The 72,089-nt window shown below is 38.3% G+C and overlaps 1 long non-coding RNA gene across 1 annotated transcript; it reads right to left on the bottom strand.

The window, feature by feature from the left end:
• Positions 1–26,078: 26,078 nt before the first annotated feature.
• LOC118933434 (uncharacterized) lies at positions 26,079–40,230 on the bottom strand. The gene is made up of 3 exons (XR_005033114.2): positions 40,149–40,230; positions 28,669–28,951; positions 26,079–27,073 (listed from the first exon to the last, which is right to left on the bottom strand). It is a non-coding gene; the product is annotated as an uncharacterized LOC118933434 (long non-coding RNA).
• Positions 40,231–72,089: the final 31,859 nt, after the last annotated feature.

The following is a 72,089-nucleotide window of genomic DNA, read 5'->3' as shown; positions in this document are numbered from 1 at the left end:
TCTTCATCTGCAAATAGTGACAGTTTGACTTCTTCTTTACTGATCTGGATTCCTTGTATTTCTTTGTTTTGTCTAATTGCCATGGCTAGGCCTCCAGTACTATGTTGAATAACAGTGGGGAGAGTGCGCATCCCTGTCTTGGTCCTGATCTCAGAGGAAAAGCTTTCAACTTCTCGCTGTTTAGTATGATGTTGGCTGTGGCTTTATCATATAGCCTTTATTATGTTGAGGTACTTGCCCTGTATACCGATTTTGTTGAGAGATTTTATCATGAATGGATGTTGAATTTTGTCGAATGCTTTTTCAGCATCTATGGAGATGATCATGTGGTCTTTGTCCTTCTTTTTGTTTTTGTTTATGTGGTGGATGATGTTGATGGATTTTCAGTTAATGATTTCTTTAACTGAAGAGATAGTAGTTCCTTGGAAGTTTCCTGAAAGGTTAAGAAAAAGTAATTCTGGAAACTGTTAAAATGTGGATACACTGATAAAAGCAAATGTCAGTTCATATAATGACATTGGAAATACAGCAGCAAAATGTAGCATATAAATGCAGACGATTTTAAAGCTTTTAATTACAGTCTAAAATGAACACATGCGTTGATTGACAATACACAGCTACATTTAAAAAATGAGAGTGAACCATATATACATTAAAAAATATAGAGTGTGACTTCTTAAATTTATTATAATATGTTGATTGCTAAAAATACCAAGCCCTATGAGAAAACATAAATGCAAAGCTGTATATGATACCAAATTTGAACATCCAGAATTACCTCGTTCTAACAGTGGATCAGAATAACTTCAGATATCTTATTATTCACTTACAAAATAAAAGGCTAGGCTGGCAGGTGGAATGCAAAAAAAAAGATAACTTAAAGAAATGAGTACCAAAACGATTGGCATATACCATACATACTATTCAATGTAAAAATACATGAGATAAGTTTTATCAGCATAGAAAAATAAAGGGAAAAAGAACAAGAAAGAGATAAATCTTGGTTAAAGATTTCTTTAGCTGACAGGATATGTGTTCCTGGAAGATTCCTCCAAAGTTAAGAAAATGGACCCTCAGTAACATTATTGATTTGGGGTCTTTATTAACTTCATGGCTCATTTAAATTTTGTTGAGCTCAGGAAAATCCCTGCCTTGAAAGATGAAATGTGAGGTGGATGGTTCCTTTGTACGTCCTGCCGCAATCCTCCCAATTTCCCTGTATTTTTTCAAATACACTTATTTATTAAAGTATAGCTCATATACAAAAAGTTATGCGAATCATAACTTTACTGCTCCATGAAATTTCACAGTGAACACACCACACCTATGCAATCACCACTCACTCAATGTGAAATGTAGAATATCACACAGCTCCCTACAAGGCCCTCTAGTTCTCCTTGCCAGTTGCCCTCACCCCTCCTCTGCTAAGGAACCACAGTCCTTGCCTCTAGCAGCATGGTCTAGCTTTGTCTGATTTTAAATGTATGGAAATGAATCATATGGTGTGGAGTCTTTTGTGCTTAGCTTCTTTCACTCAACATCATTTTTCCATGTGTTATCCATGCTCTGGAATTTGGTAATTATTCAATCATTATATTGCTGCCTTGCATTCTGTCAGATGAACGTACGTGATTTATTCATTAATTGTACTTGTTATGAACATTTGGGTAGTTTTTTACCTGAGATATCACACATTTTGTTATATGAACAATATTATACGCATTTTAGCAATAATTGTACTTATATATGTGGATTAGTGTGAGTACCTAGGGGTTGAACTGCTACGTCATAGGACATTGCCTACACTCAGCTTTATTAAATACTGCCAAAGAAAATATTTTAAGTGTTCATACCATTAAAAATTTTTGAGTGGTAAAATGTATACAACATAGTAGTCATCACTTTAACCATTCATAAGTGTAGAATTCAGTGGCTTTAAATACATTTACAATATTGTGTGACCATCCCCACTAACTAAACCCAAAAGTTTGTCATCATCCCTAACATAAACTCTGTACCTATTAAAAAATAACTCCCCATTTCTTCCTCCCTCCAGCCCTAGTAACCTCTGTTCTACTTTTTGCCTGTATGACTTTGCCTATTCTAGGTAATGTATGTAAGTAGAATACATTATACTATACGAATACAAATACAGTATTGATCCTTCTGTGTCTGGCTTATTTTAATCAGCATAACGTTTTTAAAGTCCATCCATGTTGTAGCATATAACAATATTTTGTTCCTTTTTGTGCCTGAAAAATATTCTCTTGTATGCATACATTTTTTTCACCCATTTACCTCTTTATGGACACAGGATTGTTTACACCTTTCAGCTATTGTGAATAGTGCTGCTGTGAACATGGGCATAGAAATTTCTGTTTGAGTCCCTGCTTTCAAATTTTTTGGATATATACCTGGAAGAGGAATTTCTAGGTCATACGGTGGTTCTATTTTTAACATTTTGAGGAGCTGCCTGCACGTCAGCCATGAAATGCTGTGATCAGCAGTCAGAACTCTGAACCCTGATATTTAGAGAACAAGGTCCTTATCGGTCACCCTGGCTCAAGCAAGCCACACCAGCTGTCTGCCTGTATTTTCTTCTGAAAGCTTTATTAGTTTACATTTCTTATTTAGATCTGAAATATATCTGAAACGGATTATTCTTCATTTTGTGAAGATGCAGGAATATCGTCTTTACTCCCATAGAGATATACAACTGATGCCTCACAAGTTACTGAAAAGACCAACTTTTCCCCCACCACGCTGCAATGGCATTTACATCATCAGTGACCACGTATGTGTATGTGTGTCTCTGGACTCTAGTTTATTGCATTGGTCTGTTTCTACTTGCTCCAGTAACACAGTGTTTTAATTATAACTCTCCATTAACTCTTCTTATAGTTGAGTCCTTCATCTGTGTTTTTCTTCTTCAACATTACCTTGATTCATTCTCTCCATTTACATTTCCATGTACATTGTAGAATGAACTTGCCAATTTCCAAAAACCTACTGTTTTAAGATTTTTGTTACACTATCACTATGGAGCAATTTGGGGAGTATTTATATCTTACATTATTGATACTTCCAATCCAGGAGCATGGTTTATTTAAATTTCCCTTAATTTTCTAAGTAATGTTCGGGGTCTTACATTTCTTTCATTACATTGATTCCTGGTATTTTATTTTTATGTTATTATAAATAGCATTGCCTTTACTATTTCACCTGTTTGCTCCTTTCTGCTTTTAGAAAAGTAATTAATTGTTATATGTTGGCTTTGCATCCTGTGACCTTGTTAAATTCACGTATTATTTCTAATAGTTGGCAAATTCTTTTGGATTTTCTATGTGCTTAGTAACACCATGTGTGAATAATAACATTTTTATTCTATCCTTTCCAATTCAATTTCTTTTTCTTGTCCATCTGTCCCATTCTCAATTTCAGTCAGAATGCTTTAAATAATCAGCACTACCACTTACTATGTTTTATGGAAATAGTATTTATCAGATTAAGGACATTTTTCCGATTCACTAATCTTCGAAGAATCCTTAATTTTGTCAAATTATTTTTTTCTGTATCCATTGGAATTTTCATATGACTTTACTCCCTTTTATTAATGTGTAGAATTACACTGATACGTATTCCAATATTAAATCACCATTGTTGTGCTTAATCATGCCTTAATTATCATGGACTATCCTTTATATATACTGCTGCATTCTACTTGATATTTGTGTGAGGTCTGTTTCCAGTCTTTGGTCAAGATTTTGCTAGAGAGTTAAAATAATTGAAAAGTGTACTTTTTTAACTCCCTGGAAGACTACTTAAATTTGTTTTATTATTTTCTCTTTGTTTTTGTCAATTTCTTGATTAAACATGTGTCCTCTTTAGTAGCGTTAGATAAAGAATTATTTTTCTTTTAGTGACTATTCTCAAGAATACGCTATAAGTTTTGCTTTTTAGAGTTTAAGTTTTATGATTACTTTTACTACTTCTCAGAAAAATACAAGTATATTAACATACATTAAATTCCTTTCACATCCTTAATCTTCTGTGTTATTTTAAACATGTATTTAAATTTTACATACATTTTAAGGTCCATACATTTTGATACTATCACTATTTTTTCATAAACAATATTCATTTAGAATAACCAATATATTTCCCCTTCAAGTTCTAATTATTATTTTTTGTATATCCAACTTTCCATTGGTGATCGTTTCATTCTATCTGAAGGATGCCCATTCTGCCCCATTCTGTCTCCCTCTGTCTCTCTCTCCTCTATGCTGACTAAAATTCGATGTATCTTATGCTCCGTTTCTCAGATATCTTACCCTTACTTTTTGACTTCTGTCCATTTTGCTTTCTATTTTTAATTCTGGATATTTTATCTGGTATTTATCTCATTTATTTTCCAGCTCGTTTTTCTTCTCTCCTTGTATTATCTGCTTCTAAACCAATCTATTGTGTTTTTAATTTCAGTTATTTTATTTTCATTTCTCAAATGAAAATAGTCTTCATTCTAGTTATAAATGGGTTCATTGTTCAGCACCATTCACTATACTAACACTTCTATTCTTGGTTTATGTATTACTATTATTCATCTATTAGTTAATTGACTTCATCTTTGAGAACTGTATTTATTCTTCCATTAGGGCCTTTGTGTTCTCTTCCATACGTTATTTCATGTTCGAAAGTGTAAAAAACCACCTTTATACTCAACTGATAACTTGGCTGTTTTTGATACTTTGGAGTTGTAGTTTCTTAGCTCACAGTTTTATGAACATTGCTCCATTCCCTTGTAGCATGAAATGCTGATGTGGCAAAATCTGAGCTCAAAATGATTTTCCCTCCTTGTAGGTGATTTGCTTTTTTTTGCCTGGATATATGAATAATTATTTTTTTATCTTTCCATTTAAATAACTGAACCTGGATTCATCTTTGTCATTATGTCTCTACACATTTTTGCAATATGTAGTGTGTGAGCCACAGCTTCCGCATGTCTTTTATTTCAAGAGAAATTTCCTATATTATATTGTTGAAATTTTATTAGATTGCGTTGGTAGCCAACTACCCTTTAGGGATCCAATTAAACTAATTTTGTATTCACTTTGTTCTCCACTTTTGTGATCTCCTAATTGCTGTAATTTTCTTGTTTTCTTCCTTTGCACTCACTGTAGTGTTCACAAGCCACTTTCTTCTTGAAGTTGTTCTTCTTCAAATAAACTTTTCATTCGAGAATAGTTTTAGGTTTACAGAAAACATTGTTAAGACTGTATAGAGAGTTTCCTTTATTACTAATATCTCATATTAGTGTAGCGAGTTTGTCACAATTAATGAACCAATATTAATAACTATTAATTAAAGCTAACACTTTATTTAGATTCCTTGGTTTTACCTAATCTTTCTTTTCTATTATAGGATCTTATCCAGGATGTCACATTTCATCATTATGTCTCCTCAGGCTCCTCCTGGTTGTGACAGTTTCTTAGACTTTCCTTTTTGTAATGACCTTGATAGTGTTGAGGAATATTGGTCAGATATGTTGCAGAATGTCTCTAACTTGGGATATATCTGATATTTTTCTTATGATTAGACTCAGGCTGTGGATTTTGGGGAGGATCATCACAGAGGTAAAATGATCTCATTACAATATATTAAGGGCACACACTATCAATATGATTTATCACTGCTGAGGTTAACTTTGATCACCTGGTTGAAGTAGTGCACTGCAAAGATTGTGAACCATTGTGTTTCTATGTTCATTATCCTCCAAGTTTTTTTTATATCCTCTATGATTTCTTTGTTGAACCATTCATGGCTTAGTAGCATGCTGTTTAGCCTCCACTTTTTCGTGTTTTTTTCCACTTTTTTTTTTTCTTGTAATTGATTTCTAGTTTCATACTGTTGTGGTCAGAAAAAAAATGCTTGCTAATGATTTCAATATTATTAAATGTATTAAGCTTGTTTTGTGACCTAACATGTAATCTATTCTAGAAAATGTTCTGTGTGCACTTGAAAAGAATGTATATTCTGCTGTTTTGGATGTGATGTTCTGTATATATCTATTAAGTTCATTTGGTATAACGTATCATTCAAAGCCACCTTTTCCTTATTGATTTTCTCTCTGGATGATCAATCATTGATGTAAGTGGGTTGTTAAAGTCCCCTACTATTATTGTATTACTGTCTATTTCTCTCTTCATTTCTGTTAAAATTTGCTTTATATACTTAAGTGCTCCTTTTGGGAGGGCATAGGTTATTTACAATTTTTTGCTGGATTGAGCATAATTGAGATCATTATGCAACATCTTTCTTTGTTTTTTTTTTTTTATACAGTCTTTGTTTTAAAGTCTGTTTCGTCTAATGTAAGTACTGCTACTCCAACTTCTTTTCCATTTCCATTTGCATGGTATATTTTTTCCATCCCTCAGTTTCAGTCTGTATGTGTCTTTAGGTCTAAAGTAAGTCCTGTTTTATTATTTTTTTAATCCATTCGGTCACTGTATGTCTTTTGATTGGAGCACTTTATTTAGTCTATTTACATTTAAAGTAATTATTCATAGGTATGTACTTATTGCCATTTTGTTAAATGTTTTCTAGTTCTCTGATCCTTTCTTCTCTTCCCTTGTACATGATGACTTTCTTTACTGTTATGGCTGGATTTCTTTCTCTTTATTTTTTGTGTATCTATTATAGGTTTTTGGTTTGTGGTTACCATATAGTTTATATTTGACATCCTATGCATGTAGCAGTCTATGTTATTATGATGGTTGCTTAAACTCAAATGCATTCTAACACTGTATTTTTTACACTCCTTCTCCATGTTTTATGTATATGAGGTCTTCTACACCTTTTTATTTAGTGATTCCCTTAACTAATTTTAGAAGTAATTGGTTTTACCACTTTTGTGTTTTAGCCTTGAAACTAGCTTTCAAGTGACTGATCTATTACCTTTTGCTATATGTTTGTTTTTATCAGTGAAATTTTTCTTTTCATAGTTTTCTTGCTTGTAGTTCTGGCCTTTTCTTTTCCTCTTAAAGAAGTCCCTTCAACATCTTTTATAAGGCCAGTTTAGTGATGGTGAAATTCTTTAACTTATGTTTATCTGAGAAGTTCTTTCTCTCTTCTCAATTCTGAATGATAACCTTGCCAGGTGGAATATTCTTGGTTGTAGGTTGTTTCCTTTCAGCACTTTGAATATATCATGCCACTGCCTTCTGACCTGTAGAGTTCCTTCTGAAAAATCAGTTGATAGACTTACAGGGTTTCTCTTAGAGGTAATTCACTTTTCTCTTGCTGCTTTTAAGATTCTCTTTGTCCTTGATCTTTGGCACTTTAATTATCATGTGTCTTGGTGTGGACCTCCTGCGGTTCATCTTATTTGGGGTTGTCTGTGATTCCTGGACCTGGAGGTCTCTTTCCTTCTCCAGCTTTGGGAAGTTTTCAGCTATTATTTCTTCAAACAAGTTTTCCACTCTTTTCTCTCTTCATCTTCTATGAACCCTGTAACGTGAATGTTAGTACATTTGATGTTGTCCTAGAGGCCCCTTAACCTAATCTTATTTCTTTTTATTTATTTATTTATGTTTTGCTGCTCAGCTTGAGCACTTTCCATTACTCTGTCTTCCAAAAAGCTGATCCATTCTTCTGTGTCCTCTAATCTGCTGTTGATTCCCTCTAGTGTAATTTTTTTTCATTTCATTCATTGTATCTTCATCTCTGGTTGGTTCTTTTTTAACATGGGGAGAAAACAAAGTTTAATTATGTACATATGGGAAAGCCATAGACATGGATTCCAAAGACAGTCATGGAGTATGAGGTATTTATGTCATCCTGAACCAAGGAAAAGGGGGTAAGGGTCTGAAACTTCAAAGGAAAAGAGAAGTGACTCAAAGGAATATGAAAAGAATAAATGTTTGATAATTATATATTTGCTGGGCCACACAGTAACTATGAGGGAGCACAAAGAGGAATTTTAACAAGACAGCCACATCCCCCTCCTGGTCTACCACACCTAGTGTACATTATAATACAGCTATCTAAGGTGATAGCTCTCTTCCTGGGGCATGTCCTCCATCTAAATTATTTTTATGCAGTTGTGGGGGTGGGAGGTCAAAGTTTCTCTCAGAATCTTTTGGGCTTTGACCGTTCTCAACTCTGAAATAATCTGCATGCCACAATGGCACATCTTGGGGTGGCCTTCCCTTGGCCCCTACAGTTCCCTCCTCTGAAACTGCCCTGGGACTTTCACATTAAAAATTGAGTTGATGAATGTTCTATCTCATTGAATCAGTCTAGGTCAGTACAGTTGAGCACATTCCCAAAGTTAGGCCTACAGTTCAAGTTAATCAGGTATTAAATAAGAAACATTTCTATGGAAACAAAAGAAAAACAAAGGCTAAAGGTTGGAGCAAATTACAAACCCAGTGTCTGAGTCATGGGTGCTGCCATTGAGATTTCTGGATGTCAAGCCTGAAGCATCTCCAGACAGGGAGTACAGGCAGTGGTAGTCTGACAGATTTTCCTGGTTTGTGGTTCAAATGTCTCTGGTGATCCTTGAGTGACCCATACGGCAACAGACAGGAAGATTGTCTAAATATGGACTGCTGTGGTGATTTCTCTAATGTTCATATTAAGATGTTCACCTTCAATTTGGACAGCTTCAGGAAAAAGGGCAGTTTTAATTCTCAATGATTCCATGTCACAAGGATGGGAGAAAAATTGAAACATTAGTTTGGAGAGTAGGAGCCAGACATTGGAGGAAACTAGAAGAATTCAGGATCCAGACCAGTTTACAATGAACGGTATTAGAATCTAATAATCCATAAAGGTGCACTATTGAAATAATTTTTCTCTTTAAAATCAGCCTCATATTTATTAGAGGAAACCATATTAACACTAATTTGTTTGTAAAACAAGTTTGGCTTCAAAACATGAGGCCTGATTATTTACATAATTGCAGAAAGAATAGCAATTGATCATACAGGCTCTTTTAAATGTGCTTTGCTGGTATATTTTATAAAGAATTTCAGATAGAATTTTTAAAGGTCTCTCAAGACCAGGAAAGCCAGTCAAGGACTTGCCATCAGATTTCACCTGCAATGCCTGTAGATTTGGGTGAATTCTTCTCCTTGAGGTCCCCAAGATATTCTGAGGTTCCTGTGCCTGCCAGGAAGTGATCTTCCTTACTCACCTGGTAAGGCTGCTGGGAACCTATAAGCAAGGTACCAGGCCAACTTTTCCAAGGGGCTTTATTGGCTCCATAAAGTCAACCTTAGTTCCTGAAAGCTGGGCGGCCATAATAGGTCTATGCAGATCTCTGAAATATGACATTCCAGTCAAAGCCTTGGTAAAATAACCAACATTTCCAACAATGTCCTGTGACACAAGGAGAACACATTCCTACTGAATTTATGTAAAGAAATATATTGCCAAAAATATATACAAAAATACTCTTTGAGAGTTTTCAAATTCTGGAGGGATCAGGTAGAGAGGAAAAGATAAATGTTTCAATTCTGCTTATAATTTGCCAAACTGCTATAAGTCACAATGGCATAAGAAAAAGCTTCCTTCATCAGTAGATGAATGGATAAAGAAGATGTGGTACATATACACAATGGAATATTATTCAGCCATAAGAGGAAAACAAATCCTACCATTTGCAACAACATGGATGGAGCTAGAGGGTATTATGCTCAGTGAAATAAGCCAGGCGGAGAAAGACAAGTACCAAATGATTTCACTCATATGTGGAGTATAAGAACAAAGAAATACTGAAGGAACAAAACAGCAGCAGAATCACAGAACCCAGGAATGGACTAACAGTTACCAAAGGGAAAGGGACTGGGGAGGATGGGTGGGAAGGGAGGGATAAGGGCAGGTAAAAAGAAAGGGGGCATTACAGTTAGCATTATAATGTGGTGGTGGGGCACGCGGAGGCCTGTGCAACACAGAGAAGACAAGTAGCGGTTCTACAGCATCTTACTATGTTGATGGACAGTGACTGTAATGGGGTTTGTCGGGGGGGACTTGGTGAAGGGGAGAGCCTAGTAAAAATAATGTTCTTCATGTAATTGTAGATTAATGACACCAAAATGAAAAAGAAAAAGCTTCCTTAAGTCTGGAGAAACAAAATATTTCAAATAAATCATAAAAATTGAAATAGTTGCTCCTAGGTCATTTAGGCCCATGTTATTAAATCTTGTTTTGCTAGAATCTAGTTTTTCCACTAGTTTTGGAGTAAAACAGTAACTGTCTATAAATGACAAAAGACTTAAGAATGACAATGGTTAAAGATCTGATGAGAGTTTATCATCAAGTGACAAGGAAATTTGGTTATTTCCATAGTATATAACATTTCAATAACTGTAATTAAGTGATAACATACCAGGATATAGTAGATTTCTAGGAGTTCCATATAATTTATAGAACAGATTTTAATAACATTTTTCCACACCAATGTAATCTAAGGTTTAGCATCACTGTAGCTCCAGGCTGGAGGGAGTTCCCAGCTCTGGGCAAGTTCACTGTGGATTCAGTGAGACTGAATAATAACAACAGAACGTTGTGGGTCAAAGGGGATCATACCAGGCTTCATTCTCATGGCAGTAGGATGAGCACCAGACTCCCTTCTGCCTCCATCTCTTCCCCTAGCTCAGCATCTGCTCCCCTCTCTCCTGCTCTCTTGCTCTCACCTCTAGGCTCTGCTCTCCTGATTTCTTCTGCTTTTAGCACCAGGTGGAACTCTTCTTAAAGCAATACTGACCATAACAGCTTACTGCCATTAGCATATGCCTGTGCAGTAGCTAAGTATTACCTCATCACACATACAAAATGGGTATCAGGTGAGGATCCTGGCCAAGGAGCTCCCATTTTCTCTGCACTCCACCCCTCCAGGATTCTTGCCTCACAATCTACGTGACCTCAATCTCCTGCGATGGTCTCTGTGAGAGAATGCTGGAGCATTATAACCAGATCCCATAACAGCAACAGAGCCTATAACAACATACAAATAACAACAGAAATTATAATACAGATAACAGCAAAATTATGATAATCCTCAAGCCTGAGGAGATCAATTGCCACAAAGTGGTCATTCCAGCCATATTCGAACCAGTCCTACTCAGATGAGTACATGACTTGCACTTTCTATGGGAGGCCAGCTGCAGAACTGGTAGGGAGATCCATGTACATGCAGCAAACAGCAGTTTTTGCTAGGGTGTGTGCCCAATCCACAAAGACTGGAGAGGAGATAACCTTCAGGGTGATAAGACATGTTTTAATGACACCAACATAGGCAAATCTTGTCCATTAGGTAGGATGCGTACAAGAGAGTGGTCCTGTGATCGGACCATGACAAAAAGGGAGTCCCATCCATGTCTAGTATACCAGACCTATACCCCTCTCCCTGTGGGGGTTGCTGAGGGGTCTATATGTAGTGCTAATGGAGGTGCATGCACTGGCCATAAAGATAAAACAAAACCCCCCAGTAAGATGTTCCTACCTTCTGGCCATTTAGGGTACACTACCATGATCCATGGGGGCCACTCTGCCATTATTCCTGGAATACACAGGAGGCCAGCCTCCAGGCCTTGTCCCCAAGGTGCCAGGAGGGCCAGCCATCGTTGGTCTCTGTGTCTAAATGTCCAAGACCACATCCACTGAACAGAGTCTCCAGGGTTTATTGCAGTTGGTGCTGGCAGCAAGATATTATTCTGGTGGCCAAACCTTGGCTTCAGTAATTCTTTCTTGGTTTGTACTTGCAGTTGTATAGGGGAGGCAGCAATAAGTATTAGTATGTCTATGGGGCTCAATGCCCCCTTCCAGGGCTTCTCATTCAAACACCATAGCACTGTCAATAAGTGGACTGACCATCCCTGTAGAGTATTAGTATCTGACTTCAGGCCACATTTAGCAAACCATTGAACCTCTCTATCATGCCTGCCCTGGTAGGATTATATGGTAAATGAAATTTCCAATTTATCCCTAATTGTTGCACCCATTTTGTAGTGTGTGTCATGTAAAGTGGGTGCCTTGATCACTCTTAATTATTTGCAGTTGTCCATAGGCTGCAAAGAGATGCTCCAGGCCTCTTTTGGTCACTGGTTGGTCTGTGAAATGTGGAAGGAGAACAACCAGAAGTCCAGTAGCTGTGTCCACACCAGTCATGACATTGATACCCCTCCAACACAGGCAGAGGCCCAATATAGTCTATCTGCCACCTGGCATCAGTATTGGCCCCTTAGCTATCGTCCCAGGTTGCTGTGGGAGCCAATGTAAGTCCCGCTTAGAGCACACAATGTACTCTTGTCGGACTCTGCTGACTTCCTCAAAGGTCAAAGGCAGTCCGCACTGACAGGCTGCAGCCCACATTGTCTTCTGCCCCACGTGCAACAAATATTGATTTAACCATTGGGTCACATCAGAGGCAAGCTTTCCTTCTAGCCAACACACCTAGGCCAGTATGTCTGTTTCACCATTTCCTGGGGATGCCAACAGTAAATGGCCATTCACATGATACACGATAACTGTCTTGGTCTGACCAGAGGCCCATAGATCTTGCCACAACTCTTGTCCCCAGAGGGGCCGACGACCAACCATTCAGTAGGCATGGTACCATGTTGGTAGCCACAGGGTCAAGCCCTCAGAGATGGCCCAGCTCTCAGGGCAGACAAGTATTGGTGAGGGCTCACGAGCCATACTACCTGCAACTCTGCCCATTGACTGCTCTTCCCCTCACCGTCTTCCATCCATATTGTCTCAGTCTTAGGATGGAAAGTCACAGCCCACATTCATTCCTTGGGGACTCTGTCTTCATTGGTCATATGGCATCTGCTCTCCTTTTCTGGGTTCATATCAGAATGGTAGGACTCTTCTGTATTCCTAGGAGTCATGGTGATGCAAATGCAGGTGTACTGGCTGCCAGAATTGCTTTTACTAGGAGGACTGGTTAACGTCTCTTGGTTAACACCTCCTGAATTGCATTAGTTCCTCACACCTGTCTTTTCCTCAGGCACTCATGCACCAATATCAGGTACCATGAAGTCAGTTTCTGATTCTTAAACGGTTGTCACTATAAACAGTTTGTCCTCATTTTGGCGTCATTTTATGTTATCAGCATGTTGATCTTGACATTTATTCTGCCCAAATTGGCAAACAAATCTCAGTACCAGTTCACTAGCTTCTGCTATTCTTCAGTTGTACTACTTACAGTTAAACTTGGCCATTCCAGGTCCTCTTCAGTGACTACTTCCACATGTCTAACTACTCTTTCATTGCACATATTATTTGATGTACCTCACATTTTACAATTGCTTTGAAATAGATAACACATAACAGTGCTGCTCTTTTTGGAAATGCCTTTCAGCTACTATTCAGTTGCATATTGATGTTTTGTAGTATTCTTTGTGGCTTCTTAGCAATCCCCACCTTCATCCCTGAAAAATAAATAAATAAAACAGTCTGAAGATAAAAGAGGGTAATCTGACAATATCTTTTACTTAATAACCACTCTGAATAAGCCTCAGAAGTATGCTGGGTGATCAGCCTCCTGGTTAGGTCTACATTAGCTGTCCTATGGCTGCTGTTTATCATTGGGAAACAAATTTTGTACTCTCATAACCTAAAATCTTGCTTGCTTTCTGTTCTCCCCAAATAAATCCTATTGTGAGGCCACACCCATGCTGCATGCATCATTACACAAATGTATCCAAAGTGGGGTTATTGTAAGCTTCTACCTACCTTGTGTCTCTGAAGTGGGAGGGGAAGGTCTTACGGCAAAACCAGAATCAATATTTGTGTTATGGTTAACACTTCTCCATTCCTGTTCATTCATGTCCTCAAGACATTGCCTGTAATCCTCAATCAGCTTAAAGTACCAATTCAGGTCCATGGCAAATTATAACCAAACATAGAGCTTGGGAAATATTATCAGTTCAGAGCCAAAAGATGACTGCTTCCATTGAGTCTCAGTCTATCACTACCTACAAAAATAACCTTGAGGTCAAGTGATCATGGTTACAACCTATTCATCGCTTGTGATATTAAATTCTGTATTCCATTTTAAATGTTGGATATGATGAATTCCACATGTCATCCCCAGAGCAAATTCCATCTGAAATTCCTTGTTTTGTCCCTGAGAGGATTCAATTTCTTTCCAGTGCCCCACAACGAGGAATTCTTCATGGTATAGTATACAATAGGCTTGATAAGATATTTCCTTTTTTTTCTTTCTACAGAGACAATGGCTACATCAGTCTATTGCCTTCATAGTTTATGCTTTCCACTCAGCCACCTGAATTCAGCTTGCTTCAGAATGAGAAGTGTGTTCGAGTCCCTGTCCCTTTTTCCGTAGCCTAATCACTGTTGAGATCTCAGCTAGTAGCTTTTCACCAAATTCAGTAAGTGGAGTGGAACCTTTGCTGCCTTGAGTTTTACAAACAGCCTAATTTTTCATCGCCATTGTTAAGAGCTGGTGGTGATGGAAAGAAAAGGGGGAACATCTGGAACATGGTTTTGATCACTGCCCTGTAAGGTGTGCCACTGGGGATTGCTTTACTTTCTTCCTGCCCCTGGTTGCCTGCTTGTCACCTTACAGTCCTACTTCCTGTCTCTCTATCCCATCTCTCCCTCATCTCCCCTGTGTCCTGCCTATCTCTTTGCTGCTCCACCCTCTCCCTCCTTCCTAAATCTTTCAGTCACTGCTTAGTCCCTCCTTCTCCCTTCCATCCTTTAGCCCATATTCCATGTCTGAGTATCTTTCATCGCTTTGCTCTCCCTCACATAACATTGTCTGTTTCCCACTGCCAGGACCATGTGGATCCTCATCTGTGGGAAGACCGTGAGTATGTACATTCATCCATCAATCTCTCTACTGAACTGATTCTTTCATCCTTTCCATTCAGGTTTTCAATTCATTCATTCATTCATTCATTCATTCATTGTTCACTTATTCCTCCAACAAACACACTTGAGAGTCTGTTATGTAATAGGCACAGGACTAGACCCTCAAGATATACAGCAGAGAACAAAGCAGACAATGGGTCTTGCACTCAAACAGGGAAGCAGATGTTTCAAAAAGGATCCCTCTAACGAATATATACTGTTATGTCAAATTCTGAAATGGAGGAAGTCTTCAAGGTGCTAAGAGAAAGGAAAAGAGTATGGGCAGTTTAACTTGGGGTAAACTAGTTTGTGGCCAGAAAAAGCTATCATGAAAAGGTGATATTTAGGCTGAGACCTCAGAAATAAGCTTGAGGTAGACAGGTGAACAGGAGAGAAAGAGGGGAACCACTTCGAGGGTTCTTAGGAGCAGCACTGTACAGTTGCTCAAGGAGTATAAGTATGGCTTCCATAGGGTCTAAGAGAAGGTCAGAATAGTTCAAGCAAAGGGAGGGTGGGGATACTTTAGGGTCAGAGGGTTGAGAAATTCTCATGCCAGCTCATATCACTATTCTCATCATTCTTTCAGGTCAGGACCCTCACTTATTATTCACTTATTTGATCCTATTTGCATTTTCCACTCCCACTCTGTCTCTCATGGAGACCAATAATTCTAATGTGTTTAATATGTATCATTTTCTTTTTGCAATTGAAAAATGTGACTGTCAGGCATGTGCTCTTGATTTACATAAGATTATTTTTAGATACGTTGTTATATATTTATGTTATATAGTTTTACATATCATATATCACACATAATTCCATCCTATTTCTTTTATACAGATTTATTATAGTATAATTGACATCCAGTAGACTGCACATATTTATAGTGTACAATCTGATGACTTTTGACATATAAACACATCTTTGAAACAATCATCATTGTCAAGATAATGAACATTTCTGTTACATCTGTCATGATTCCTTTTACATGTCAATTTTGCTAGAATATATTTCCCAGCTATTCAATCAAATGCTTTCTGTTTTGCTGTGCAGATATGCTGTAGCTGTTACTGACCACTGTAATCACTTGACTTTAAGGAGATCATTTTCAGTAACTGGAGTCAGCCTCATCAAATGAGTTTAGAGATTTGAGGCTGCCCCTTTCTTGACAAAAGCTTATCCTACAGATTTTGAGTTTGCTTAGCTCATGCCCACAATCATGTAAGCCAATTCCTAACAATCTCTCTCTCTTTCTCCTACCCAGGGTTCTAGAGGAAAAGATGATATTTCTGAATTGTTGCTGCTTTTTTCCAGAACTGCTACTCTAATCTGATTAGATATAAAGGTATAATGACTCTATTTCCAGTGGTAAAGAAAGCACTGGTAGTCCATGGAATTATATGGCAATAGAGGTATGCATAACTTTGCCATTTGATACTATTAATCAAATAATTATGAAAGACAAGTTTTGGGGTTACTATGTACTTGATAATTCAGAACATTTTAGTCAAACTAAGGAGAATAATGATTTTGTCTAATTGCTCCAACTGCACTGGAGAAGGTGAAATAAGAAAAAGATGAGCTCAGGGCTTTAAATTTCTAGCTCAAGTTTTACATAAATGACCCAAAAATGTCTATGTCTGCTTTGAGAGAAATTCTTATCTTCCTTACCTGCAGAGCTGAGTTTTCTGAAAACCAGGCTGGGAGTATCATCTTGCCAGTGGCTGAATTACAATGCAAATTAAATTTCTGACCTCACAGAGTGTCTTCTGTTAAAGTGATGACATTGATTGGGAAAAATGGGATCCTGGAAATTGGAAAGGGAATATATGAAAAGATTCCAGCAAAGATGGGGATATTGAATTCCTAAATTCTACTGAGTCTTCTTTGCCAACAGAAGTAGTGTTTCCACCTCTCTCAGAAGAGCTTCACTTGACTTTTCCTAAAGAAACTGTAATGGCCTCCCCTAAGACAGTGGCCTTGAAAAGACTGATGATTTTCTTAGGGCCTACCCCCACCACCCTTCTTTGTTTCTAGACCTTTAACTAGACTCAAGTCTCTGAAGGTCCAAAGGGTAAAGCACAAAGTGTGACCCATGAGGAAGTGTGCTATGCACCAAAAGAAATGAATAAAAATTTCCAATTCATTCGGGCAAAAATCAGAACAATGTGTGGGAATGTATATTAAAGGAGTGGGATAATAGTGGAAGGAACATAAAGTTGGACAACAGAAAATATACTGATAGGGATGCACTAAGGAGAGATTCTAGATTAAGTGTTTTAATTCAAGGGGTTAGAAAGAACTCTTAACAGTTTGTTTAGTTGAGCAGCTGAAATGTGGACCAAAAGGTGGGCTACACTAAATACAACTGAAATGCTAGAACTGCCTTAGTTGTCTGTAAAGGAAGATATCCAAAGGCTAAGGGAGATTAGAGCATTAGTGTCCATTTATAAAACCTGCTCACCACCCTATGAAGGCCCAGAGGACACGCCTTTCACCACAACTGTGAGAAATAAGTTTTTAAACAGAGCCTCGGCATATTTGAAGAGCTCTGTGGTTACTCTTCTCTGTAGGTCAGAAAAACAGTGGGAACTGCTACCACCAAATGGGTTCTCTAAATACCGTGAGGATCATTGGATCCCAAGGTATTAGGGATCAAGTGGCAACACTTAACCATCCAATGTAATGTGGGTGTGATTATCATAATGGAGAATGGAGCCAAAGCAGTAATAAGAATAATTTGACTCCCACAGACTTCTGGTATTGGCTAGTTGATCATGGTGTCCCTAGAAAAGAAATAGGTGGGCAATCTACTAAGTGGAAGAGTTCTAGGTCAAGTGAACAGAGGTGTAAACTGAATCACCAAAGCAGAGAGTCATGGTCCTTCAATCAATTCCCAGACTTGAGACAATTTGCAAAACCAAAATCCCTTGAATGAAGGGATGGCTGGGTCACCTTGAGGAGGGACCCTACTCTTATGCCAAAACTTACACTGCTAACCTTACTCCAGCCTTTCCCAAAAGGACTAGTATGGACTAAAATATGTTCCCCCCACCCCAAAATCATATTTTGAAGTGCTAACCCCCAATGTGATTTTGGAGATGGGACCCTTGGGAGGTAATTATGGTTAGATGAGGTCATGAGGGTGGGGCCTTCATGATGGGATTAGTGCTTTTATAAGAAGAGACAGAGTGCTTGTTCAGTCTATCCAGGTGCTCACAAAGTGATCATGTGAGCACACAGCAAGAGAGCAATTACTTACAAACCAAGAGAAGAGTCCTCCGAATGAAACCAACCTTGCCAGCACCTTTATTTTGGATTTCCTTGCCTCCAGAACTATAACAAATAAATTTCTGTTGTTTAAGCCACCCAGTCTGTAGTATTTTCTTAGGGCAGCCAGAGAAGACTAAGACAGGGACCCAAAGCCACTTACCAGAATGACTGTTCACTGGGGAAAGGGAAATAATCAGACTTTTGGGGGATTATTGGACACTGGCTCTAAACGGACACTAATTCCTGGAGACCCAAAACATCACTGTGATCCACCAGTTAGAGTAAGAACTTATGGAGATAAGGTGATCAATGGAGTTTTAGTGCAGGTTCATCTGACAGAGGGCCTCCAAATGTATCCTGTGGTTATTTCTCCAATAAATAATGGGAATATACATACTCAGCACTGGCAGAACCCCCATAGGTTCCCTAACTTATGCAGTACAGGTTATTATTTTGGGAAAGGGCAAATGGAAGGCACTAGAACTGCCTCTACTTAGAAAAATAGTAAACCAAAACCAATATCGCATTACTGGAGGGATTGAAGAGATTTGTACCAACATCAAGAACTTGAAATATGCAGGGGTGGTGATTCCTGCCATATTTGCGTTCAACTTGCCTATTTGGTCTGTGCAGAAGGCAGGTGGAACTTGGGGAATAACAATGGATTATGGTAAGCTTAACCAAGTGGTGACTTCAATTATAACTACTGTATCAAATGTGGTCTCATTGTTTGAGAAAATAAACATATCCTCTGGTACTTGATAAGAAGCCATTGATCTGGTGATACCATGCTGATTGGATCTAATGAACAAGAAGTAGAAACTACTCCAGACATTCTAATAAGACAATTCTATATCAGAGAGTGGGGAATAAATCTGAAAAAAATTAAGAAGCCTTCCACTGCAGTAAAATTTCTAGGGATCCAGTGGTGTGGGGCATGTTGAGATATTCCTTATAAGGTAAAGGATTAAATTGTTGCATCTGGCCCTCCTACAACCAAAAAAGAGACTCAATGCCTAATGAGCCTTGGATTTTTGGAAGCAACATATTATTCATTTGGGTGTGCTACTCTGGCCCACTTACTGAGTCATCTGAAAAGCTGCTGGTTTAGAGTGGGGGCCAGAACAAACAAAGGCTCTGCAACAGGTCCAGGCTGGCCTGCATACTTCTCTGCCACTTGTGCCATATGATCCAGTAGATTCAACGATGTTTAAAGCTTCAGTGGCAGATAGAGATGTTGTTTGGAGCCTTTGGCAGGCCCCTATAGATGAATTGCAGTGCAGGCCCTGAAACTTTTGGAAGAAAGCCTTACCATCCTCTGTAAAAAATTGCTTTATTTTTGGCTTACTACTGTGAATAATAACTCAGCTTTTGACTTGCTACTGGGCCTCAGTACAGATTGAACACTTAACCATGAGCCACAAAGTTACCATGTGACCTGAGCTGCCCATGATGAACTAGGTGTGGTGTGACCCACCAAACCAGAAAGTTGGGTATGTGCACCAGCACTAGGTCATCAAATGGAAGAGGTAGATACCAAGCCAGGTTCAAGTAGGGCTTAAAGGCATTAGTCAGTTACATCAGGAAGTGGGCCAAATGCCCATGGTCAATACTCTTGTAATATTACCTTCTCTCTCCATATTTGTACCTGTGGTCTCACTGGAAGTTCTCCACTATCAGCTGGGTGAAGAAGAGAAAACTGATTTACGGATGGTTCTGTGTGGTTTGCAGACATCACATGAAAGTAGACACCAGCACTACAACCTCTGTGTGAGATATCTCTAGAAGAGAGTGGTGAAAGGAACTCTTCCTAGAGAGCAGAATTTAGAGCAACGACCCTGGATGTTCATTTTGCTTAGAAAGAGAAATTATATGAGCCTACACTGGTTCATGATCTATGGCCAATGGTTTGGCTGGATGTTCAGAGACTTAGATGCAACATGATTGGAAAATTGGTGACAAGGAAGTCTAAGGAAGAAATATGTGGATAGACTTCTCTGAATGGCCAAATAACATGAAGATATTTGTGGTCCATGTTAATACTCACCAAAGGATGACCTCAGCAGATGAGGATTTTAATAATCAAATGAATAGTCATTCTATCTATTCCAGGCATTCTCCTTCTCCAGAAACTCCTGTCATTGCCCAATACACTCATAACCAAAGTAACTGTGGTGGCAGGGATGGAGGTTATACATGGTCTCCGCAACATGAACTTCAAGTCATCAAGGCTAACCTGGCTACAGCCACTGCTGAGTGCCCAACCTGCCAGTAGCAGAGGCTAGCAGTCCCAATATGGTACCATTCCTCAGGGTGATCTGCCGGCTACCTGGTGGCAGATTGATTACATTGGACCACTTCTATCATGTGAGGGGTAACACATTGTTCTTACTGGAATAGACACTTACTTTGGATATGGGTTTGCCTTCCTTACAAACAATGCTTTTGCCAAAAATACTATCCATAGATTTATAGAATGCCTTATCTGCCATCATGGTATTTCACATAACATTGTTTCTGATCAAGGAACTCACTTCACAGTAAATGGGCCCATGCTCATGGAATTCACTGGTTTTCCATGTTCCCCATCATCTTGAAAGCACTTGCCTGATAGATGGTGTAATGACCTTGTGGAGGCTGTTATAGTGCCAGCTAGATGGCGATGCCTTGCAAGATTGGGTTAATGTCCTCCAGTGTGCTGCCTATGCTCTAAATCAGCATCCAATATATGTTGTTGTTTGTCCCATAGCTGGCATTCACAGTTTCAAGAATCAAAAGATGGAAATGGGAGTGCCTATACTTACTATTTCCCCTAGTGCTCTACTAGCAAGATTTTTGCTTCCTGTCCTTGGAGACTTATGCACTGCTGATCTAGACATCTTGGTTCTGAAGGGAAGAATGCTTCCACCAGGAGACACAGGAATGATTTCATTGAAAGGAAATTGAGACTGTCACCTGGCCACTTTGGGCTCTTCATGCCTCTGAATTAACAGATAAAGAAAGTAGTTACTGTACTTGCTAAGGTGATTGATTATAATTACCAGTGGAAAAATTAGGCTGCTACTACACAGTGGAGGTGAGCAAGAGTGTCTGGAATACAGGAGATCCTTTACAGCATCTCTTAGTATTATGATGTCCTATGATCAAAGTCAATGGGAAACTACAACAACCCAGTTCAGACAGAACTGCTCATGACCCAGAACATTTAGGAATGAAGTTTTGATCAACCCATCAGGCAAATAAATATGACCAACTGACATGCTTTCAGAGGGAAAAGGGAATAGAAATGGATCATAGAAGAAAGTAATTATAAATACCAAATACAATCACATGACCAGTTATAGAAATAAAACTGTAATTGTTATGCATATTTCATTCTTAATTTGTTACAGATGTGTTTGTGCATATATATCAAATACTTTCTCTCCCCTCTTTATCATCTTATCATCTAACATAAGATGTATTAATAATAGTTAACTTTGTATCACAAAATTTAAGTTACAGAATGTCAAGAAAGTGAACATCACCCAAGGAATTTGCATTCCCTTCTGGAGGAAAGTGTTAACATCTTTTCAGTAGTACACAGGATAACTGTATCATGTTAGCTAGAAGTATGACTTTGTGACTGTCTTTATTTGGAGATTAAGTATAATTTAAGGAGATATGTATGGTTGTCAAGTTAAGAAGGTATAGACTGTGATGGTTAGTTTCATGTGGGTAGCATAATCCCTGACAGTTGGTTTCTTTTTTGTAATGCAAGTATCTAACTTAAGCTTTGATGGCATCCTCTTCAAAGATGGCCATCTCGAAAAAGCACATTGACAGCCACACGACTAGATAAAGAACCAGGCCCACCATCACTCCCATATTTCCTTTGTTTTAGAGATCTGGTTGACTCAGATAACTGACCATTCAGCCACTTGTTGTTTGTCTTTTCCTTCCTGCCCTTTAATTCCAACTCTTATGTTTTAAATTCACCATTAAAGAGTGAACTCGTGAAACTCTAGCTCCCCACCATCCCAAAGAAAACAGAACGTCAGGCCGTCAGTATCTATCTTTTCCCTGATGTCCTTGCTGTGTGCCTCCAAGTAGGCCATTTACCCTCCAGAACTTGGAATAATTAACTTTGTTGTTTTATTCAAAGTTGCCTGGTGGTTATTACTGAGGGTTCCTTGCAATCATAGTAAGAACCACAAGGACCAGTCCAACTACAACACTGACTATCCATAGGATGAGACGGGCACAAAACAATGTATCAGCTGGGCTGGGCTATCAGATCTCTATCTAATATTAGAGTTATTCAATCTAACACTAACCTAAGTGTTGTTGTGAAGGTATTTTATAAATGTAATTAACATCTGCAATCAGTTGATTCAGTATAAAGGAGCTCATTCTTGAAGATCTGGGTGAGCCTCATCCAGTCAGTTGACAGATCTTAAGACAAAAACTGATGTTTCCCTAGGGAAGAAGGAATCTGACTTATGGGCTGCAACATCTGCTCCTGCCCATGAGTTTGAGCCTGCCCTTCCTTACTGACTGTCTTGTGGATTTCAGACTTGCCTGGCCAGCCCACCCAATTGTGCAAGCCAATTCCTATCCAAAAATTTATATATATAAATTAAGTACATATATTTGCATATATATGTGTATAATTAATTATTAATATATTTATATCCTCAATAACTACCAATCATCTATCATCTACTGGTTTTGTTTTTCAAGTGGAACCCTGGTTGATACAATATCCATCACAACCAAAAGTATCCCTGTGCCCCTTTGAAATCCATCCTGCTCTCTCTGCGCCTCCATCACCAGGCAGTGATTTGCTGTCTGTGTCAAGTAAAGACTCATGCTTATTTTCCAGAATTTTATATAAATATACTCATACTCTTTGAACACTTTTTGTCTGGCTTCATTTAGGCAGCATATATTCAGATTCATTTATGTTGCCATATACACAAATAATGTATTCCTTTTTGTAATATATTTTTTATTGAAGTATAGTTGATATACAATATTGTATTGGCTTCAAGTATGCAGCATAGTGATTCAACAGTTATATACATTATTCAATGTTCACCCCAACTAGTGTAGTTACTCTCTGTTAACATAGAAAGATATTACAGAACTATTGACCATATTTTCTATGCTGTACTTTCATCACTGTGACTAAGTTATATTATGATTGAGAACTTTGCCTCTTTATCCCCTTCACCTATTTCACCACCCACCCCAATGCCTTCCCCTGTCTTAACCACCAGTCTTTTCTCAGTGTCTATGAATAATTTATTCCCTTTTTAATATTGAGTGGTATTCCATTGTATGGATACACTACAATTCAATTATCTATGCCCCTGTTAATGGACATTTGGTTTATCTCCAGGTTTTTGGCTATTGGCTAGTACAAATAAACTTGCTATGAATATCCATATACAAGTTTTTGTAGTCTCAAACTCTGAGAGTTCACCTCTGTGTGCATGCATGGGAGGAAACCATTGGAGGCTGGGCAAAGAATCACAATACAGAAACACATAAAACAATTACCTTCACCTGGGGATATTTCATATTTCCAATGTATTGGATGGAAAAATTTTGTAATAAGCAGTGCATTGAGCAGAGTACTCAAAAGGGTACCACCACGTTAGTGAGGCCAAATTCAATATAGAATAAATTCTGCTACGTCCATCCTAAGAAAAATTAAAAATAAGTTTGAAAGAATCAAACTGTTTCCAGGTAACCTAACTCCATTCCAAAACAAAGATGTATTATATTTATAAGACAAAAATACCAGCAGCCAAAAAGGTAAAATTCACCATATTTGGCAAGCAAACAGAAAACTAGCATGCATATAGAGGAGAAAAATCAAACAAAAATCAACCCCAAAATGACATAGATGATAGAGTTAATAGAGAGGGACATTAATAGAGTTATAATAGTTATATTCCAAAAAAGCAAAGGCAAGCATGAACATGTAATGAGATACACATAAGGTGTATAAAAGACCCAAATCAAACTTCTCAAGGTTAAAGTACAAGGCCTGTGATGAAAAATACACTAGATAGGATAAGCAGCCAATTAGACACTCCAAAAGACGACTCAGCAGCTTGAAAACATTGAACACATTTCTTTCCAAAATGAAATACAGTGAAAACTTAGACATAATGAATAAATTCCAAGAAAGACACAAACTACCAAAGCTTATTCAAGAAGAAATAAAGATTATCTATTTTTTTCTTAATGCTTTATTGAGATATAAGTAAAATAGTATACAATTCACTCATTTAGGGGATGCAGTTCAATGGTATTTAGCATCTTCGAAAACGTAACAATTAGATTACTATAGCCAACTTTAGAATATTTTTATCATCCCCCCCAAAACACCCCAACCCATTAGCAGTTACTCTCCATTTCCATCCAACTCTATCTGCCCTCTCAGCCCTAGGCAATCACTTACTACCTATAGATTTGCCTATTCTGGATATTTCATATAAATGGAATCATAAAATATTTTATCACACTTAGCATAACATTTTCAAGCTTAACCCATGCTATGGCCATGTATCAGTACTTCATTATTTCTTACTTCCAAATAATATTCAGTTGTATGGATATATCATATTTCACTTATCTATTCATTAGTTAACGGAATTTGAATTGTTTCCACTTTTTGGCTATTATGAGTAATGCTCATAGTGATAACTCATGCACATGTTTTTGCATGGACATATGTTTTCATTTTTCTTGAATATATATCTAGGAGTAGAAATACTGGGCCATAATGGTAACTCTGTTTAGCTTTTGAGAAACTGCTAGATTCTTTCAAAGTGACTGCACAATTCTATATTCCCACCAGCAATGTATGAGAGTTTCAATTTCTCCACACTTTTACCAACACTTGTATTATCTGCCTCTTTAGAGAATAACCTCCATAGTGGGTAAGAAGTCTTTTCTCTTCGTGGTTTGATTTGAATTTCCCTGATGGCTAATGATGTGCAGCAGATTTTCATGTACAGTAGCCTTTTGTACATCTTCTTGGAAGAAATATCTATTCAGACTCTGAGACAGGGACCATGGGTGTAGTAAGAGTAGGGTGAAGGCCTCTGGAAAAAGACCCCTACCAAAACTCCATATTAAACAATTAAGCAAAGTCAGAGTCACATTAATTCTCTAAAGTAATATATCAAACTAGGAATATAAGCATTCTTCAGTGAAACTTAGTTAAAACTAAAAACCCAGGAGTAACTTAGCCTAGAATGTTTGAACATCCCCCAGGTAAGAAAGTACCTCAACATAGCCCATGTCTTCTTCGTGTCAATTAAACGAAGCTATTGTAAAATTTACTTCAGCCTGCTAAAAAGCCCAGATGCTGCTTTTCCTCCTCCAGCCCTAATCAAGTCAATAACTCAGCTCAGCTTCAAAGCAAAACAAGTAGCCTTGACTGATATACTCCCAAACCAAGAAACTGCTATTCTGAAAAAGGATCAAAGCAGTAAATTTCTTATGTTAACTCTGAAAAATAGTCTGGAAAACTGATAAGAAACTTAGTGTCTCTTTAAAGATAAACATTTAGAGACCATCTGGTGGATCTACATCCCTAGCTCTTTGTCTCTCAACCGCTTATAAATCCCCTAGACAAGGCACCACTACGGGCTCTCTTGTCCCCTCCTGGCTCATGCCAGGAGCTCTGTCTGTCCTATCACTGTATCTCTCAATAAAAGTCTCACTGGCTCTCCTACCTTGACTGTTTGCTAAGTTCATTCTTCGCCTCTGCAAATAAGAGCCCCGGCATCAACTTTTTGTCAATTTTCTAACAGATTTGCCTTTTAATTGTTAAAAAATTTATAACACCTTTATTGAGATCCAATTCACATGCCATAAAATTGACATTTAAAATTTATAATTCAGTGAAGTTTTTTCCCAGCTTTATTGAGATAAAATTGACACATAACTATGTAAATTCAAGGTGTACAATGTGTTGATTAAATACACTTATATATTGCAAAAATATTACCACCATAGCATTAGCTGATACCTCCATCACATAATATACTATTTTTTTTTGCAGTGAGAACATTTAAGATCTCTATTCGTAACTTTCAAGTATCTAATACAGTATCATTAACTATAATCACAGTGCTGAGTATTAGATCTCCAGAATTTATTCATCTTCTAATTAGAAGTTTGTTAGCCTTTGATGGATATCATGCATTTCTACCACCCTGTAGCTCATGGCAACCACCAATCTACTCTGTGTCTAAGAGGTTGGCTTTCTAAGATTCCACATATAAGTGAGATAATATTGTTGCAGTCGGGGACCGTGAAAATGAGAAACCGAGTCAGAATGACGTTTAATGCAGAGGGCTTAGACTTCCTTGGACACTAAGCACCAAGTCAGCGCTCCCCTGCACTTTTAAGTTACAGCAAGTAAAAAGACAGGCATCGATTAATGATTATAGGATGAGTTTTTTCATCAACTTAAACAATTGCAAACTAATCACCTCTTAAAGTTTCTCTTATGTCTCGTTAAGTCATTTGGCCATGTGAGTCTAAACAATTGCAAGCTAATCACCTCTTAACAGTTTCTCTTATGTCTGTCTCATCAAGTCATCCAGCCAGGTGAGTCTCACGGTGTGTTCCTTACCTGGGTTTGCCTCAGAAAGGATCCCGAGAACTGTTTGCAGTCCTTGTAACACTGCTCAGGACTCGCACCAGATTCCAAGACGCAGCACCTATTGTTCTTCTCAGATTAGTTTCGGCTATAGATTAAATTTAAGCAGGAACTAAATTACAGCAAGGTTAACTGCTGGGGTATCTACATTTCCCCCTTTTTGTTTAGCTTGCATCTTTTGTAGCATTAGTGAGAAGATTGCTGATTGCTGCTGAGCACGTTGATGTTTTCGGGCAGCTCTTCTCCAGACTATACAAAACACAAATAACAAACATAATACAATTATTGTAAGTGTAGCAGTGAAACCACTAAATATTTTTAAGTGTTGGATTGGGTTCAAATTATTTATTCCTTCTGCAATACTTTCCAGTAAATTAGACCCACTTAATACCTGTAATTGTTCCTGGAAAGTATCAGTAATATGCTGTTGAAGGTCTAATATTTCTTGAGTCATATTGCCATGATTTAACAAATGCCTTTTAAGATTGTTCCATGGAAATTAAGTATAATTATAAGGAACAAGAGCAACACAAAACCTGGTTGTAGTCCAATCACATTTCATAGAAATTTGATGTTGCAAACTAACAATTTGATCTCCTAGCATAAGAACTGCTTGTTGCAAATCAGTCAACTGTGCATTAATTTCACTATCTATTTGTCTTAGGTGGACCACAATTTCGACGAATAAGAATGCCAATTATTAACAAAGTCCACAGTCTGAATACTTTGCTGAAGTGCAACTCCAGCGGTCACGGCAGCTGCCGTTATAGCTATGATTCCCAGAACAGCTGCAATGATTAATCCAATCATTCGTTTAGTTCTTTTCCAAAGATTGTCAATAGTACATTGGAGAAGCATCAGGCTTGGAGAATCTTGCCACTTTCAGGGTAGTTAAACTGGAAGCCAGAGACCCGTTCTAGTCTGAAGAATACAAAGACTATCTTTTGTGGAAAAAGGAACAGAGTTGTTAATACAAGTATAGCATGAACAATTTACACAGGAGATGGAATATCTGGACGAACTCCACGCTGTGTGACCAATCATAATTAAAAAGGGCAATCTGACACAGGCTGTAATGTAATGACTTTCATTTCTTGTAAAACTCAGTTGACTATTTTTTGTAAAACTATTATTCCAAACATGGCCTTTCCAAGCTGTGAGTCCCCATAGAGCAGAGGGAATTTTACATAAGTGATACTGCAGGGACCGAAAAGTAAACGTGGGGCCGGAGGAGACATTCCACCTCCATGCCAAAAAATGGTCCAATTAGAAAATGTATAAATGGTGTAATTTGTGTCATTAATATATTTATGCCATCTCAGGTCATGCCCCTGTCCTCTGGTCTGGGTGGAACCTTGAGGGCTCCAATCAATGATGCTTCCATAGGAAGTATTAAGTAAAACCCAACCTATTTCTCCTCGGCAATTCATCCAGTGCACCCATTCACTGGTTTTCATAGCTGTTGGCTGGGTGCAGATGGGCAAATCAGGGGAATGATCTGTTATGTCATTTGTATTAATTATTTTGTGGAATCCAAATGCTTGAAGAAGGAATAATTTTTGCTTTGATTCTTTATAGGTATCATTTTTAACAATGGATAGCCATGCAGCTGGTTGTATTTTCAAGCAGTGGTTTTCACGTTCAGTACAAATGGGTATCCCCTCTACTCCCACTGTATGATTCTCAATTTTCATGTCCTCTTCTCCTGGCCTTAAGGAGCCACAAGTGTCATAAGGACCAGGAGTCCAATTAGAATCATTAACATATATTGGGACCATTTCAGAGAGCCAATGAATAGGAATGTAAGCACAGTATGAATAATTAGTGGCAATGGCAGAACTTACCCTCATGGTGACCACAGCAATCATAGCCAGAAACAAATTTGAAGCGCTGCACGCCTGTCCAGTCTGTTGTACAATCTTCTCAACTTCCTGTGTCATCTTTTTTAGTTGTCCCCATGTTGGGGGATTCACTTTCCGAGTTCTTGGTAATGGAGCTCGAACTCTGCACCTTCCAATAGTCATGGTTCTCATCTCATCAATGGGAGGTTCAACATCAACTCCAGGCCTTTTATTCATTTTCTGGGTTTTATCTTTTTAGCCAAGATCCACACAGTTTCTCCTGTTTCTGTAATGACACAAGCATACGCTTGACCCCACCTCTGAACCATCCCTGATTCCCATTCTCCCATGTCATTTTTATAAAAAACAGGCTGATTTATTTCCAGGCACTTTCCTGTACCCAATGTCTGTTGGCTGCTGATGAACCTGTATCACTTAAATTTAAAAAATTCATGGTAAATAATGCCCTATGTATTCTCATACAGGGAGTTTCTATGCCACCACATCCCCCTTTTTGTTTAAGCAACATCTCTTTTAATGTACAATTATGTCTTTCAGTAATTGCCAGTCCCTGGGAGTTATCTGGAATCCCAGTAACATGCTTAATATCCCACTGGGAAAGAAACTTTTGTAATTTTGCCAAAAGATAACTAGGGGCATTATCTTTTTTAATTTTAGCTGGCAATCCCATGATATTAAAAGCTTCAAGTAAATGTTGAATCACATTATCAGCTGTTTCTCCTGATAACGCAGAAACTCATCTAAACCCAGAATATGTATCAGTTGAGCAATCAGCATAGGATTTCCCAAACTCGGGAATATGGGTGACATCCATCTGCCACAGTTCATTAGGGTGCAATTGTCTTGGGTTGACCCCTGGGGTGTAAGGTTTACTTTGGATTTGAGTACACTGAGGGCGTTGGTAAATGATATCTTGAGCCTGTTCTCTAGTGAGGTGAAATTTAACTTGTAAACCTTTTCTGTCAACATGAGTTTGTTCATGCCATGCCTTAGCAGTCAATAGGGATCCAACAAGTAATTTATCAATATGTTCATTAGCTTTGGTCATTGGTCCAGGGAGGGAGATATGTGCTTGGATATGAGTAATATAAAGATCATGATGTCTATCATACGATGATTGTTGCAAAGTACAAAATAATTGATACAATTCAGTGCCATCTTCAAATACAGTAACAGAGTAAATATGTTTTACTATATATTCAACACATTGTGAGTCAGTAACAATATTAAGGGGACTTGTAACATCTTGTAATAATATAATAATGGCATACAATTCAGGCTTTTGTACTGATTGATAAGAAATTTGGACAATTTTTGTAGTTTTTGCACTATATCCTGCTTTGCCTTCCTTATTAGCACCTGTATAATAAGTATCAGCTTTTGAGATAGGATGAGTTTTAATAATGTCAGTACAAATCCACTGAGTTTTTTAAGAAATTGAATACGTTTGCTTTTGGAAAATGATTACTGATAGTTCCTATGTAATTGGCAAAGGCTATTTACCAGTTATCATTTAATTTCCAGTTCTCAGCTATTTGGGTGTTAGTAAGAGGAACAACAATTTGAGAAGAGTCTAATGCAATTAAGGCACGCAATCGTAAGCACCCATGAATAATTAACTGACAAATTTTATCTATGTAAGTAATTTCTTTGATGCCTTATGTGGTAAAAAATATCCATTCTGAAATTTTTCCTTTTTCCCATACCAGTAGGGAATGCTCAGAAGGGAATACTAATAACTCAACATCATATTGTGTGTGTATCAATGTGATCTAAATAACTATTTCTCATATGTTCTTCTATCCATTCTAATTCTTTTTCAGCTTGAGGTGACAATTGTCTGGGATTATTTAATTCAGAATGCCCCATTAAAGTATTAAATAAATGCTTGAGTGAATAGTTTGGAATTCCTAATGAAGGGCAAAGCCAATTGATATCACCTAAGAGCTTCTGAAAATCATTTAGAATCCTGAGACTGCCTCTCCTGATTTGAACTTTTGTGGAAGGATTTTTCCTAAATAATTATATGGAGTACTGTCCTGTACCTTTTCAGAAGCAATAATAAGACTGTAAGCAGTTAATTCTGCAACAGCTTGCTCATAGAGGTTTTGTAAAGTGGGCAAATTTTTATGAGCAATTAAAATATCATTGATATAAAGAATAATTAAGGAATCAGGAAATCTCTTCCTTAATTTTTTTAAAGGTTGATTAACAAAGTACTGGCATAATGTAGGGCTATTTAACATTCCTTGAGGCAGAACTTTCCATTGATACCTAGCAGTAGGTTTATAATTATTGGGAGATGGAATAGTGAAAGCAAATTTCTCACAATCACAAGGTTGTAATGGAATGGTGAAAAAACAATCCAGCAGACAGCTGTTCTTGTATTAATTGCTCTAATGCTTGAAGCTTCTCTTTTGTTAAAGGCCACTGTTCTAGCTAACATACCCCAGTCATAATGGATTAAGCAGTATTCTTGACTTAATACTTGTAACAGCCCTTTAACATAATTAGATTGTATCCCATACATAGTCACTACTTCTTTCAAGTACTTATAACTTTAAAAGATAAAGGAGTATATTCAAACTTTTGATATCCCTGAGGATATTGATCATTGGCAGGTATTTGTTGTACAGCAACAGGAAATGCATATGCTGTGATAGGCAGTGAGAAAGCATCAATATGTCCCTCTTGCATTTAAAATGGATTGGGCCATTACTGAAACTTTAGGAATGGGAACAGTTAGCTTAGGTGGAATTTCCTGATACTGAGGCACAGGAGGGGCTGTAAGGATGAGCTCCCTGTCTCTACCACCAACAGATTTTTTTAATTTTGGAATCACTAATCAACAATTACATGAGGAACATTATGTTTACTAGACTGCCCCCATCACCAAGTCCCCCCCACATACCCCATTACAGTCACTGTCCCTCAGCGTAGTAAGATGCTATAGAATCACTACTTGTCTTCTCTGTGTTGTACAGCCCGCCCCGTGCCCCCTCCTACATTATGTCTGCTAATCATACTGCCCCTTTTTCTCCCTTGTCCCTCCCTTACCACCCATCCTCCCCAGTCCTTTTCCCTTTGGTGACTGCTAGTCCATTCGTGGGTTCAGTGAGTCTCCTGCTGTTTTGTATCTTCAGTTTTTTTCTTTGTTCTTATACTCCACATATGAGTGAAATCATTTGGCACTTGTCCTTCTCCACCTGGCTATTTCACTGACCATAATACCCTCTAGCCCCATCCATGTTGTTGCAAATGGTAGGATTTGTTTTCTTCTTAAGGCTGAATAATATACAATTGTGTATAGGTACACAACTTCTTTATCCATTCATCTATTGATGGACACTTAGGTTGCTTCCATTTCTTGGCTATTGTAAATAGTGCTGTGATAAACATAGGGGTGCATATGTCTTTTTCAAACTGGGCTGCTGCATTCTTAGGGTAAATTTCTATGAGTGGAATTCCTGGGTCAAATGGTATTTCTATTTTGAGTTTTTTGAGGAACCTTTAGTGCTTTCCACAATGGTTGAACTAATTTACATTCCCACCAGCAGTGTAGGAGGGTTCCCCTTTCTCCAAAACCTCATCAACAGTTGTTGTTGTTGTTTGTTTTTTGGATGTTGGCCATCCTAACAGGTGTGAGGTGATATCTCATTGTGGTTTCAATTTGCATTTCTCTGATGATTAGTAATGTGGAGCATCTTTCCATGTGTCTGCTGACCATCTGAATTTCTTCTTTGGAGAGGTGTTTGTCCAGATCCTGTGCCCACTTTTTAATTGGATTATTTGCTTTATATTTGTTGAGGTGCATGAGCTCTTTATATATTTTGGATGTCAAGCCTTTATCGGATCTGTCATTTATGAATATATTCTCCCATACAGTAGGATGCCTTTTTGTTGCATTGATGGTGTCCTTTGCTGTACAGAAGCTTTTCAGCTTGATATAGTCCCACTTGTTCATTTTTGCTTTTCTTTTCCTTGCCTGGGGAGATATGTTCATGAAGAAGTTGCTCATGTTTATGTCCAAGAGATTTTGCCTATGTTTTTTTCTAAGAGTTTTATGGTTTCATGACTTACATTCAGGTCTTTGATCCATTTTGAATTTAGTTTAGCATATTGGGTTAGACAATGATCCAGTTTCATTCTCTTACATGTAGCTCTCCAGTTTTGCCAACACCAGTTGTTGAAGAGGCTGTCATTTCCCCACTGTATGTCAATGGCTCTTTTATTGTATATTAATTGACCATAAATGTTTGGGTTAATATCTGGACTCTCTATTCTGTTCCACTGGTCTGTGGCTCTGTTCTTGTGCCAATACCAAATTGTCTTGATTACTGTGGCTTTGTAGTAGAGCTTGAAGTTGGGAAGCGAGATCCCCCCCTACTTTATTCTTCCTTCCCAGGATTGCTTTGGCTATTCGGGGTCTTTGGTGTTTCCATATGAATTTTAGAACTATTTGTTTCAGTTCCTTGAAGAATGCTGTTGGTAATTTGATAGGGATTGCATGGAATCTGTATATTGCTTTGGGCAGGATGGCCGTTTTGACGATATTAATTCTTACTAGGCAAGATCGTGGGATGAGTTTCCATTTGTTAGTGTCCTCTTTAACTTCTCTTAAGAGTGTCTTGTAGTTTTCAGGGTATAGGTCATTCACTTCCTTGGTTAGGATTATTCCTAGGTATTTTACTCTTTTTGACACAATTGTGAATGAAATTGTTTTCCTGATTTCTCTTTCTGCTAGTTCATTGTTAGTGTATAGGAAAGCCACAGATTTCTGTGTATTAATTTTGTATCCTGCAACTTTGCTGAATTTGGATATTAGTTCTAGTAGTTTTGGAGTGGATTCTTTAGGACTTTTTATGTACAATATCATGTCATCTGCAAATAGTGACATTCTGACATCTTCTTTACCAATCTGGATGCCCTGTATTTCTTTGTTTTGTCTAATTTCCATGGCTAGGACCTCCAGTACTATGTTGAATAACAGTGGGGAGAGTGGGCATCCCTGTATTTTTCCCAATCTTAGAGGAAAAGCTTTTAGCTTCTCACTGTTAAGTATGTTGTTGGCTGTGGGTTTATCATATATGGCCTTTATTATGTTGAGGTACTTGCCCTCTATACCCATTTCTTTGAGATTTTATCATGAGTGGATGTTGAATTTTGTCGAAGGCTTTTTCAGCATCTATGGAGATGATCATGTGGTTTTTGTCCTTCATTTTGTTGATGTGGTGGATGATGTTGATGGATTTTCGAATGTTGTACTATCCTAGCATCCCTGGGATGAATCCCACTTGATCATGGCGTATGATCCTCTTGATGTATTTTTGAATTAGGTTTGCTAATATTTTGTTGAGTATTTTTGCATGTATGTTCATCAGGGACATTGGTCTGTAGTTTTCTTTTTTGGTGGGGTCTTTGCCTGGTTTTGGTATTAGATTGATTCTGGCTTCATAGAATGAGTTTGGAAGTGTTCCCTCCCCTTCTATTTTTTTGAAAACTTTAAGGAGAATGGGTATTATGTCTTCTCTAAATGTCTGATAAAATTCATTGGTGAATCCATCTGGCCCGTGCTTTTGTTCTTGGGTAGGTTTTTGATTACCAATTCAATTTCATTGCTGGTAATTGGTCTGTGCACATTTTCTGTTTCTTCCTTGGTCAGTCTTGGAAGGTTGTATTTTTCTAGGAAGTTGTCCATTTCTTCTAGGTTTTCCAGCTTGTTGGCATATAGATTTTCATAATATTCTCTAATAATTCTTTGTGTTTCTGTGAGGTCCATCATGATTTTTCCTTTCTCATTTCTGATTCTGTTTATGTGTGTAGATTCTCTTTTTCTCTTAAAACGTCTGGCTAAGGGCTTATCTATTTTGTTGATTTTCTCAAAGAACCAGCTCTTGGTTTCATTGATTTTTTCTATTGTTTTATTCTTCTTAATCTTATTTATTTCTTCTCTGATCTTTATTATGTCCCTCATTCTGCTGACTTTGGGCCTCATTTGTTCTTCTTTTTCCAATTTCAGTAATTGTGACTTTAGACAATTCATTTGGGATTGTTCTTCCTTCTTTAAATAGGCCTGGATTGCTGTATACTTTTCTCTCAGAACTGCCTTCACTGCATCCCACAAACATTGAGGATTGGTACTGTTTTTGTCATTTGTCTCCATATATTGCTTGATCTCCATTTTAGTTTGGTCATTGATCCATTGATTATTTAGGAGCATGTTGTTAAGCCTCCATGTGTTTGTGGGGTTTTTTATTTTCTTTTCATAATTTATTGCTAGTTTCATACCTTTGTATTCTGAGAAACTGGTTGGTAAAATTTTGATGTTTCTGAATTTACTGAGGGTCTTTTTGTGGCCTAGTATATGATCTATTCTTGAAAATGTTCCATGTGTACTTGAGAAGAATGTGTATCTGTTGCTTTTGGTTGTAGAGTTCTGTAGATGTCTGTGAGGTCCATATGTTCTAGTGTGTTGTTCAGTGCCTCTGTGTCCTTACTTATTTTCTGTCTGGCGGGTCTGTCCTTTGGAGTGAGTGGTGTGTTGATGTCTCCCAAAATGAATGCATTGCATTCTATTTCCTCCTTTAATTTTGTTAGTATTTGTTTCACATATGTCGGTGCTCCTATATTGGGTGCTTATATATTTATAATGGTTATACCCTGGTGTTGAACTGACCCCTTTATCATTATGTAATGTCCTTCTTTATGTCTATTTACTTTCTTTGTTTTGAAGTCTATTTTGTCTGATACTGGTACTGCAACACCTGCTTTTTCTCCCTATTGTTTGCATGAAATATCTTTTTCTATCCCTTCTCTTTTAGTCTATGTATGTCTTTTGGTTTGAGGTGAGTCTCTCGTAAGCAGCATATAGACGGGTCTTTCTTATTTATGCATTCTATTACTCTGTGTCTTTTGGTTGGTGCATTCAGCCCATTTACAGTTAGTGTGATTATTGATAGATACATACTTATTGCCATTGCAGGCTTTGGATTCATGGTTACCAGAGGTTCAAGGGTAGCTTCTTAACTTTCTAACCATCTAAATGTAACTCACTTATTACACTATTATAAGCACAGTCTGATGATTCTTTATTTCTCTCCCTTCTTATTATTCCCTCTCCACTCTTTATATGTTAGGTGGTTTATTCTGTACTCTTCTGTGTTTTGCTTGACTGCTTTTGTCGATAGCTGGTTTTATTTTTTGCCTTTAGTTGGTCTGCTTTCTTTGCTGTGATTTTATTTTCTCTGATAACATCTATTTAGCCTTAGGTTACTTCCATCTACAGCAGTCCCTTTAAAATACCCTGTAAAAGTAGTTTGTGGGAGGTAAAATCCCTCAACTGTTGCTTATCTGGAAATTATTTAACTGCCCCTTCAAGTTTAAATGATAATCTTGTTGGAGACAATATGCTTGATTCAAGGCCCTTGTGTTTCATTGCATTAAATATATCATGCCATTCTCTTCTGGCCTGTGAGGTTTCTGTTGAGAAGTCTGATAGCCTGATGTGTTTTCCTTTGTAGGTAATCTTTTTTCTCTCTCTGGCTGCTTTTAATACCCTGTCCTTTTCTTTGGTCTTTGCCATTTTAATTATTATATGCCTTGGTGTTGTCCTCCTTGGTTCCTTTTGTTGGGAGATTTGTGGGCTTTCATGGTCTGAGAGACTGTTTCCCCTCCTAGCTTGGGGAAGTTTTCAGCAATTATTTTTCAAAGAAACTTTCTATCCCTTTTTCTCTCTTCTTCTTCTCATTACCCTATAATGTGAATATTGTTCTGTTTGGATTGGTCCCACAGTTCTCTTAATATTCTTTCATTGGTAGAGATCTTTTACTTTCTCTCTGCCTCAGCTTCTCTGTATTCCTGTTCTCTGATTTCTTTTCAATTAACAGTCTCTTACACCTCATTCCAATCTGCTCTTAAGTCTTCCTATTGATTTTTTTATATTTCTGTTATATCTCTACAGACTTCATCCCTTAGCTCTTGCATATTTCTCTGCAGGTCCATCAGCATGGTTATGCCTTTCATTATGAATTCTTTTTCAGGAAGATTGGCTATGCCTATCTCAACAGGCCCTCTCTCTGGGATTGTTTGAGTGATTTTTGACTGGACCAGTTTCTTCATCTTTTCATCATGATAGAAGTGATCACCGGCAGGTGGCACATGTGTCAGCTGGGAGATCAAAGTCCCTTCCTGCTTGCTGGTCATCTTGCCAGTTACCCGCACACAGATAGCAGTCTCTGAGTTAATGTCCTGAGCTGCCATGCGTGGGTTGGTACTTGGCATAACCTAGGGCACTGCGGATGTTTGCAGACTGCAGGGTGTGTTTTCCTGTGAGAACAGTGCCCCTTTGTGACTTCTAGACCTTGCATCAGCTTCCTCTGCCTGTGTCTGGCAGCTTTGTGTTGGTGGCAGCCTCTGGGTCTGTCTGGGTAATCTCTGCACTGGGAGAAGACTCTGTGTGGTTGCTGTGGGCAGGGCAGCTCCCTCGCTGGTCCACAGAAGTGGCAGGTCAGCTGGTTTGCTTGCAGCACTGGCAGGGTTGAATGAACAGCAGGCTGCTTATTGCTGTGAGGGGCTTCAGAGCTGCTTTGCCATCCTGGGGGTTAGGGTGCCTGACGTTCCTTAAGATTCCCACCCTGCTGGGTTGTGTTTGCCAGGAAAATTTTGTTTGTCTGTTAAACCCTTGTCCCTTTCAGATTTTTAAAGTGTCCACTTTTCTTTTGTCCCAGGCTAGGTGGCTGTGGGGACCTGCTCACAGTCTCCATCTCAGATTTTACTTTTCTGCTTTTCTAATATGTAGTACACCATGCAATCTGTGTCTGTTATCCTGGTGCAGATTACTAGGGCTGGTTATTTAGCAGTCCTGTGCTTCTTCTCCCTCCCCACTCTAATTCTTTTCCTCCCAGTGGTGAGCTGGGGTGGGGTGAGTGCTTAGGTCCCGCCGGGTCATGGGTTTGTATCTTCCCCTTTTCATGAGATGTTAGGTTCTTGCAGATGTAGATGGAGCCTGGTTGTTGTACTGTATCTTCTGGTCTCTCTTTTAGGATTAGTTGTAATTCACTGTCTTTTCAAAAATATATACGGTTTTGGGAAGAGATTTCTGCCGTCCTACTCACACCGCCATCTTCCTTAGTTTTATTTGATTGCAACTTCATTGTGATCTGGTTTGGACTGGTTTGCCCTGGTGCCAATAAGCAAGAAAGTAATTTCCCTGGAAAACCTTTGTTGTCTTCATGTGGGACCCGGTAACTGGGCAATTTTTCATTGAACCTTATCTTCCCCTTCCCTGGCTGCTGATGTTTATCTTTCTACCTAACAAATTTAATAAGTATCTGAGACTGGCACTAAGGTTTACTTTGCTCACATCTTCCAGGGGTCTGTAATCAGGTGCTACCAGTTTCAGGCATTCCTATGCAACATGCTTTTCAAATGTAACCTAGGCTTTCTACTGAGGAAAAATAATTTTCATGTCTCCTGGATAATAGTAGATACCTTAAAGCCCTTTAACGTCTACTTTCAGAAAATCCTACCAAATTTAGAGAGGAGTTAAAAAAATTAGTGACTATTCACAGCCCTATTAAGGAAGAAACAATTGATAAAAGTTCTGGTTGACTTTTCTGCAAAAGATCAACAAAAGGCTGATATTCTGGGGCTGACAGAAGAGGGAAATGGAATTTCATGATACCCCTTCTTTAGAGAATCCAGGGACATTACAATACATTTTGCCTTCTTGCTCATTTCCTTGTGCCTGCCTGGCACATGCAAGTTGTTGGTTCTTCCTTTGGTTATCTTTAGGACTAATTCTAGATTTTGTGAATATCCTTTGCATCCCCTTTTTAAGATACATCTTGAGTCCATGGGGTTGTTCATAATACTGCCAGAAATATTTATCATTTGTTCCAGGTGAAATGTCGACTATATGTTTAGAAGGGTTTAATAACTATAACAGTATTTTTGGTGAAACTGGAAACTGATTCAAATTTTTAGGCTTTCTTCCCTAAGCTAAATGTACACAGGGGAAAAGAAACATTATTTCAACATAGGTAGATGAATATATCAGTCCTTGTTATGCAAACTGAGTCTTTACAGCATCAGGGATGGAGAGTTTAAAAAAATTCAAAGCCCAGGTTATCTCTCTAAAAATCCAGGCCTTGCTTATTCATCTTAAAATACTTCTAAATATTATAAAAATTAGGACATTTGAAAACAAGATTGTCTTGGATATGAGGAAAGGGAACATTTAAATATTACCATGGGGAATTCTGGGAAAAAGATGGCAGTGTAGGAAGGCAAGGCAGAAACCTCGTCCCAAAATCACATAGAACACAGAAATACAGCAAATACAACTAAACCTGAAAACGACCTGAAGACTGCAGAACTGACTACCTACATCTGGGGAAGAAGGGACGACTTCACAGAAAAGGGTAAAGTAGCAAAGCCGAGATTTGGTGGAACCCAAGCCCTCCGCCAACCCAACCCCAAAGGTGGGAGGAAGGGAATGGAGCTGGGAGGGAGTAGGAGCCCAGGACGTCTGAACACCTGACCCTAGAGATTTTCTCTGAAAACATGTTCCCACATTACATGGTGCTCTAGTGATTAGTGTGTCTGGACAACAAATACAAGTAGAACACTCAGTGAGGCTGAGATTCCACCTGCATTTGGAGAACAGGTATGCTGTACCTGCCCACCAAGACAAAAAAAAGTGGGCAGTCTGAAAGCCTTCCCAGCAGCGAGAGAGGCACCAGAGGGGCAATGGTTACCCAGAGCTCTGCTCAGGAGAAGGGGCAGGTGGACAATACCTCCCCAGTCTGCCCTCGGCCCAACAGATTAGGAACTCTCAGGAGCCTCCGACACTCCATCCCCCTCATTAACAATGCAACTTGGAGTCTTCCCCATGCAGCACGTGGCTTGCAGTCAGCCCACCTGACCAGGCAGAGCAGAGGGAGACCCTCTCAGCTTTCTTGGCCTTGTTTCAGGCCAGCCAGGGAACTGCCTGTGGCAGCCAGCCCCAGGAGCTCCTTTCTCCAAGCAGTCGCTGGTCCCACACTCCTGCAGCCCCTGCCATTACTGCAGGCTGAGTGGAGGGTGGCTCCACCCGCAGCAGCTTCAGCAGTGCAGCACAGAGGCTCCTCCCTGCATGTAAAGCCTGCCGTTGGCTCACGTGACCTGGTAGCAGAAGCAGGCATTGAGGCTGGGAAGGCAGAGGGAGACCCTCCCAGCTTTCTCAGCCCATTTCAGCCCAGCTGGGGAACTGTATGTGGGAGCTAGTCCCAGGAGCTCCTTCCTCCTGGCAGTTGCCACTCACCTGTGGCCCCCACCATTGCTGCAGCCTGGTGGAGGCTGGCTCTGTGTGCAACTTCAGTGGCCAACTGGAGTTTTCTCCCTGCTCATGCTATTAGCTGATGTCCCACACAGCCCACTGAAATTACATCACTACAAGTCAGACAGAAAGGTGCCCCACCCACCGCATGCCAATAGGTGGAGCTCATGCACAGGAATTTGAGTTTCTGAGCACTAGAGGGCGCCTCCACCGAAAAGCTATTATTCCATAGGAAACCCTAAAAAAATGAAGAAGCAGAGGAATTTGGTACAAACAAAACTACAAGACAAAACACCAGAAAAAGGGCTGATTGAAATGGAAATCACCAATCATCTTGATAAAGATTTCAAAGTAAAAGTCATAAACTTGCTCATAGATCTACAGAAAAATATTCAAGGTCTCAGGGAGGACCTCAACGAAAAGATAGATGACCTGCAGAAGAGTCACTCACAGCTGAAGAATACAGTATCCAAAATGAAACATACAATAAAGGGTTTTAATAGGAGGTTTTCACAGGTTGGGGAAGTTGTTAATGATTTGGAAAATAGGGAGCAAGAAAACAATGAAACCAAAAAACAGAAAAAAGGATCCCTAGAAATGAAAAAAATAATAAGAGAGCTGTGTGAACAATCCAAATGGAACAATATTTGCATAATAGGGGTACCAGCAGCTGAGGAAGGAGGCAATGGGATAGAAAGTCTCTTTGAGGAAATAATTGTCAAAAATGTCCCCTGTCTGGGGAAGGAAATAGACACTCAGGTCATGGAAACACAGAGATCACCCAACAAAAGGAACCCTAGGAAAAAACCACCAAGACATATAATCAAAATGGCAATGATCAAGGACAAGAAGAGAGTACTGAAAGCAGCCAGAGAGAGACAAAAGATCACTCATAAAGGAAACCCCATCAGGCTATCATCAAACTTCTCATCAGAAACCTTACAGGCCAGAAGGGAATGACATATTTAATGTAATGAAACAGAAGGGCCTCCAAACAAGAATACTCTACCTGGCAATATTATCATTTAAATTTGAAGCAGGGATTAAACAATTTTCAGATAAACAAAAGTTGAAGGAATTCACCACCACTAAGCCAGCCCTACAGGATATGTTGAAGAAACTGCTGTAGATGGAAATGTTCCTAAGGCTAAATAGCTGTTGCCAGAGAAAATAAACCCTCAGTAAAGGTAGTAGACCAATTAATTATCAAGCAAGTACAAAATTAAATCAACTACTCATAAAATCAGTTAAGGGATACACAAAAAGTGCAGACTATGACACCTAATATATAAAGTATGGAGGAGGAAAAAGAAGAAGAATGGGGGAAAATTACCTCTAGATTGTGTTTTAGAGTAATCAGTGATTTAAGATAGACCATTAGAAAATAAGGAAGCTGTCCTTGAACCTTTAAAGCCTACAGTGGTAATAAGTAGATATCTATCAATAATCACCTTAACAAATTTAAGCCAACAATGGCAATAAGTATATATCTTTCAATAATCACCTTAAATGTAGATGGACTGAATGCACCAATCAAAAGACATAGAGTCACTGAATGGATAAAAAAACAAGACCCATCTGTACACTTTCTACAAGAGACACATCTCAGACACAAGGATATACACAGACTAAAAGTGAAGGGATGGAAAAAGGTGGTTGATGCAAATAACAGTGAGAGAAAAGTAGGAGTATCACTACTTTTATCACACAAAATAGATTTCAAAACAAAGAAAGTAACAAGAGACAAAGAAGGCCATTACATAATGATAAAGGGATCATTATGTAATGATGGAGGAGAATATAACCATTAAAAATATCTATGCATCCAATATAGGAGCACCAAAATATGTAAAACAAATACTAACAGAGTTAAAGGGGAGACATAGTACATAATGCATTCATTTTAGGAGAGTTTAACACACCACTCACACCAACAGATCAATGAGACAGAAAATAACTAAGAGAACAGAGGCACCAAAAAATACATTAAAACAGATGGGCCTAAGAGATATATACAGAACATTCCACCCAAAAGCAGCAGGATACACATTCTTCTCAAGTGTACATGGAACATTTCCCAGAATAGATCACACACAATGCCACAAAAAGAGCCTCAATAAATTCAGAAGGATTGAAATTGTATCAAGCAGCTTCTCAGACCACATTGATACAAAACTAGCAATGAATTACTCAAAGAAAATAAAAAAGTAAACAAACACATGGAGGCTTAATAACATGCTTCCAAATAGTCAATGAATCAATGACCAAATTAAAACAGAGATCAAGCAATATATGGAGACAAATGAAAACAACAACTCAACATCTCAAAACCTGTGGGATGAAGTGAAGGCAGGTCTAAGAGGAAAATAAATAGCAATACAGGCTTACCTCAAGAGACAAGGACAATATGAGCTAAGCAGTCTAAACTCACAATTAAAGAAACAAGAAAAAGAAGAACAAATGGAGCCTAAAGTCAGTAGAAGGAGGCACATAATAAAGATCACAGCAGAAATAAATAAAATTGAGAGTAATAAAGCAAGGGAAAGAATCAGTAAAACCAAGAGCTGGTTCTTTGAGAAAATAACCAAGAGAGATAAAACCTTACATAGACATATCAAGAAAAAAAGAGAGTCTACACACATAAACAGAATCAGAAATGAAAAAGGAATAATCACAATGGATACCACAGAAATACAAATAATTATTAGAGAATACTATGGAAAACTATATGCCAATAAATTGGACAACCTAGAATAAATAGACAAGTTTTTAGAAGACTACAACCTTCCAAGGCTGACCCAGGAAGAAACAGAAAATCTAAACAGACCAATTACCAGCAGTGAAATCAAATTGGTTATCAAAAAACTACATAAAAACAAAATCTCTGGCCCAGATGGCTTCAGGACTGAATTTTATCAATCATTTAAGGAAGAGGTAATACCCATCCTTCTTTTTTCTTTTAATTTTTTTATTTTAGTATCATTAATCTACAATTACATGAAGAACATAAAGCATTCCAAAAAGTAGAAGATGAGGGAATACATCCAAACTCATTCTTTGAGGCTAGCATCACTCTAATACCAAAACCAGACAAAGACACCACACAAAAAAAGAAAATTATAGACCAATATCCCTGATGAACATAGATGCAAAAATCCTCAGCAAAATATTAGCAAACCAAATTCAAAAATACATCAAAAAGATCATCCATCATGACCAAGTGGGATTTATCCCAGGGATGCAAGGATGGTATAATATTCATCAATTAATCAATATCACACACCACATCAACAAAAAGAAGGACAAAATCACATGATCATATCAATAAATGCTGAAAAAGCATTTGACAAGATTCAACATCCATTCATGGTAAAAACTCTGAGCAAAATGGATATAGAGGGTATGTACCTCAACATATAAAGGCTATATATGACAAAATCACAGCAAGTATCATACTTAACAGCAAAAAGCTGAAAATTCTCCCTCTAACATCAGGAACAAGACATGGATGCCCACCCTCACCACTTTTATTCAACATAGTACTGGTGGTGCCAGCCATGACAGTCAGACAACACAAAGAGATAAAAGGTATCCAAATTTGTAAGGAAGAAGTTAAATGGTCACAGTTTGTCAAGACATGATATTATACACAGAAAACCCTAAAAACTCCACTAAAAAAACTATTAGAACTAATAACTGAATTCAGCAAAGTTACAGGATACAAAATTAATACACAGAAATATGTTGCATTCATAAATACTAACAATGAATTAGCAGAAAGAGAAACCAGGAAAACAACTTCATTTATAATTGCATCAAAAAGAATAAAAGTCCTAGGAATAAACCTAACCAAGGAGGTGAAAGGCCTTTACTCTGAAAGCTACAAGATACTTATGAGAGAAATTAAAGAAGTCACCAATAAATGGAAACCTATCCTTTGCTAATGGATAGGAAGAATTCCTATTGTCAAAATGGCCATCCTGCCTAAAGCAATCTACAGATTCACTGCAATCCTTATCAAAATACCAACAGCATTCTTCATTGAACTAGAACAAATAGTTCTAAAATTCCTATGGAACCACAAAAGACCCCGAATAGCCAAGGCAATCCTGAGAAGGAAGAACAAAGCTGGAGGGATTATACTCTCCAACTTCAAGCTCTACTGCAAAGCCACAGTAATCAAAACAATTTGGTACTGGCACAAGAACAGAGCCATAGACCAATGGAAAGGAATAGAAAGCCTGGATATAAATCCGTACATGTATGGTTAATTAATATATGATAAGGAAGCCATGAATATATAATGGGGAAAAGACAGCCTCTACAACAACTGGTGCTGGGAAAACTGGTAACTACATATGAGAGAATGAAACTGGATTACATAAAAGTAAACTCGAAATGAATCAAAGACTTGAATTTAACTCATGAAACCATAAAACTCTTAGAAGAAAACATAGGCAAAATCTCTTGAACATAAACATGAGCAACTTTTCCTGAACACATCTTTCCCTTGGGCAAAATAAAGAAAATAAAAAATGAACAAGTGAAACTACATCAAACAAAAAAGCTTCTGTACAACAAAGGACACCATCAGCAGAACAAAAAGGCATCCTATAGTATGGGAAAATATAGTCATCAAAGATTTATTTGACAAGTGGTTAACATCCAAAATATATAAGGAACTCATATGTCTCAACACTCAAAAAACAAATAACCCGATTAAAAAATGGGTGGAGGACCTGAACAGACATTTCTCCAAAGAAGAAATTTGGATGGCCAACAGGCACATGAAAAGATGCTCCACATCACTAATCATCAGGGAAAGGCAAATTAAAACTGCAATGAGACATCACCTCATACCAGTTAGGATGGCCACTATCCAAAAGACAAGAAACAACAAATGCTGGCGAGGACGCGGAGAAAGGGGAACCCTCCTACACTGTCAGTGGGAATGTAAATTGGTGCAACCATTGTAGAAAGCAGTATGGAGGTTCCTCAAAAAGTTAAAAATAGCAATACCATTTGATCCAGTAATTCCATGCCTATGAAAATACCAGAATAAAACAAGATCCCTGATTCAAAAAGACATATGCACCCCTATGTTAATCATTGCAAGCTATTTACAATATCCAAGATATGGGAGCAACCTAAGTGTCCATCAATAGAGGAATTGATAAAGAAGAAGTGGTACATATACACAATGGAATATTATTCAGCCATAAAAAAGAAAAGAAATCTTCCCAATTGCCACAGCATGGATGGATCTAGAGGGCATTAAATTCAGTGAAATAAGCCAGATGGAGAAACACAAATACCAAATGATTTCACTCATTTGTGGAGTATAAAAACAAAGCAAAACAGAAGGAACAAAATAGCAGTAGACTCATAGACACTGAGAAGGCACTAGTTGTTACCAAAGGGAGGGGCTGGAGAGGGTGGATGGAGAGTGGAAGGGGATTAAGGGTCACTATAATTCACAATCACAATATAGGGAGATCACAGGGATGGTAGTACAGCACAGAGAATACAATTAATGACTCTATAACATCTTATTATGTTGATAGACAGTGACCACAATGGAGGGGGTGAGGACTTGATAAAATGGGTGAATGTTAAACCCACTGTGTTGTGTATTTGAAACCATCATAAGATTGTATATCAATGATACTTTAATAAAAACAGGCAAAATATAACAAACAAATGAATAAATATTACCATAGACCTCTGATAATAGGCAAATATGTCCCCTCCAGGACTCAACTTGAAAAAACTACCATACTCTCTGTGCTTTTGTGATGTAAATTTTCTACTCCCATCTTCTCTAGGACCTTTAATTACAAACTTCAGGGGAAAGGTTCTCATCAGAGAAAAAAAAGAGAAAGTGTCAAGTAAAAAGATAGACATGAGCAACCAGGAAAGGGGAAGATCAGGTTCAAGGTAAGAAATTGCCCAAACTCTGCCCACGTACGGGGTCCCACAATGAAAACAACAAAAGCTTTGCAGGGAGATAACTTCTTGCCTATTGGGACCAGGCCAAATTTTTCCCAACCAGATCCCGATGTGGGTGCAATTGAACAAAACTAAGATCTGCCCAAACACAGACAAATAAATTTTTAAAAAGCAAATGAGAAATAAATAAAATGAAAGTCTCATCATGGGAAGGGACATGCTCACTGAGAGGGATGGCTATATAGGTGGACCCATCAATCAAATAACCCCACTTTGTCAATCAAAGAGCTGCCTCCTAGTCAGAATATAATATAAAGACCTCCTGTCTAAGGGATCGAGGCCTTTGTCAACCTTGACTGGCCAACTCCTCCCTTGGAATATATTCAAATAAAACTTTCACTCTGCTTCACTACTGTGATCCTCCCTTTCAATTGTTTGTTTTGGTAGGAACAAGACTGGTGGAGAACAAACTCAACCCACAACAAAAGGAAATATTTCAAAATTAGAAATTGGGTACAATCTTCACAAATATTAGTAGCTAGAAATCTTTGCAGGCTATTTATATATTTGTCTGTGTATGTGTCCTTTGCTTTAAGCGGGAGAGATTTTTCTACCTCCAGATGGTATTACTAAAATTAATTAGTTTAAAAGCACTTGCAAGAATTGGGCATTGCAAAATCCTCATTCAATAGAAACTAATACAAAATTTTTTCAAGTTCACATGATCTAGATCATCTTTGGTAAATTAAAACTGATTTAAGTTTGTTTTAATTAAAAGAGATATTCTTTGGAGTTAAAAGCATTAGAATTAAAACTTTTATTCTGCCTAGGTTTACTGAAAAGTCATATAGTTGATGTTATCTGTTAAATCTTTCCAAAAAATAAAAAACCTTGTGAGAATGGCAGAGTTTGGTGTCTAATGAAGTCTTTTTATGAATAATCTAGGTATGATGATTGAGAACAAATAAACTAAATAGGTGTAGTAGGTGAACTTTTTAACAATAATTATGTACTGAGTTATGTGTACTTAAGAACAGCTTGAAAATCTTTTTGATAACCTGAAACCTTAAAGTTCTGGTATGCTAATGAGTTAAATTAAATTCATTAAATATCTAGATCATTTCCAAATAAGATAAAAAGATTAACTACTGAACATAGGTTTAACTTCTTTACGGCTTCCTTATTACAGAGAAACTCAATATAATTTGGTTTTGTTAGTAAACGTGATTTGTACTTATTGAAAGATTCTACTATGGAGAAGCACATGTTTCTAGAAATTATGAAGTGTATTTGCATACTTGCCAATCTAAAGAATGCTAGTGTAACAGTTCATAATTACTTACTTAGAAAACTAAGGTTTCTAAGGGTTTTAAGTTCTAATTAAGACTACTTGAAATAAGGGAAACATTTCCTATTCGAGAAAATTAGGATGTGTGCTTTAGGTAAAAGAGGGTATGAAGAATGGAAATGTAGTTGTGCTAAGAGTAGAGAAAATAACTGTCCTAAAGAGTTTGGAAAAGAAGAAAAACAGGACAAAATCCAAAAATAAAATGGAAAATTGTAGATTTCTTTGAAAGGAATCTCTGAAAAGGAATTTAATGTGTGGTCAGGTTGCCTAATATTAAACGAGTTTTAATATCAAGTACACTGTTTTGTTTGTTAAAAGGACAAAATCTCCTGAACTATTTGTGTATTCTTTAAAATGAAAAAATTGTAAAATATTTTTCTTATTATTTAATCAGAATACTTTCTTGCACTTCATGTTGTCTAAATTAGGTCTTGAGTACTTAATGAAAGAAAATCTTAATATTAAAAAAGCTAAATTTTGCTAACAACTATGTAACATTCTGTATTTGCTTTTAAAATCTTTTATTGTCACTTTGGTTAAATGATTAAGTATTGATTTCATAATGATCTGTGAACCTATTTAGTTCAAGCTTTTCAATATTTTTGACAATGTCCCCCAATCATATTCGAGAAGTCCTTTTACCTCTAACTCTGAGATTTTCCAGAGGAATCCTGGACATGTCAGAAAATTTTCATACAAAAAGATATTTAACAAAATTAGGCTTATCTATCTGATATCTTAAATTGTATGGGAAGCATTTTCAAATAAGTGATGGTAGGGAAAAGGAAAGTTTCATGGCCAGGATCCTCACCTGATAACCCTTGTGTATGTGCGATGCAGTAATGCATAGCCTACTGCACAGGCACATGCTTGTATACCTGTTGACAATAAGCTATTGTGGCTGGTATTGCTTTAAGAAGAGTTCCATGTAGTGCTAAGAGCATAAGAAAGCAGGAGAATGGAGTTTAGAGAATAGAGGAAGAGAGCAGGAGAGAGTTCAGCAGAGGCTGAGCAGGGGCAGAGATGGAGGCAGACAGGAGTCTAGTGCTCGACCTACTGCCATGAGAATAAAGCTTGGTATGAGCTCCTTTTTAGGTGCTGTGGAGGAGGTAAAGGATGTAATGGTAGCATGGAAAGAAGCAGCATGAGAACTCAGGCTGTGAGGTGCTGTGGGGGAGGTGAAGGATATAGTGGTGCTGTCAGCTCCAGAAATTATGGAAGATACATCAGACGAGGACAAGGGGGTGGAGGTGGTGCCAGAGGCACCAATCCTTCCTCTATTGAAATCCTGTCTGGTTGTAGTTAAGAAAATAAAGATGTAGCAATTGCGGGATCCTCAGGGAGAGGTGCAGCCCCCTCCCCAGGATGTGGAGTACTCCATGCTTCACCCCTATACTCAGGCAGAGCTGGTGGATTTGGGCCCCCAGTATCAGCAGAAAACAGGAGTCTATGTCAACCTGGCTCCTGCACCTTTGGGATGTAGGGGTGGTTGGGATTATCCTGTCTGGGTTAGAAATGGGAAACCTGGCTTCCCCGACAATTCATCCTCCCCTGAGGCAGAAATTAAAGATTGAATACCAGTCCCCAGGAAACCGCTCTTACTGGTTAGTTGATGGCTGTGTTTTGTACTGTATGGTCCAATCAGGGTGATTTACCATCTTTCCCCACTAGATGGCAGACATGTAGAGCTCCAATAGGTGTTACAGGAGTTGGGCATGAAAAATGCCATTTATAACCCAGAATATCAGGAACTGGATGAGGAGTTGTTTACAATGGGGATGAGGGGTATGGTGCAGTAAATGGCTTCCCATCCCTCTTTGGGTCCCTAGTCATCATTCTTGTCCCCCATATCCCCATATAGGGCAACCCATAAATGAGGTTACCCATACTGTAGCAGATTTGGGAGAGGCAGAAATGATGTGGGGATGGGAGGGAGTGTGGTCCCCTACAGAGAGGAAGAGTTTAATGGGCTCCATGAAGGTCATGAGAACCCAGACGTGGGTTCATTTGATAAAGGTAGGAACAGATAAGAAGAAATTGGATGGAAAGTCAAATAAAATCTATTAGAGCTGTGACAAAAATTGAAGCTGGAGCAGCGGTTTTGGCCATTGACTAAGGCAAGGACCAAGAAATGGAAGCCAGAGACAAAGCCACAAGTCCAGGCTGTGTGCCTGCAGGACTTCCTGCTGAAGAGTGAGCTGACCCTGCTGGACCCTCACAGGAAGATGATCAGGCAATATGGTTTGACTGAGGGGAGGGCCGAGACACCCACCCTGAGGGACTGGGGAGAGCAGAGACCACATGTTGAAATATCAACTCACTGGTCCCTAGTGAATGTACAACATTTCCTGGCTCTGGTAGATACAGGAGCTGAATGCTCACTGATTTATGGCAACTCTGAGTGGTTTCCCAGGACTCCCACTGTTATAGATGGATATGGAGGCATGGCTATTAGAGTGAAACAAGCCTGAATCCCATTGGGAATAAGGTGTCCACCCACAAAGGTATATACTGTGTATATCTCCCCCATCCCTGAATACATTTTTGGGATAGATATTTTGCAAGGTCTATGGTTGCAGACCACTGCAGGTGAGTTCAGACTGAGAATACATGTGGTGAAGGCAGTTCTGAGGGGACATGCTAGGCACCCACTTGTAGTTTTGCCCATGCCTTGGCAGGTGGCAAACATGAAGGAATGCAAATTGCAGAGGGCATAAAGAAATTGGACAAATTCTCCAGAAACTAGAGATAGTGGGTATTATTATAAAGCCCACCTTTCCCCTGTATGGCCAGTAAAAAAGCCAGACAGCCCTTGGTGTATGACTGTGGATTACAGGGAATTCAATAAAGTCACACCCCCTATGGATGCTGCCGTCCCCTTTATTGCAGACCTTATGGATATCCTCAGTTTCGAACTAGGAACATATCAGTATGTTGTAGAGCTTGCTAATGCCTTCTTTTCTATTGACATAGCACAGGAAAGTCATGAACAGTTTGCCTGCACATGGGAAGGATGACAACGGACTTTCACTGTCCTTCCTCAAGGATATCTCCACAGCCCCACCATCTGTCATAGACTTGTAGCCCAGGCCTTGGGAGTGTGGGAGAAACTGCCAATGGTGCGGCTGTACAATTATATTGATGATGTCATGATCACATCTGATTCTTTTTAAATCTAGAAGGTGCAGCACCTAGACTGCTGCAACATCTACAGGAGAAAGAATGGGCTATGAACAGCAACAAGGCTCAGGGACTTGGTTTGTCAGTCAAATTCTTGGAGGTCGTCTAGCTGGGTAAGACTAAAGTTATCCCAGAAGCAGTCATAGGTAGAGTCCAGGCCTTTCCTACCCCTACAACTATAGCATTGTTAAAGGAGTTTTGGGGTCTTCTAGGCTACTGGAGAGGGTTCATCCAACACTTAGCACAAATTCTGAAGGCCTTATACTGTTTGGTACTAAAAGGCTTCAGGTGAGACTGGGATGAAACATGCACATCTGCCTTTACTACAGCAAAATGGGCAGTCAATGCTGTGCAGGCCTTGAGTGTGATAGACCCATCAAGGCCCTGTGAGCTGGATGTTCATGTGACTGAAAACAGTTACGGCTGGGGTCTCTGGCAGCTGCATGAACGAACTTGACAACCTATTGGATTCTGGTCACAGCTCTGGAAAGGGGCAGAGGTACGATATACTTTGATAGAAAAACAACTTGCTGCCATTTAGCACACCTGGCTGTCTACAGAACCCATCACTGGAATGGCCCCAATAAAGGTAATAACCACCTATCGCATCATTACGTGGGTGTGAGGCTGGACCCAAAGTCCATGCTGTGACTTGACAAAGACACCTACCCAGGCCAAGTGGGGTGCAAATGGACAGCAGCATAGTGACTTCTCTACTAGCCCCTTAAATAGAAGACGCCAATGCTTACTGGGGCCAGTGACATATACCAGTGAAAGGCAGGAAGAATTTCTTTTAGAGCCATTAGTAGCAGAGAGCCCTTATTGGGAGGGAAGAGTTCCTATACATGAACATGCACAGTACAGAGATGGCTCCACCTGTGGGAAGCCCGTGAAATGGAGGGCTGTGACTTTCCATCCTAAGACTGAGACAATATGGATGGAAGACGGTGAGGGGAAGAGCAGTCAATGGGCAGAGTTGCAGGTAGTATGGCTCGTGAGCCCTCACCAATACTTGTCTGCCCTGAGAGCTGGGCCATCTCTGAGGGCTTGACCCTGTGGCTACCAACATGGTACCATGCCTACTGAATGGTTGGTCGTCGGCCCCTCTGGGGACAAGAGTTGTGGCAAGATCTATGGGCCTCTGGTCAGACCAAGACAGTTATCGTGTATCATGTGAATGGCCATTTACTGTTGGCATCCCCAGGAAATGGTGAAACAGACATACTGGCCTAGGTGTGTTGGCTAGAAGGAAAGCTTGCCTCTGATGTGACCCAATGGTTAAATCAATATTTGTTGCACGTGGGGCAGAAGACAATGTGGGCTGCAGCCTGTCAGTGCGGACTGCCTTTGACCTTTGAGGAAGTCAGCAGAGTCCGACAAGAGTACATTGTGTGCTCTAAGCGGGACTTACATTGGCTCCCACAGCAACCTGGGACGATAGCTAAGGGGCCAATACTGATGCCAGGTGGCAGATAGACTATATTGGGCCTCTGCCTGTGTTGGAGGGGTATCAATGTCATGACTGGTGTGGACACAGCTACTGGACTTCTGGTTGTTCTCCTTCCACATTTCACAGACCAACCAGTGACCAAAAGAGGCCTGGAGCATCTCTTTGCAGCCTATGGACAACTGCAAATAATTAAGAGTGATCAAGGCACCCACTTTACATGACACACACTACAAAATGGGTGCAACAATTAGGGATAAATTGGAAATTTCATTTACCATATAATCCTACCAGGGCAGGCATGATAGAGAGGTTCAATGGTTTGCTAAATGTGGCCTGAAGTCAGATACTAATACTCTACAGGGATGGTCAGTCCACTTATTGACAGTGCTATGGTGTTTGAATGAGAAGCCCTGGAAGGGGGCATTGAGCCCCATAGACATACTAATACTTATTGCTGCCTCCCCTATACAACTGCAAGTACAAACCAAGAAAGAATTACTGAAGCCAAGGTTTGGCCACCAGAATAATATCTTGCTGCCAGCACCAACTGCAATAAACCCTGGAGACTCTGTTCAGTGGATGTGGTCTTGGACATTTAGACACAGAGACCAACGATGGCTGGCCCTCCTGGCACCTTGGGGACAAGGCCTGGAGGCTGGCCTCCTGTGTATTCCAGGAATAATGGCAGAGTGGCCCCCATGGATCATGGTAGTGTACCCTAAATGGCCAGAAGGTAGGAACATCTTACTGGGGGGTTTTGTTTTATCTTTATGGCCAGTGCATGCACCTCCATTAGCACTACATATAGACCCCTCAGCAACCCCCACAGGGAGAGGGGTATAGGTCTGGTATACTAGACATGGATGGGACTCCCTTTTTGTCATGGTCCGATCACAGGACCACTCTCTTGTACACATCCTACCTAATGGACAAGATTTGCCTATGTTGGTGTCATTAAAACATGTCTTATCACCCTGAAGGTTATCTCCTCTCCAGTCTTTGTGGATTGGGCACACACCCTAGCAAAAACTGCTGTTTGCTGCATGTACATGGATCTCCCTACCAGTTCTGCAGCTGGCCTCCCATAGAAAGTGCAAGTCATGTACTCATCTGAGTAGGACTGGTTCGAATATGGCTGGAATGACCACTTTGTGGCAATTGATCTCCTCAGGCTTGAGGATTATCATAATTTTGCTGTTATCTGTATTATAATTTCTGTTGTTATTTGTATGTTGTTATAGGCTCTGTTGCTGTTATGGGATCTGGTTATAATGCTCCAGCATTCTCTCACAGAGACCATCGCAGGAGATTGAGGTCACGTAGATTGTGAGGCAAGAATCCTGGAGGGGTGGAGTGCAGAGAAAATGGGAGCTCCTTGGCCAGGATCCTCACCTGATACCCATTTTGTATGTGTGATGAGGTAATACTTAGCTACTGCACAGGCATATGCTAATGGCAGTAAGCTGTTATGGTCAGTATTGCTTTAAGAAGAGTTCCACCTGGTGCTAAAAGCAGAAGAAATCAGGAGAGCAGAGCCTAGAGGTGAGAGCAAGAGAGCAGGAGAGAGGGGAGCAGATGCTGAGCTAGGGGAAGAGATGGAGGCAGAAGGGAGTCTGGTGCTCATCCTACTGCCATGAGAATGAAGCCTGGTATGATCCCCTTTGACCCACAACGTTCTGTTGTTATTATTCAGTCTCACTGAATCCACAGTGAACTTGCCCAGAGCTGGGAACTCCCTCCAGCCTGGAGCTACAGTGATGCTAAACCTTAGATTACATTGGTGTGGAAAAATGTTATTAAAATCTGTTCTATAAATTATATGGAACTCCTAGAAATCTACTATATCCTGGTATGTTATCACTTAATTACAGTTATTGAAATGTTATATACTATGGAAATAACCAAATTTCCTTGTCACTTGATGATAAACTCTCATCAGATCTTTAACCATTGTCATTCTTAAGTCTTTTGTCATTTATAGACAGTTACTGTTTTACTCCAAAACTAGTGGAAAAACTAGATTCTAGCAAAACAAGATTTAATAACATGGGCCTAAATGACCTAGGAGCAACTATTTCAATTTTTATGATTTATTTGAAATATTTTGTTTCTCCAGACTTAAGGAAGCTTTTTCTTTTTCATTTTGGTGTCATTAATCTACAATTACATGAAGAACATTATTTTTACTAGGCTCTCCCCTTCACCAAGTCCCCCCTGACAAACCCCATTACAGTCACTGTCCATCAACATAGTAAGATGCTGTAGAACCGCTACTTGTCTTCTCTGTGTTGCACAGGCCTCCGCGTGCCCCACCACCACATTATAATGCTAACTGTAATGCCCCCTTTCTTTTTACCTGCCCTTATCCCTCCCTTCCCACCCATCCTCCCCAGTCCCTTTCCCTTTGGTAACTGTTAGTCCATTCCTGGGTTCTGTGATTCTGCTGCTGTTTTGTTCCTTCAGTATTTCTTTGTTCTTATACTCCACATATGAGTGAAATCATTTGGTACTTGTCTTTCTCCGCCTGGCTTATTTCACTGAGCATAATACCCTCTAGCTCCATCCATGTTGTTGCAAATGGTAGGATTTGTTTTCCTCTTATGGCTGAATAATATTCCATTGTGTATATGTACCACATCTTCTTTATCCATTCATCTACTGATGAAGGAAGCTTTTTCTTATGCCATTGTGACTTATAGCAGTTTGGCAAATTATAAGCAGAATTGAAACATTTATCTTTTCCTCTCTACCTGATCCCTCCAGAATTTGAAAACTCTCAAAGAGTATTTTTGTATATATTTTTGGCAATATATTTCTTTACATAAATTCAGTAGGAATGTGTTCTCCTTGTGTCACAGGACATTGTTGGAAATGTTGGTTATTTTACCAAGGCTTTGACTGGAATGTCATATTTCAGAGATCTGCATAGACCTATTATGGCCGCCCAGCTTTCAGGAACTAAGGTTGACTTTATGGAGCCAATAAAGCCCCTTGGAAAAGTTGGCCTGGTACCTTGCTTATAGGTTCCCAGCAGCCTTACCAGGTGAGTAAGGAAGATCACTTCCTGGCAGGCACAGGAACCTCAGAATATCTTGGGGACCTCAAGGAGAAGAATTCACCCAAATCTACAGGCATTGCAGGTGAAATCTGATGGCAAGTCCTTGACTGGCTTTCCTGGTCTTGAGAGACCTTTAAAAATTCTATCTGAAATTCTTTATAAAATATACCAGCAAAGCACATTTAAAAGAGCCTGTATGATCAATTGCTATTCTTTCTGCAATTATGTAAATAATCAGGCCTCATGTTTTGAAGCCAAACTTGTTTTACAAACAAATTAGTGTTAATATGGTTTCCTCTAATAAATATGAGGCTGATTTTAAAGAGAAAAATTATTTCAATAGTGCACCTTTATGGATTATTAGATTCTAATACCGTTCATTGTAAACTGGTCTGGATCCTGAATTCTTCTAGTTTCCTCCAATGTCTGGCTCCTACTCTCCAAACTAATGTTTCAATTTTTCTCCCATCCTTGTGACATGGAATCATTGAGAATTAAAACTGCCCTTTTTCCTGAAGCTGTCCAAATTGAAGGTGAACATCTTAATATGAACATTAGAGAAATCACCACAGCAGTCCATATTTAGACAATCTTCCTGTCTGTTGCCGTATGGGTCACTCAAGGATCACCAGAGACATTTGAACCACAAACCAGGAAAATCTGTCAGACTACCACTGCCTGTACTCCCTGTCTGGAGATGCTTCAGGCTTGACATCCAGAAATCTCAATGGCAGCACCCATGACTCAGACACTGGGTTTGTAATTTGCTCCAACCTTTAGCCTTTGTTTTTCTTTTGTTTCCATAGAAATGTTTCTTATTTAATACCTGATTAACTTGAACTGTAGGCCTAACTTTGGGAATGTGCTCAACTGTACTGACCTAGACTGATTCAATGAGATAGAACATTCATCAACTCAATTTTTAATGTGAAAGTCCCAGGGCAGTTTCAGAGGAGGGAACTGTAGGGGCCAAGGGAAGGCCACCCCAAGATGTGCCATTGTGGCATGCAGATTATTTCAGAGTTGAGAACGGTCAAAGCCCAAAAGATTCTGAGAGAAACTTTGACCTCCCACCCCCACAACTGCATAAAAATAATTTAGATGGAGGACATGCCCCAGGAAGAGAGCTATCACCTTAGATAGCTGTATTATAATGTACACTAGGTGTGGTAGACCAGGAGGGGGATGTGGCTGTCTTGTTAAAATTCCTCTTTGTGCTCCCTCATAGTTACTGTGTGGCCCAGCAAATATATAATTATCAAACATTTATTCTTTTCATATTCCTTTGAGTCACTTCTCTTTTCCTTTGAAGTTTCAGACCCTTACCCCCTTTTCCTTGGTTCAGGATGACATAAATACCTCATACTCCATGACTGTCTTTGGAATCCATGTCTATGGCTTTCCCATATGTACATAATTAAACTTTGTTTTCTCCCCATGTTAAAAAAGAACCAACCAGAGATGAAGATACAATGAATGAAATGAAAAAAAATTACACTAGAGGGAATCAACAGCAGATTAGAGGACACAGAAGAATGGATCAGCTTTTTGGAAGACAGAGTAATGGAAAGTGCTCAAGCTGAGCAGCAAAACATAAATAAATAAATAAAAAGAAATAAGATTAGGTTAAGGGGCCTCTAGGACAACATCAAATGTACTAACATTCACGTTACAGGGTTCATAGAAGATGAAGAGAGAAAAGAGTGGAAAACTTGTTTGAAGAAATAATAGCTGAAAACTTCCCAAAGCTGGAGAAGGAAAGAGACCTCCAGGTCCAGGAATCACAGACAACCCCAAATAAGATGAACCGCAGGAGGTCCACACCAAGACACATGATAATTAAAGTGCCAAAGATCAAGGACAAAGAGAATCTTAAAAGCAGCAAGAGAAAAGTGAATTACCTCTAAGAGAAACCCTGTAAGTCTATCAACTGATTTTTCAGAAGGAACTCTACAGGTCAGAAGGCAGTGGCATGATATATTCAAAGTGCTGAAAGGAAACAACCTACAACCAAGAATATTCCACCTGGCAAGGTTATCATTCAGAATTGAGAAGAGAGAAAGAACTTCTCAGATAAACATAAGTTAAAGAATTTCACCATCACTAAACTGGCCTTATAAAAGATGTTGAAGGGACTTCTTTAAGAAGAAAAGAAAAGGCCAGAACTACAAGCAAGAAAACTATGAAAAGAAAAATTTCACTGATAAAAACAAACATATAGCAAAAGGTAATAGATCAGTCACTTGAAAGCTAGTTTCAAGGCTAAAACACAAAAGTGGTAAAACCAATTACTTCTAAAATTAGTTAAGGGAATCACTAAATAAAAAGGTGTAGAAGACCTCATATACATAAAACATGGAGAAGGAGTGTAAAAAATACAGTGTTAGAATGCATTTGAGTTTAAGCAACCATCATAATAACATAGACTGCTACATGCATAGGATGTCAAATATAAACTATATGGTAACCACAAACCAAAAACCTATAATAGATACACAAAAAATAAAGAGAAAGAAATCCAGCCATAACAGTAAAGAAAGTCATCATGTACAAGGGAAGAGAAGAAAGGATCAGAGAACTAGAAAACATTTAACAAAATGGCAATAAGTACATACCTATGAATAATTACTTTAAATGTAAATAGACTAAATAAAGTGCTCCAATCAAAAGACATACAGTGACCGAATGGATTAAAAAAATAATAAAACAGGACTTACTTTAGACCTAAAGACACATACAGACTGAAACTGAGGGATGGAAAAAATATACCATGCAAATGGAAATGGAAAAGAAGTTGGAGTAGCAGTACTTACATTAGACGAAACAGACTTTAAAACAAAGACTGTATAAAAAAAAAAAAACAAAGAAAGATGTTGCATAATGATCTCAATTATGCTCAATCCAGCAAAAAATTGTAAATAACCTATGCCCTCCCAAAAGGAGCACTTAAGTATATAAAGCAAATTTTAACAGAAATGAAGAGAGAAATAGACAGTAATACAATAATAGTAGGGGACTTTAACAACCCACTTACATCAATGATTGATCATCCAGAGAGAAAATCAATAAGGAAAAGGTGGCTTTGAATGATACGTTATACCAAATGAACTTAATAGATATATACAGAACATCACATCCAAAACAGCAGAATATACATTCTTTTCAAGTGCACACAGAACATTTTCTAGAATAGATTACATGTTAGGTCACAAAACAAGCTTAATACATTTAATAATATTGAAATCATTAGCAAGCATTTTTTTTCTGACCACAACAGTATGAAACTAGAAATCAATTACAAGAAAAAAAAAAAGTGGAAAAAAACACGAAAAAGTGGAGGCTAAACAGCATGCTACTAAGCCATGAATGGTTCAACAAAGAAATCATAGAGGATATAAAAAAAACTTGGAGGATAATGAACATAGAAACACAATGGTTCACAATCTTTGCAGTGCACTACTTCAACCAGGTGATCAAAGTTAACCTCAGCAGTGATAAATCATATTGATAGTGTGTGCCCTTAATATATTGTAATGAGATCATTTTACCTCTGTGATGATCCTCCCCAAAATCCACAGCCTGAGTCTAATCATAAGAAAAATATCAGATATATCCCAAGTTAGAGACATTCTGCAACATATCTGACCAATATTCCTCAACACTATCAAGGTCATTACAAAAAGGAAAGTCTAAGAAACTGTCACAACCAGGAGGAGCCTGAGGAGACATAATGATGAAATGTGACATCCTGGATAAGATCCTATAATAGAAAAGAAAGATTAGGTAAAACCAAGGAATCTAAATAAAGTGTTAGCTTTAATTAATAGTTATTAATATTGGTTCATTAATTGTGACAAACTCGCTACACTAATATGAGATATTAGTAATAAAGGAAACTCTCTATACAGTCTTAACAATGTTTTCTGTAAACCTAAAACTATTCTCGAATGAAAAGTTTATTTGAAGAAGAACAACTTCAAGAAGAAAGTGGCTTGTGAACACTACAGTGAGTGCAAAGGAAGAAAACAAGAAAATTACAGCAATTAGGAGATCACAAAAGTGGAGAACAAAGTGAATACAAAATTAGTTTAATTGGATCCCTAAAGGGTAGTTGGCTACCAACGCAATCTAATAAAATTTCAACAATATAATATAGGAAATTTCTCTTGAAATAAAAGACATGCGGAAGCTGTGGCTCACACACTACATATTGCAAAAATGTGTAGAGACATAATGACAAAGATGAATCCAGGTTCAGTTATTTAAATGGAAAGATAAAAAAATAATTATTCATATATCCAGGCAAAAAAAAGCAAATCACCTACAAGGAGGGAAAATCATTTTGAGCTCAGATTTTGCCACATCAGCATTTCATGCTACAAGGGAATGGAGCAATGTTCATAAAACTGTGAGCTAAGAAACTACAACTCCAAAGTATCAAAAACAGCCAAGTTATCAGTTGAGTATAAAGGTGGTTTTTTACACTTTCGAACATGAAATAACGTATGGAAGAGAACACAAAGGCCCTAATGGAAGAATAAATACAGTTCTCAAAGATGAAGTCAATTAACTAATAGATGAATAATAGTAATACATAAACCAAGAATAGAAGTGTTAGTATAGTGAATGGTGCTGAACAATGAACCCATTTATAACTAGAATGAAGACTATTTTCATTTGAGAAATGAAAATAAAATAACTGAAATTAAAAACACAATAGATTGGTTTAGAAGCAGATAATACAAGGAGAGAAGAAAAACGAGCTGGAAAATAAATGAGATAAATACCAGATAAAATATCCAGAATTAAAAATAGAAAGCAAAATGGACAGAAGTCAAAAAGTAAGGGTAAGATATCTGAGAAACGGAGCATAAGATACATCGAATTTTAGTCAGCATAGAGGAGAGAGAGACAGAGGGAGACAGAATGGGGCAGAATGGGCATCCTTCAGATAGAATGAAACGATCACCAATGGAAAGTTGGATATACAAAAAATAATAATTAGAACTTGAAGGGGAAATATATTGGTTATTCTAAATGAATATTGTTTATGAAAAAATAGTGATAGTATCAAAATGTATGGACCTTAAAATGTATGTAAAATTTAAATACATGTTTAAAATAACACAGAAGATTAAGGATGTGAAAGGAATTTAATGTATGTTAATATACTTGTATTTTTCTGAGAAGTAGTAAAAGTAATCATAAAACTTAAACTCTAAAAAGCAAAACTTATAGCGTATTCTTGAGAATAGTCACTAAAAGAAAAATAATTCTTTATCTAACGCTACTAAAGAGGACACATGTTTAATCAAGAAATTGACAAAAACAAAGAGAAAATAATAAAACAAATTTAAGTAGTCTTCCAGGGAGTTAAAAAAGTACACTTTTCAATTATTTTAACTCTCTAGCAAAATCTTGACCAAAGACTGGAAACAGACCTCACACAAATATCAAGTAGAATGCAGCAGTATATATAAAGGATAGTCCATGATAATTAAGGCATGATTAAGCACAACAATGGTGATTTAATATTGGAATACGTATCAGTGTAATTCTACACATTAATAAAAGGGAGTAAAGTCATATGAAAATTCCAATGGATACAGAAAAAAATAATTTGACAAAATTAAGGATTCTTCGAAGATTAGTGAATCGGAAAAATGTCCTTAATCTGATAAATACTATTTCCATAAAACATAGTAAGTGGTAGTGCTGATTATTTAAAGCATTCTGACTGAAATTGAGAATGGGACAGATGGACAAGAAAAAGAAATTGAATTGGAAAGGATAGAATAAAAATGTTATTATTCACACATGGTGTTACTAAGCACATAGAAAATCCAAAAGAATTTGCCAACTATTAGAAATAATACGTGAATTTAACAAGGTCACAGGATGCAAAGCCAACATATAACAATTAATTACTTTTCTAAAAGCAGAAAGGAGCAAACAGGTGAAATAGTAAAGGCAATGCTATTTATAATAACATAAAAATAAAATACCAGGAATCAATGTAATGAAAGAAATGTAAGACCCCGAACATTACTTAGAAAATTAAGGGAAATTTAAATAAACCATGCTCCTGGATTGGAAGTATCAATAATGTAAGATATAAATACTCCCCAAATTGCTCCATAGTGATAGTGTAACAAAAATCTTAAAACAGTAGGTTTTTGGAAATTGGCAAGTTCATTCTACAATGTACATGGAAATGTAAATGGAGAGAATGAATCAAGGTAATGTTGAAGAAGAAAAACACAGATGAAGGACTCAACTATAAGAAGAGTTAATGGAGAGTTATAATTAAAACACTGTGTTACTGGAGCAAGTAGAAACAGACCAATGCAATAAACTAGAGTCCAGAGACACACATACACATACGTGGTCACTGATGATGTAAATGCCATTGCAGCGTGGTGGGGGAAAAGTTGGTCTTTTCAGTAACTTGTGAGGCATCAGTTGTATATCTCTATGGGAGTAAAGACGATATTCCTGCATCTTCACAAAATGAAGAATAATCCGTTTCAGATATATTTCAGATCTAAATAAGAAATGTAAACTAATAAAGCTTTCAGAAGAAAATACAGGCAGACAGCTGGTGTGGCTTGCTTGAGCCAGGGTGACCGATAAGGACCTTGTTCTCTAAATATCAGGGTTCAGAGTTCTGACTGCTGATCACAGCATTTCATGGCTGACGTGCAGGCAGCTCCTCAAAATGTTAAAAATAGAACCACCGTATGACCTAGAAATTCCTCTTCCAGGTATATATCCAAAAAATTTGAAAGCAGGGACTCAAACAGAAATTTCTATGCCCATGTTCACAGCAGCACTATTCACAATAGCTGAAAGGTGTAAACAATCCTGTGTCCATAAAGAGGTAAATGGGTGAAAAAAATGTATGCATACAAGAGAATATTTTTCAGGCACAAAAAGGAACAAAATATTGTTATATGCTACAACATGGATGGACTTTAAAAACGTTATGCTGATTAAAATAAGCCAGACACAGAAGGATCAATACTGTATTTGTATTCGTATAGTATAATGTATTCTACTTACATACATTACCTAGAATAGGCAAAGTCATACAGGCAAAAAGTAGAACAGAGGTTACTAGGGCTGGAGGGAGGAAGAAATGGGGAGTTATTTTTTAATAGGTACAGAGTTTATGTTAGGGATGATGACAAACTTTTGGGTTTAGTTAGTGGGGATGGTCACACAATATTGTAAATGTATTTAAAGCCACTGAATTCTACACTTATGAATGGTTAAAGTGATGACTACTATGTTGTATACATTTTACCACTCAAAAATTTTTAATGGTATGAACACTTAAAATATTTTCTTTGGCAGTATTTAATAAAGCTGAGTGTAGGCAATGTCCTATGACGTAGCAGTTCAACCCCTAGGTACTCACACTAATCCACATATATAAGTACAATTATTGCTAAAATGCGTATAATATTGTTCATATAACAAAATGTGTGATATCTCAGGTAAAAAACTACCCAAATGTTCATAACAAGTACAATTAATGAATAAATCACGTACGTTCATCTGACAGAATGCAAGGCAGCAATATAATGATTGAATAATTACCAAATTCCAGAGCATGGATAACACATGGAAAAATGATGTTGAGTGAAAGAAGCTAAGCACAAAAGACTCCACACCATATGATTCATTTCCATACATTTAAAATCAGACAAAGCTAGACCATGCTGCTAGAGGCAAGGACTGTGGTTCCTTAGCAGAGGAGGGGTGAGGGCAACTGGCAAGGAGAACTAGAGGGCCTTGTAGGGAGCTGTGTGATATTCTACATTTCACATTGAGTGAGTGGTGATTGCATAGGTGTGGTGTGTTCACTGTGAAATTTCATGGAGCAGTAAAGTTATGATTCGCATAACTTTTTGTATATGAGCTATACTTTAATAAATAAGTGTATTTGAAAAAATACAGGGAAATTGGGAGGATTGCGGCAGGACGTACAAAGGAACCATCCACCTCACATTTCATCTTTCAAGGCAGGGATTTTCCTGAGCTCAACAAAATTTAAATGAGCCATGAAGTTAATAAAGACCCCAAATCAATAATGTTACTGAGGGTCCATTTTCTTAACTTTGGAGGAATCTTCCAGGAACACATATCCTGTCAGCTAAAGAAATCTTTAACCAAGATTTATCTCTTTCTTGTTCTTTTTCCCTTTATTTTTCTATGCTGATAAAACTTATCTCATGTATTTTTACATTGAATAGTATGTATGGTATATGCCAATCGTTTTGGTACTCATTTCTTTAAGTTATCTTTTTTTTTGCATTCCACCTGCCAGCCTAGCCTTTTATTTTGTAAGTGAATAATAAGATATCTGAAGTTATTCTGATCCACTGTTAGAACGAGGTAATTCTGGATGTTCAAATTTGGTATCATATACAGCTTTGCATTTATGTTTTCTCATAGGGCTTGGTATTTTTAGCAATCAACATATTATAATAAATTTAAGAAGTCACACTCTATATTTTTTAATGTATATATGGTTCACTCTCATTTTTTAAATGTAGCTGTGTATTGTCAATCAACGCATGTGTTCATTTTAGACTGTAATTAAAAGCTTTAAAATCGTCTGCATTTATATGCTACATTTTGCTGCTGTATTTCCAATGTCATTATATGAACTGACATTTGCTTTTATCAGTGTATCCACATTTTAACAGTTTCCAGAATTACTTTTTCTTAACCTTTCAGGAAACTTCCAAGGAACTACTATCTCTTCAGTTAAAGAAATCATTAACTGAAAATCCATCAACATCATCCACCACATAAACAAAAACAAAAAGAAGGACAAAGACCACATGATCATCTCCATAGATGCTGAAAAAGCATTCGACAAAATTCAACATCCATTCATGATAAAATCTCTCAACAAAATCGGTATACAGGGCAAGTACCTCAACATAATAAAGGCTATATGATAAAGCCACAGCCAACATCATACTAAACAGCGAGAAGTTGAAAGCTTTTCCTCTGAGATCAGGACCAAGACAGGGATGCGCACTCTCCCCACTGTTATTCAACATAGTACTGGAGGCCTAGCCATGGCAATTAGACAAAACAAAGAAATACAAGGAATCCAGATCAGTAAAGAAGAAGTCAAACTGTCACTATTTGCAGATGAAGAAGTCAAACTGTCACTATTTGCAGATGACATGATATTGTACATAAAAAAGCCTAAAGACTCCACTCCAAATTCAGCAAAGTTGCAGGATACAAAATTAACACACAGAAATCTGTGGCTTTCCTATACACTAACAATGAACTTGCAGAAAGAGAAATCAGGAAAACAATTGCATTCACAATTGCATCAAAAAGAATAAAATACCTAGGAAAAAGCCTAACCAAGGAAGTGAAAGACCTATACCCTGAAAACTATAAGACACTCTTAAGAGAAATTAAAGAGGACACTAACAAATGGAAACTCATCCCACGATCTTGCCTAGGAAGAATTAATATCGTCAAAATGGCCATCCTGCCCAAAGCAATATACAGATTCCATGCAATCCCTATCAAATTACCAACAGCATGCTTCAAAGAACTGGAACAAATAGTTCAAAAATTCATATGGAAACACCAAAGACAACGAATAGCCAAAGCAACCCTGAGAAGAAAGAATAAAGTGTTGGGGGATCTCACTCCCCAACTTCAAGCTCTACTACAAAGCCACAGTAATCAAGACAATTTGGTACTGGCACAAGAACAGAGCCACAGACCAGTGGAAGAGAACAGAGGCTCCAGACATTAACCCAAACATATATGGTCAATTAATATACGATAAAGTAGCGATGGACATACAATGGGGAAATGACAGTCTCTTCAACAGATGGTGCTGGCAAAACTGGACAGCTACATGTAAGAGAATGAAACTGAATCACTGTCTAACCCCATGTGCTAAAGTAAATTCAAAATGGATCATAGACCTGAATGTAAGTCATAAAACCATAAAACTCTTAGAAAAAAAACAGGCAAAAATCTCTTGGACATAAACATGAGCGACTTCTTCAGGAACATATCTCCCCAGGCAGGGGAAACAAAAGCAAAAATGAACAAGTGGGACTACATCAAGCTGAATAGCTTCTGTACAGCAAAGGATACCATCAATAGAACAAAAAGACATCCTACAGTATGGGAGAATATATTCATAAATGACAGATCCGATAAAGGGTTGACATCCAAAATATATAAAGAGCTCATGCACCTCAACAAACAAAAAGCAAACAATCCAATTAAAAAATGGGCAGAGGAGCTGAACAGACACTTCTCCAAGGAAGAAATTCAGATGGCCAACAGACACACGAAAAGATGCTCCACTTCGCTAGTCATCAGAGAAATGCAAATTAAAACCACAGGGAGATATCACCTCACACCAGTAAGGATCTCCATCATCCAAAAGAGAAACAACAACAAATGTTGGCAAGGTTGTGGAGAAAGGGGAGCCCTTCTACACTGCTGGTGGGAATGTAAATTAGTTCAACCATTGTGGAAAGCAATATGGAGGTTCCTCAAAGAGCTCAAAATAGAAAAACCATTTGACCCAGGAATTCATTCCACTTCTAGGAATTTACCCTAAGAATGCAGCAGCCCAATTTAAAAAAGACAGATGCACCCCTAAGTTTATTGCAGCACTATTTACAATAGCCAAGAAATGGAAGCAACCTAAGCGTCCATCAGTAGATGAATGGATAAAGAAGATGTGGTACATATACACAATGGAATATTATTCAGCCATAAGAAGAAAACAATTCCTACCATTTGCAACAACATGGATGGAGCTAGAGTGTATTATGCTCAGTGAAATAAGCCAGGTGGAGAAAGACAAGTACCGAATGATTTCACTCATGTGTGGAGTATAAGAACAAAGAAAAACTGAAGGAACAAGACAGCAGCAGAATCACACAACCCAAGAATGGACTAACAGTTACCAAAGGGAAAGGGACTGGGGAGGATGGGTGGGAAGGGAGGGATAAGGGCGGGGAAAAAGAAAGGGGGTATTATGATTAGCATGTATAATGTGGGGGGCGGGCATGGGGTGGGCTGTGCAACACAGAGAAGACAAGTAGTGATTCTACAGCATCTTACTATGCTGATGGACAGTGACTCTAATAGGGCTTGTGGGGGGGACTCGGTGAAGGGGGGAGCCTAGTAAACATAATGTTCTTCATGTAATTGTAGATTAATGGTACCAACAAAAAAAAGAAATCATTAACTGAATATTCACCTTTCTTGTTTCCTTTCCTTTATCTTGTCATAGTATAATAAAATGAAATCTGAAAATTTTTATTTGAACACCATGAGTTGTAAAAGCTCACTGTTGTGAAATCGTTTCTGCAATGTTATCTCTCTTTTTTGCTCTCCACCTATTACCTCACTGATTGATTTCATAAGTACAAGGATGTTTGTGTGTAATGATTTTGAACCAGAGGTAGAACTAGCTAATTCCGAACGCTGTGAGTTAATATAATTTATTGTATCAGCCTTCCTATTTTCTTGTAGTGCTTGATTTTTTAAGAAATCAACGTGTTACAATAAATTTATGAAATAATTATCCTTTGTTTCTTAATCTATATAAACCCTTCCTTGTTATATTTTGTAAATATAGTCGTATGTTATCAACCAAACCATGACTGATTTACACTGTGATTAAAAGTTCTAAAATCATCAGCAATTATATTCTAGATATATTTTATATATATGCTACATACATTTTATTGTTTCTTTATTTTGTAATGAAAGTTCACTTTTCAGAATTCACATTTGTTTTTCCCAACAGGCCCCCATTTTATCAATTTCCAGAATTGATACGTGGAGATTTTAACAGCAAAACCAACATTTGTGCATGGCCTAATTTTTCTATAACCACATCAGTTTCTTTTCAAGCATTAGCGCTCTAGCTCACAGGGAGTGGGGTCAAGCTTCTCTTTCCACTACCCCTCACTCCAGAGAAAGCCCCTTTCCCCCAGCCGTTTCCTCACTCCTCCCTTGGAGGGCAGACTTGGTGGGCTAGATTCTAGAGCACTGTGAGCGGTATCACTGTGCACTGAGGTGATGCGCATGCACAGAGGATATGTCTGTGTCCTTCTCTCTCTTAGGATACCAAGCATTAAGCTGAGCCAGTGGCCACCTGTAAAGACTGGGCGCTGCCACGTTATTCTCTCTTCCTTTCTCTCAAAGGAGGTTTTGTGCTCTGCCATCCTTGCACATTGGGGGCCAGTGGTAGTAAGATGCAGAATTAGAGTCAAAGAGATCCTGCTTCATTCTTGAGCCCAAGCCTGTGTTTCAAGCCAACTCAAGCAGAAGGCTCTATCTACACCGAGGGGCACTGGGAACTAACCCAGTGAACGATATTCCAGGTCCCTGTGTGTATGGTATGTCTCCTTCAGGGAAAGCCCCGGGAGAGGGCAGAGCAGCAGCATAGGGTGGGAGGAGGGCATTGTGCCTTCTGAACAAATACTAGTTCCTCCTGTCAGATTCTCACCAGTACCTCCACCCCTTCACATGCCTCTCACTCTACTGCAGATGGTGAACACGTGCACCCATATGTCCTAACCCACACTGAAATACCACAAGTGTGCATTCAAATGGGCATGCCCTCAGGTGTTGCCATGCTGTGACCCACAGGACATGACGTCACTTGGTGTTTGCAGGCATGGTTGGTGGACTCAACTCGTGGAAAGACAAATGGTCTGTTGGTAGGAGGACTGTTAAAGCCTCCTGAAGTCCAGTGGTACCTCCCCGCCTGCTTCTCCATCAGGGGCTCGTGCGCTTACATCAGGTACAGTGAAGCCAGTGTTCTCTCTCTTAAATTGGTCTCACAGGAAGCAGATTGTTCTAGGTAAAGCCTCTGTATCAGAAGTTTGGCCTTGAAATGTAGACTGTCAAATAGCAAACACATCTTCTGGTTCACTCACTGGCTTCTGATGTTTCTCACTTAAAACCAGACTCCCATGTCATCTTCAGTAACTATTCCCACATATCTATTTATTTGCTTTCTCTGCACCCAATGTTAATTATTTATCTCACATTTTACAATTGCCTTGAAAAAGACAACACATATCACTACCCCCTTTTAGAAAAGTCTTTCAGCTATCACTAAGTTATGTATTCAAATTTTTTTCTTTTCTTAGAGGTAGCACAAATGTCTTACCAATATATACTATATCCCTTGAACAAAAAATTCACACTTACGGGCCTATTTGGATTGAGAAAAATCTTATTTCAGCTCATATCACTATTCTAATCATCCTTTCAGGCCAGCCCCCTCACTTGCCATGCAGTTATTTGATCCTTTTTGTTTGCATTTTCCACTCCCATTCTATGTCTCTCACAAAGAGAAGTAATTCTAGTTTTATTTAATGGGTATCATTTTTCTTTATGCATTGAAAACTGTGACTGTGGGACATGTGTACTTGGTTTAAATTATCTATATCCTCTCCTGTGGATTTTCTTTACAGCTTTTTGAGTTCAGTTGACATACTGTGGAGTGAATAGATATAAAGTATACAATATGATGAGTTTTGATGGCACAATCATCATAGTCAAGATAATGAACATATATATTATAACCTAAAATATCCTGCACCCCTTTGGAATTCATTGTACACTCCTCTTGCTGTCGTCACCAGGCAACCATTCAACTGATTTCTGTCACTATAGATTAGTGTTCATTTCCTAGAATTAATAAATGTAATCACACCTCCTCTTCTCTGTGTTTCTCTTATCACTATTTTTTAATTTTTTGGCCTGACTTCTTTCAAACATTATATTTTTAGATTTATTCATGTTGTTTTGTATATCAATAATTCATTCCTTTTTAAATGGTGGGTTCCATTGTATGGCAATACCACAATTAGATTATTCCCCTGTTAATGGACATTGGTTTATCTCCAGGTTTTTGTCTTTTACAAATAAAGTTGCAAAGAACATGGATAAACAAGTTTTTGTGTGGAAATATGTCATCCTTTTTACTGTCTATACCTTGGAGTGGAATGGCCGGGTCATATGGGAGGTGTATAATTAACTAGCTAACAAACGTTCAAACTATTTTCCAGAGTGTTTGTATTATATTTCCTCCACCAATGTATGCACATTCTAGTTGCTCCATGTCATTGCTGGCACTCGATATCATCAATTATTTTAACTTTAGTCATGTTAGGATGTCCAAACAGTTTTTTCTAGTGGTTTTAACCTGCATTTCTTTTTATTAATTTTGTTATCATTAATCTACAATTACATGAAGAACATTATGCTCACTAGGCTCCCCTCTTCACCAAGTCCCCGCCCCCACAAACCCCATTACAGTCACTGTCCATCAGCGTAGTAAGATGCTGTAGAATCACTACTTGTCTTCTCTGTGTTGCACAGCCCTCCCCGTGCCCACCCCACACATTATACATGCTAATCGTAATACCCCCTTTCTTTTTCCCCACCCTTATCCCTCCCTTCCCACCCATCCTCACCAGTCCCTTTCCCTTTGGTAACTGTTAGCCCATTCTTGGGTTCTGTGGTTCTGCTGCTGTCTTGTTCCTTCAGTTTTTCTTTGTTCTTATACTCCACAAATGAGTGAAATCATTTGGTACTTGTCTTTCTCCTCCTGGCTTATTTCACTGAGCATAATACACTCTAGCTCCATCCATGTTGTTGCAAATGGTAGGAACTGTTTTCTTCTTATGGCTGAATAATATTCCGTTGTGTATATGTACCACATCTTCTTTATCCATTCATCGACTGATGGACACTTAGGTTCCTTCCATTTCTTGGCTATTGTAAGCAGTGCTGCGATAAACATAGGGGTGCATCTGTCTTTTTCGAACTGGGCTGCTGCATTCTTAGGGTAAATTCCTAGAAGTGGAATTCCTGGGTCAAATGGCATTTCTATTTTGAGCTTTTTGAGGAACCTCCATGCTGCTTTCCATAGTGGTTGAACTAATTTACATTCCCACCAGCAGTGTAGGATGGTTCCCCTTTCTCCACAACCTTGCCAACATTTGTTTTTGTTTGTCTTTTGGATGGTAGCCATCCTTACTGGTGTGAGGTGATATCTCATTGTGGTTTTAATTTGCATTTCTCTGATGACTAGCGATGTGGAGCATCTTTTCATGTGTCTGTTGGCCATCTGAATTTCTTCTTTGGAGAACTGTCTGTTCAGCTCCTCTGCAAATTTTTCAATTGGATTATTTTCTTTTTGTTTGTTGAGGTGCATGAGTTCTTTATATATTTTGAATGTCAAGCCTTTTACGGATCTGTCATTTATGAATATATTCTCCCATACTCTAGGGTACCTTTTTGTTCTATTGGTGGTGTCCTTTGCTGTACAGAAGTTTTCCGCTTGATGTAGTCCCACTTGTTGATTTTGGCTTTTATTTCCCTTGCCTGGGGAGATACAGTCATGAAGAAGTCGCTCATGTTTATGTCCAAGACATTTTTGCCTGTGTTTTTTTCTAAGAGTTTTATGGATTCATGACTTACACTCAGGTCTTTGATCCATTTTGAATTTACTTTTGTGTATGGGGTTAGACAATGATGCAGTTTCATTCTCTTGCTTGTAGCTGTCCAGTTTTGCCAGCACCACCTGTTGAAGGGACTGTCATTTCCCCATTGTACATCCATGGCACCTTTATCGTATGTTAATTGACCCTACATGTTTGGGTTAATGTCTGGAGTCTCTATTCTGTTCCACTGGTCAGTGGCTCTGTTCTTTTCCCATCATCAAATTTTCTTGATTACTGTCGCTTTGTAGAAGAGCTTGAAGATGGGGAGCAAGATAGCCCTCACTTTTTTCTTCCTTCGCAGGATTGCTTTGGCTATACTGGGTCTTTGGTGTTTCCATATGAATTTTTGAACTATTTGTTCCAGTTCGTTGAAGAATGCTGGCGGTAATTTGATAGGGATTGCATCAAATCTGTATATTTCTTTGGGCAGGATCGCCATTTTCATGATATTAATTCTTCCTAGCCAGGAGCGTGGGCTGAGTTTCCATTTGTTAGTGTCCTCTTTAATTTCTCTTAAGAGGGTCCTGTAGTTTTCAGGGTATAGGTCCTTCAATTCCTTGGTTAGGTTAATACCTAGGTATTTTATTCTTTTTGATGCAATTGTGAATGGAACTGTTTTCCTGATTTCTCTTTCTAGTGGTTCATTGTTAGTGTATCAGAAAACCACAGATTTGTGTGTGTTAATTTTGTATCCTGCAACATTGCTGTATTCCAATATCAGTTCTAGTAGTTTCGGAGTGGAGTCTTCAGGGTTTTTTATGTACAATGTCATGTCATCTGCAAATAGTGACAGTTTAACTTCTTCTTTACCAATCTGGATTCCTTGTATTTCTTTGTTTTGCCTGATTGCCATGGCGAGGACCTCCAGTACTATGTTAAATGACAGTGGGGAGAGTGGACATCCCTGTCTTGCTTCCAGTCTGAGAGGAAAAGCTTTCAGCTTCTCGCTGTTCAGTATGATGTTGGCTGTGGGTTTATCATATATGGCCTTTATTATGTTGAGGTACTTGCTCTCTATACCCATTTTGTTGAGAGTTTACATCATGAATGGATGTTGAATTTTGTCGAATGCTTTTTCAGCACTTACGGAGATGATCATGTGGTTTTCGTCCTTCTTTTTTTTATGTGGTTGATGATGTTGATGGATTTTCGAATGGTGTAACATCCTTGCATCCCTGGGATGAATCCCACTTGGTCCTGGTGTATGATACTTTTGATGTATTTTTGAATTTCGTTTGCTAATATTTTGTTGAGTATTTTTGCATCTACGTTCATCAGGGATATTGGTCTGTAATTTTCTTTTTTGGTGGGGTCTTTGCCTGGTTTTGCTATTAGGGTGATGTTGGCTTCATAGAATGAGTTTGGTAGTATTCCCTCCTCTTCTATTTTCTGGAAAACTTTAAGGAGAATGGGTATTATGTCTTCTCTGTATGTCTGATAAAATTCCGAGGTACATCCATCTGGCTCCGGGGTTTTGTTCCTCGGTAGTTTTTAGATTACCACTCCAATTTCTTTGCTGGTAATTGGTTTATTTAGATCTTGTGTTTCTTTCTTGGTCA

The sequence above is a fragment of the Manis pentadactyla genome, chromosome X (assembly GCF_030020395.1).
Source record: "Manis pentadactyla isolate mManPen7 chromosome X, mManPen7.hap1, whole genome shotgun sequence".
NCBI lineage: Eukaryota > Metazoa > Chordata > Mammalia > Pholidota > Manidae > Manis > Manis pentadactyla.
The sequence above is the reverse complement of the archived record's forward strand: the minus strand, read 5'-3'. Positions and strand labels throughout refer to the sequence as shown.